At 35.8% G+C, this 61,592-nt stretch overlaps 2 protein-coding genes across 2 annotated transcripts; one reads left to right on the top strand and one right to left on the bottom strand.

Moving 5' to 3' along the window:
* Positions 1-22,538: 22,538 nt before the first annotated feature.
* Positions 22,539-23,391, bottom strand: LOC138909183 (uncharacterized). Its single transcript, XM_070200368.1, has 2 exons — positions 22,758-23,391; positions 22,539-22,609 (listed from the first exon to the last, which is right to left on the bottom strand). Exons 1-2 carry the CDS (start codon positions 23,389-23,391, stop codon positions 22,539-22,541), a joined length of 705 nt encoding a protein of 234 aa, XP_070056469.1.
* A 5,620-nt stretch (positions 23,392-29,011) lies between these two features.
* On the top strand, positions 29,012-30,808 carry LOC104114917 (uncharacterized). The gene has a single exon (XM_009625465.4). It carries the CDS (start codon positions 29,138-29,140, stop codon positions 30,620-30,622), a length of 1,485 nt encoding a protein of 494 aa, XP_009623760.1. The 5' UTR covers positions 29,012-29,137; the 3' UTR covers positions 30,623-30,808.
* Positions 30,809-61,592: the final 30,784 nt, after the last annotated feature.

Raw genomic sequence — 61,592 nt, forward strand, 5'->3', positions numbered from 1 at the left:
AAACCTGAACACGAATCGATAAGGCCATATATAGCACACATTGCCCAAATCCTTTTTTCAAATTACAGCTGATGTTCTCTTCCCTTAGTTATAACGACCCATTTAGTACACTGATAACCAGAAACCACACTAGTTAACAATTACACAATCTAATCATAGACGGTGGGGCTCTCCCATTTAGCCTGAAGATACCATCGCATGACCCTGGAACCCACCTAGGTTCCTTATCTCCTATTGACATGATCTTGCACAATCGACATGCCAAATTCCTCGAAATCCTTCTATTAACCTTTAATGAACACTCCGAACCACTAGCCACAGTTATATATTCAATCTCTTACCAGGTAGCCAGTAGAATTCTTCACAGAAGCTTCGTCAACACCACACGACCGCTGACCTGCTCACAGGAGATAACCCACATGTGGAAATTTCATGCCGACATATTCCAATGTCGTTGCAATAGGTATAATTACTACGAAATTATTAGACTGTCCCGAGTCTGAGCTCATTCACCAGCTGCGCCAGTCCATTCACTCCTCATGGACGTCACTAAAGGTGCGACAATACATTCCAATCTAAAGTCATATTGTATTCTTCTTCATATCAAGCAGCTCCTTTTTGTTGTATCCAATCTCCCACCGTCCACCATAATTCCCAAATCACTCAAAACTTTCCTCAAGGTGTGTAGCTATCCTATCACAGAGCCCACATGCTACTCTGCCACTCTCCCATTTTGGTCAAACCCTCTCTTCTTTAAGCAACTACTCTATTTCTGTTTCTCACATTTAACCTTCTAGAATTTTAACCACTGTAAGACACCTCCCACATGTCCTTCCTCTTCCTTCGCTGCCCAGTTGTTGCCTTAAATCAAAAATCTATCTCTATAGCACTTGAACCAACAGATCGCTACTAACTTTAAACCTCTTAGAAGATCCTCTTTCTCGAGCCATCAATACTAGAAGTACTAATTCGATTCCGAAACCGCTACACTCTGTTATCTCTGACAACCGCATATCAAGCACCATTTCACAGTACCCTGCCCCAAAGGCAAATTGAAAAAAACCATAACACCGACGAACTTAACGTATTCAACCAGGAGAATGACACCACATCACAGATGAAAATTCCACCACGCTCGAAAATACCAAGTCTCGTTATTCCATCAACCCAAACTTGAACATTTATAATCTGATTTCCATTCCTCCGCCCGTCGCTCTTACAAGATTAGAAAGGAGACTTACCTTGCCCGTCGCTCCAAGGCTCCTCCGACAATTCAAACTAATGCCTGTCGCTCCAAAACTAGTCAAATATGACGCAACCGAATCAAAATATACTTAAATACTCATAATTAATCATTTTATAACAATTTCCAACTCCGTTTGAAAAGTCGGTAAAATCACCCTCGGACCCACTTGCCCGGATTCCAAAGATTTTCGAAGATAAACTTTACCCATAACCCCACAAAATCAAATATATAATTTATTCTCCATTTCATGACCAATGCATGATAAAAATCCAAGAATACCAATTTCTAGGTTTCTTACCAAAGCCCCACAGTTTCTACAAATTTTCATGTCTAAATCTATATATAATCCATGTATTTAACTTGCAATAGGTGGGAATCACTTACCTTGACATAGATGATGAAGATGGAGCTCCAAAATCGCCCCAAGACCGGCTCCCATGGAGAAAATGAAGTGAAAATGGCCCAAATTCCCGTTTTAAAACTTCACTACCCAGGTCCGCCCTTCTTCGCGATCGCGAAAAGATCATCACGATCAGGAAGCCCAAAAAAATGCACTGCCTCCAACTTCCTCTTCGCGTTCGCATATTCCTGGCCGCGTTCGTGGTCCATTAGCCGCCCTCGCGAAGGCCTACTACTCCAGGGCCCGTTCTTCACTGTGTCCGCGTCCTCAAGAACGCGTTCGCATAAGGCAAAAATTCATGGTCCATGAGTTCCTTCTTCGCGATCGCGTACATCCACCCGCGATCGCGATGCACAACACCAGACACCCCAAATAACTCTACGCGATTGCAGACTTCCTATCGCGATCGCGTATAAGGAAACCAACAACAGCCATGAAAACAACTTCAATAGATCCCCCGAGTTGAATTTCAATCCGTTAATCATCTGAAATCCACTCGAGGCTCTCGGGACCCCAACCAATCATACCAACCAGTCCCATAACACTATAGGTAGGCATTCGGTATTTCGGTACTGTATTTAATAATTACGGTTCGCTATTTCGGTATTTGGTATATCAATTGTGCATACCAAATACCGTACCAAAGTAGTTAGGTACAGTTCGGTACTTTCTTATTTGGTTCGGTACGGTTTCGGTATTATACCGAAGTCTTTCAAATCCCCCAAGATTATGCTATGCCTAATTGCCTATTGCCTAACGTCTCTTATGACTTCTGCTGAGAATTCAACCACTCAAAGACAAACTCAAAGCCATTTTTTCAAGAATAATTAGTTCGTTGATACTGTTTTGATTGCCAAATCAGAGAAGAGAAATGGAATTAATGGTGTATATTCCCCCAAAACAGTGATTTTTTAAATGCTCAAACTACTGCCCGTAAGTCTCTAAGCCTAAGGAGGCGGCTAGGCCCGCTAAGGGATTAGGAAATTAGGATTTAGGGGGCTTGGGGTGTTGGACTTAGGCTTATTGGGCTGGCAAATAGAAATATAGGTGGGCTTGGACTTAAATATTTCGGTATTTCGATATATCGAAATATCAAAAATTCAATACCGAATACCGTACCGAAACACCAAAATTTATGTACCGAAGTACACCGAAATACTGAAAAAACCGAAACCGAAATACCAAATTAATTCGGTTCGGTTCGGTTCGGAATTTGATTTTTCGGATTTTATGCTCACCCCTACATAACACATTACGATCAGCTTCGGGACCACGTCCAAAGATACCAAAAAGTCCCATAACATAACACGGACCTACTCGAGGGCTCAAAACACACATAACAACATCGAAATGACAAATCACACCTCAATTCGAAATCATTGAACTTTGAAACTTCAATTTCCACAACTGATGCCGAAACCTATCAAATCACGTTTGATTGACCTCAAATTTTGCACACAACTCACATTTGATATTATGGACTTTCTCCAACTTCCGGAATCAGAATCCGACCCCGATATCAAAAAGTCCACTCTCGGTCAAACTTTCCAAAATTCCAACTTTCGCCATTTCAAGTCAGATTCTACTACGAAGCTCCGAATCACAATTTGGACGCGATCCTAAGTCCAAAATCACCCAACGGAGCTAACAAAACCATTAAAATTCAATTCTGAGGTCAAATGCTAAAAATGCAAACTTGATCAACTCTTTCGAATTTAAAGCTTCAACAATAAAATCCATTATTCCAATTTGATTCTGAAAAATCTGAAAATCAAAATCGACGATTCACATAAGTCATAATGCATCATACGAAGCTACTCATACCCGTAAACTACCGAGCGAATTGCAAATGCTCAAAACGACCGGTTGGGTCGTTACATCCTCCCCACTTAAACATGCGTTCGTCCTCGAACGTGCCCAGAGTTGTTCCAAAAGCCATCAAATCGCCGTGTAACCTTACCATGCATATACCCAGGGGTGATCCCAAGTCAACCTATCCTATATAGGTCTGATAACATAACATAACTGAAATTTCATAATTCAACCTAGCCCATAAACCTTAGAACCAAATTTCCACATCCGAAATTTTCGATAAGATCAGAATCTCGCATCTACACACTGTATAAGTCTGAACAAGTTGAATCTAGTCATAGCCATAACTCAAGATGAAATCACATGATATACCACATAACTCAAACACTCATAGCGAAAATTTCTAATCACAGTAGCTGCTCAAAACAACCCGATGCCGGTAATAAACCTCTTATCAAACAAAGCCTCGTTCTAACACCTTCATATACTGCCAACGATGAAAGAAGCACGCAAAAACTCATAACCATTCTCCAGATCAACAAGTTGTGGAACTCCCCCTCCTTCGATAGGAACTATAGCAAATTTCTGAGCCGATCAGCATCAATATCCTTCCAAATATACCGCAATCAGATCCGATAGCACCTATTCTAGTACGATGACCTCATCCCATCTAACATAATCACTCTAGTGACATGACACATCAATACATTCTAAAGTCACAACTTGTGAAATCCGTGCACCAATAAGCAACAATCCAAATATACTCCAATCATGAAAAAATGACTCAAACGAGAGAACTGTCCCGCAAGTTTAACAGGTCCTGCAACAACGAAATACTGAAAATCCATCACACCCGTTAGGACTATCATACGAATCCAACACAAAGGATCATATCTCAACATAACTTCATTGCAATGCCTGACCCTATCCAAACACTGATCCATGACATATACCTCAAGCCACCCTGCTCAAAATTAATAACCACACGCAATTCGACATCAAGTACTCAAAGTGCATTACCATAACCACAGAGAGGCAAATAACACAGTGCCATACAAACCCAGAAAGAACATAACCAATACGCCATCAATCATGCAATACTCAAATACTTATCTCGCCCAAATTCCGTTATAAGGCCCCAATAGAACCGCATCATGTGTGCTTATAACCCAAAATTTACAACTCCTCGTAGCATAAAAGAGTAACTCACGGATCATTTCAGAACACGAATAAGCTCAACAACAACCGAATGGCACATCCCCCAGCAATAACAGTATGAAGCCAACCAATCCGACTTGGTGTAGACTACACATCCTAATTGGGCCTACCAATGGACCCCCAAATCAGCTCTAGTCACCCACAAATAGATAAATACCCCCCTGATATTCCACAATGACTGAATCATAACATATACTATCATCTGGCTAGCTTCGGCCACAACTTCACAATCCACAACCATGATACAATCTGCTTCTGAGAACTCACAGTCTCCAAATCCATAGAACACACGAATCACCGTATCTGATCCCATCTCCACCGCCCGAATATCTAACACTTCTCTAATACACGATCATCCCACGAGAAATACTTTTATAATTCTTTTGTGCCACAAAGAAAAATTTGAACATCAGCAGTCGATCAAACAAGAGAGTGTCGAAATACCAATAAAGTATTAATAAATCAAAACACATTGCCCCTTCTGAAATATATACCCTCATCAAGCCATAGCAGATAGTAATATCATTTACCTAGTCGTCCAAAACTGTCCATGATGCCTAAGGACTCATGATCTTCCCTTCAAAATTGAATCGTGACCTTACACATGCAATTCTCAATCTTACACAACACACCGCACATACCATGCCATTATACAAAAAATACAAGAGCTTCGTAATCCACTCCGAGTCACCAGTAACTTCATACTTAATTAGCCAAGAACTTTCCATTTGATCCCATCTAGGAGAAAATCACTATACATCACATGCTCCTCACGCCAGTAGGAAATATACATCTCTAACCGTGGTAGAAACCATCAAGAACTCTCCGAATCCCATTTGCACAAAACCAAACTGTCAAGACTGAACCCCTCTAACTTAACCAGGCTACGCAGGCCGTCTAAACCCAAGAGTATCACCACAAAATACTTGTAGAAACTCTCTACATCATAAGCACCAAAAGAGCCAAGCATATGTTACCATGCTGATCCAACCCATTACCAAACTGTCCTAATTCTTCGAGTTCCTTCTGAATTACCTTGAAATTGATACTCATCCTTGCCATAATACTTTAATCCTCAACCCAAGACTTACGACACAAGACCCTAGCATAAGACTACACCGCACTAAGGCTCATAAGCCGCTGAATGCTCTGTTAAGCACCACAAAAGTACCACAATCGAGATACCCACTCTAAAGAGACCTTCTGTGAATTTCAAGTTGTTCATCTTACCTTCCTGATACTGAAATGTATAATCCACAATGATGTAGAAATACTGCGAGTTTTGACACCATCCAGTACAACCCTCCGATTTAAGCCATGCACAAATCCACAAAATTCTCAACTGCCACATTTAAACCTTGCATCCATTAGAACCATTCTTGAGAGTCTTCCACTCTACTCAGGTCTCAATTAAATTGATCAAACGAACCAAACGACTTGTGCCCCATTAGCACAATAACACCCAAGGAAGTAATCCACTCTTCTAAGTAACCGAGTGAATCCCTACCCCATGCACGCTACATCATTTACAAATAACAACGCAATCATCCAATGTTTCTCATATACCCATAAAGCATAACACAACCCTTATCCAAAATTTCCTTTACTCGCGTCACCCTCGATCTCAACCTCTATAAGCCATATAACTGATTCACCAGTATACCTCAAACTGAAACCAATACAACACATAACCGCGCAATCAACTCGTCGATAGCAGACTCCCCCACTTGGCTCAAGGCCGAGGAATAAAGCATCTGATAACTTACAATAGCCACCCCCATACTAGCATAACACCGCAATAGGATTCAACTAAATCCTTCTTAAGCTCATGTAACACAAACCACATAATACTTTAAATCATTTGCAAATTTCGCATTCATCCTCGTAACATTCAAGCCAACTTTCACAAGTGATCCAAACTCAAATTGCACTACATATAATTTACTGGTAAAAGAGAACTTTCAACAAAACAACATAGGGATCATACAACCTCAGGACATCCCGCAGGAGATAACCCACCTGCTTAGCCTTAAACTGACATCTTTTTGTACCCTTCCACAGTCATAACTATTACGCAACCACTTAATCTTCCTGAGTCTGAACTCATATCACGGCATGAAAATCTACTCCACTCCTCAACTAAACAACATGAAAAAGATCCTTCAATACACCCATAACTCGAGACTATACGTCAAATCAAGATGGAAATCAACTACCAAATAGTCCTTTCTACACCTCAAGCAAACCTTTCTCGTCACATTCAAATCATATGAACACCTCTCGCAGTCACATCATACTCATCACGTAGCCATCCAACCACAAATTCCACTAATAGGGACACTACTGGACATATAAATCCAAAAGCACGTGCTCACGCAGTCAACACCTCAGTGCTCCAGCTATAGTCAAAACCCAGCCCCAAGTCCCCCAGACTGGTCCATCATCAACACACAGAAATAACATCTCGCCCTCATCCAAGAAATCACCAGCCGTCGATGCATAGCCGATACCGAGCGCTCAATGCCACACGATAATGAAAGAAAGATAAGAAGTATATCCTAAATGTCCTGTAGCCTCTCGAAGATAGGTATGGACGTCATCATACCGATCCGCAAGACTCTACTAGATACTTGCTCATGACTTGTAGAACCTATGAAACTAGAGCTCTGATACCACCTTGTCACGACCCTAAATCCACTAGTCGTGATGACACCCAACCCAACCCGCTAGGTAAGCCAATTAACCACTAACTAATTCCAATAATAATTAATAAAGCAATTAAGTAAAGAAATATCTGAATCTAATACATTCCCCAAGAACTGATAGTACAAATCATGAGCTTCTAAGAATAGAATTTACAAAGCTGATATGAAGTAAAATACAACTTTTGTTTGAAAAGTACATAAATAGAGTTTTTATAAATCTAAGGTTACCATGAACAAGAGGCAGCTACAGTAGGAACACATGTACATCTGCAAATCCGGCAACCATCAAGCACAACAACAACAATAACCAACATCTGCACGCAATATGCAGAAGTGTAGTATTAGTATAACCGACCCCATGTACTGAGTAAGTAACAAACCTAACCTTAGGTTGAAAGCAGTGATGAGCTATCACAAGGTCGGGTCCAATACCGGTATTCTACAACAGTTCATAACAGCATAATGCAAGTAACAAAAGGTATCTCTAAAGTAAGTGTGCTTAGCTCATTTACAGTTCCAGAAAATGGTCATGCTTTCAAGTATCTCAGTGAGAAAATCCAAATCTTTTACCAAAAATGCCAAAAATACGAGCAAGTTTGAAAACTATAATCTTTTTTCAAAATAGCCTTTCCACGATAAATAAAATGTTTCGTTTTCTTTCCAGATAGCAAGTGTGAAAAACCTCTCTATGCCCACATATCAATGTATGTAAAAAATTCATGAATGACGTGAAATTGTACAACATGAGGAAACTATACAACATGAATGATGTGAAACTGTACAACTGCCCACATATCTATGCCTGTATTTCATGTGTGCATGCTAATGCCATGTATATCAGAGATGAATCATATACTCACACTCTCAGAGTACTCAATCTCATTGTCTCACACTTTTCACTCATCACGCTCGACCACTCGGTACTGTATATGGCCCATACGACCGAGGGAAGATCCATCCTGGAATATATACATCGCTGACCATCAGTAGCTCAGTTGCGAGGAAAAGCCAATCTGGCCCCATGGAGAAGATCCATCTTCAGGTATATAAATTCTTCGGAAAAAATCCATGTCTATGGAAGATCCATCCCTCAATATAATCAACCGCGCTCACTAGGGGTGTACAGACTCCGGAGGGGCTCCTACAGCCCAAGCGCTACCATAAGTCAGATCCAGGCATAAATCAATATAACATGTTACGGCGTGCAGCCCGATCCCATAACTGTCACTCATAATCAGGCTCTCAGCCTCACTCAGTCATCAATCTCTCCAGTCTCACACCTGGGCTCGCAATGTCATGAAACTAGACCGACAACAATGATATGATGTATCAATAAACAACAACTACGACTGAGACATGATATTAATGCATGCATATGACTGAGTACAAAATATCAATGAAATCAGTGAGATGACAACAAGAAATGGCCACTATGGGTCCAAACAATATCAGCATAAAACCTAAACATGATATTTAGCATGATTAACAGCTCATTTACTTTATCACATAGTAAAAACACAAATATCAAATAAAATAGGGCCACTATACAGTGACATGGGAACAACAGAGTCCAAATTCATAGGGTGCACGCCCATACGCCCGTGACCTAGAATGTGTGTCACCTCTATACCAATCACATAACACGTATTGCGGGGTTAAATACCCTCAACACTAAGTTCAAAAGAGTTACTTACCTCGAACGAGCCAATGCCAATGTCGAGCAAGCCAAGCGATGCTCCAAAATGCCATCCCGCGCGTTCCGACCTCTGAATGGCTCAAAACTAACAAACAACAATTCAAATACATCAAACAATGCTAAAGGAACCAATCCCGATCGTAAAAGATCAAATCTTGAATCAAAGCCCGAAATCGGCCCAAAAGGCCCAATCTTGGCCTGCGCCTCAGAACCCGACAAAACTTATGAAATCCGACAACCAATTCAATTACGAGTCCAACCATACTAGTTACACTCAAATCCGACTCCAAATCGGTGTTTAGAACTCAAAAATTCATATTATGAAACTTTAGGCCAAAACTCCCAATTACTCTTTAAAATTCATCAACCAATTGCCAAAAATGAAGATAGATTCATGAAATGTAATCAAAACTGAGTAGAGAACACTTACTCCAATCTTTGTGATGAAATTTGCTTCAAAAATCGCCTCAATCCGAATCCCACATCTCAAAATATGAAGAAAGAACCAAAACCTCAATTATTTTTATAACTCTGCCCAGCTATTCCGCATTTGCGGTTAAAATGTCGCATCTGCGACCTCCGCTTCTGCGGATGACTCGCATCTGCGAAGCCCATGGAGACTGGCCCTTCCGCACCTGCGGATAACCCTCGCTTTTGTGCACCCGCAGGTGCGCCAACAACCTTCGCTTCTGCGCCACTCGCCGCTTCTGCGGCCCCACTGTCGCTTCTGTGACCACCGCACCTGCGTAAACCAGCCGCAGGTGCGGTCACACCAGAACCAGCAGTAATGAACCTATGCGAAAATTTCCAAAATGCTCTGAAATCAATCCGAAATACGCCCGAGCCCATCGGGACCACGTCTAAATATACCAACAAGTTCCATAATATAACACGGACCTACTCGAGGCCTCAAAACACACATAACAATATCGAAACGATGAATTACACCTCAATTCGAAATCATTGAACTTTAAAACTTCAACTTCCACAACCGATGCTGAAACCTACCAAATCATGTCCGATTGATCTCAAATTTTGTACACAAGTCACATTTGACATTACGAACCTGTTTCAATTTTTGGAATCGGAATCCGACTCCGATATCAAAAATTTCACTCTCGGTCAAACTTTCCAAAATTCCAACTTTCGCCATTTCAAGCCAAGTTCTAATACGGACCTGCGAATCACAATTCGGATGCGTTCCTAAGTCCAAAATCACCCAACGGAGCTAACAGAACCATCAAAATTCCAATCCGAGGTCAAATTCTAAAAAGTTAAACTTGGTCAATTCTTTCAAATTTAAAACTTCAACAATGAAATCCATTCTTCCAATTTGATTCCGAATAACATGAAAATCAAAACCGACGATTCATATAAGTCTTAATGCATCATACGGAGCTACTCATGCCCGTAAACTATCGAGCGAAGTGCAAATGCTCAAAATGACCGGTTGAGTCGTTATATTAACAACTAATACTTGGGAGGCCATTAATGATATTGTTCAATTTTTATATAAATTTTATACAACTACTGTTGAGTTTTCTGGAGCATATTATCCTATTGTTACTATGGCTTTAGTACATATAGCTGAAATATCTTTTCTACTCTCTGAATTTAAGAAGAAAGAAAAATATAAGGATGTTGTTGAAAAAATGCAAGCCAAATTCAAAAAATATTTCTTTTCAATTCCTCCGATTTATTTAATTGGTGCTGTTTTAAATTCTTCTATAAAGATGTCTAATTGTCACCAATTAATCAACGCTTTATATAGTTATATGGAGATTGGATCAACTGAAACCCCAAATATATATTGTTGTATGAACAAGCTAAATGATTATTACAATAATTATATAATTATTATGCAAATACAATTGATTATGCTGTTATTAATGTAGGCAATGTTAATCTCACTATGCATTGTACTACTTCTACTGCATCTGCTAATATCGATGAAGATGAAGGCCTTGATGGTTATAATATTTGGGCTACATTTCCTTCCACTCAAACCAGTAGCAGGAACATTGATGAATTTCAATTCTACTTGCAAAAGCAATTAGAGCCTCGCACTAAGGAATTTTCATCGTTGGGATGGTGGCATGAGAATGAAAAGTAATTTTCTATTCTTTCCGCTATGGCTCGGGACATGCTGAATGTGCCAATTTCAACTGTTACATCAGAGAGTCATTTAGTCAAGCAAAACAACAACTAGGTGACACCCGTCACTCATTGGGAAGCAATGCTTTGGAAGTTTTAGTATGTTTCAGAGATTGGATTAGATCGAACGAAGAAATCAAGGGCGTGAAGATGTTGATAAACCAGAAGGACGAGGAACTTGGAGATATATTAACACATGGTCAACCCAACTGAATTTAACACTCCAGAAGATGGCCAAGAAGTTTATATTGATTATGAAGAACTTACTAAGACAATGCAAAACCTTTGAAGTTCTAGATTTATATTTAATAATTAAATTTTGAATTTACTCTTTTTTCTTCAATTCAGTTGTTGTTAAATGTAAACTTTAATTTGCAAGTTTGAAATAAGAATTATAAGTGCAATTCTTTTCTATCTTCATTGTATTCTATTATCTTAAATTCTTAATAAAATATTCAAATATTAGAATTTTAAGACCTTTGAATCCTTTATTCAAACACTCTTTTTATCAGATTATTTTTTTATTTTTTATTTTTATTTTTTATTAATATAAATTACGATAGTTATACAAAATACAAAAAAAATATATACAAAACCCCGGCCCGGCCCGGAACCGTTCCAGTTCAATTTTTCACCGGATGGGCCCGGACTCATTAAGCCTGATTTGTAAAATCCGGTAACCGGCCCAAATTGGTGACCGGCCTGTCACTATTTTTCTCAACCCGGCCCGGCCCGGCCCGACCCACCCCTTTGTCACCTTTAGTTGTGTCAATAATATTCTTTATACTATGTTGGTCTTGCATTCGGTGGAGTTAAGCCATTTTTTTGATTTTATCGATTTGCCCTGATTTTATGCTGCTTGATAATACTTTTGATTATAAATAAATTTAATCGAGGTTTAATATTGAGAAAACACTAGGATATCATTTGGCCGGTTATATCTAGATTTAGAATTCAAGAAAAAAATTATATTATATGTATTGATGGTATAAGAATATTTATTCAATCAAATTACTTATTAGATAATTACTGGTAAATATTTTGATAAAATATAATTGGTAATTTAAAATGGTAACATCCTTATTATCACATATTAAAATTATGTGATAAGTGTAAAAAAAAAGAAAATTGCACTTTTAGTGTATATAACTTAAATCCCTCGAAACACAAGCCACCACAAGCCAAATTTGTGAGATGAGGAATTTGTTTTGTTATCATTGAGAATTGTGAATGAATTTGAACAAAAATAGGGTGTAACCATGGATTTAACTTTTTGTTTTTTTAAAAGTGGAGAGAGTAAAACGGAGGGGCTCAAGAGTCTAATGAGTTGGCATGAAGCAATATTTGTGGTTCTATGGTTAAATTATCAAAGTTTAACTCTGATATCATGTTAAAAAATTTAAACATCTGATCCAAAAACTAGAGACCAATGAGTGGTGTAGCCGAAGACTATTTAAATTCCTTTAGAAATAATTGCACCACCAGAGACGAACAATATAACATTCTCAACAAAGTTCATGATTAAATTCTTTTTTAGTTAGTTAGAAATTATATTATTGATTGTAGGCTAGGAACTCATATTTTAGCTATATTTTATATTCTAATTACTACACTTTGATTGTATTCGAGCATAATAATTACTAGTACTTTATACTTATTACGTATGTTATGTTGTGTAGGGTGTGATTTCAAGTGAAGAAGCAAGTTTAAAGCTAAAATGGATGATTTGGAGCTTTAAAATCTGAGTAGAAGCCCAAAGAATAAAGTCGGGATCGTGTTCATGGCACGAGAACCAAGTCTGGATGTTAAAAATTGAGAAAAAAAATTACTCTAGGAAAAATGCACTACCACACTACAGGTCACAAGGTGCTAGCGCAAAATTCCCGCAGAGTGGGAAAAACCTTGCTCTCTGTACTTTCCCACTGGTGCGCCTGTGTAATTTTCTTAGAGTGTTGTCCACTTCGGCTTGGAAAAAATAATTTTGTCCGGGCCCGTTCCTATATGGTATAAAATATAAATACATTAAAAACGCAATTTTTTAGAAAACTTTTGACCTTGGAAACTTTTAGAGAGCATTGGAGGTTACAAGACAGAAGATTTCATCATTTTTCTATCAATTCAATACGGAAGTTTGGATTGTAACGTTAGATTGATATTTTCCTACTCTTTAATTCTATTTGTGATAATTTTCTCCATGATTATGGAGTAATTTATATTAGGGTTTGACATGATTTTGTGACTTGATTTTTATGTATGGATTTGATTATTGTTTGATTGCTTGAATTTATTGGGAGAGCTTTAACTCTAGTTGTGATTATATCCATTATTGTATTTAATCAGAATAGGAGCGTAATACTGAATATTATTACAACGCATGCCTTAAACCATTGTGGTACTTCTTTAAAGTAATCGAAAGAGTTTTGTGATCTACCTTTTGAATAAAGAGTGAGAAATATTCGAGAGAAGTTTCTTTTAGACCATTCTTACCAATAGATTCTTGCAAGTTTTCCCGCACTTCATATTAGCTTATTTGAACTGTTTAGATTTAATCGAGAGAGGAACCTGAATCAGAATAATAATATAATAACTTGTTGATTTCGAGAGAATCAATAGAACATTAAGAGTGCAATTTAACAGTGTCGATTCCAGAATAACAATCTCGCACTTATCATGTTATGACCCTTATTTCTCACGTTGATAATAACCCAATTCTGCTAGTCTCTAGTTCTTAGCGATCAATTGTCATTTGCTTTACTTTTAATAGTTAGTTGTAGTTCATAATCATTCCAATCAAAGTCTTAATTATCCTGAATAGCATTGAAGGCGTAAATTAGTAGAACATTGTTTAAATCCAATCCTTGTGAAGACAATAATTAAAATATACTATCTTTGGCTAGCGAGCATTAATTTCGTGTTGTGTTTTGCGCTCGTCAATTACAAAATATATTATTAAAAAAATGCTAAACAAAGAGATAATAAACAAAAAATAGTCTTTCTAAACTTGTCAGTAATACCGCAAGTACCAAAAGTGCATCTCTGTAGTAGAGAATACACTACTAGAAATCTGGTAAAAACCGACCAACTTTGGTCGGTAATGGCCAATAACCGTCCAAAATACGACCATTTACGTGTGGACAGTATTTTAGAGGTCGACAAAGGCATACCGACCAAAGTTGGTCGGAAATTACAGACCAACTTTGGTCGGTCAATTAAATTAAAAAAAAATTGCAAAAAAAACCCGACCAAAGTTAGTCGATTTTTTTCGACCAAAGTTGGTTAGTATTTTAATTATGTAATCAAAAGATTCACCATCTGGGAATCGAATGGGGGTCTATACTGTGGCAGAAAACTATTTTATCACTAGACCATTGGTGCATTTTATTTTAAGGCTGTCTTTTATTTGATTTATACTCTTTAATTGTATTTTCGCACGAAAATAACCGACGAAAGTTGGTCGGTTTTTTAATATTAATATTTATTTATTTTAATTGAAAAACCGACCAAAGTTGGTCGGTTTCTTGAAAAATAAATTTTGCGGGACTCAAAAATAGTTTTTCGCATTTTTGCGCCAAAGAAAACTGACCAAAGGTGGTCGGTTTCGTAAAAAAAAATTAAAAAATAAAATATTTTGAAAAACCGACCAACTTTAGTCCATTTTTTGGCCTTTTTTTGACCGACCAAAGTTGGTCGGTCGACCTTGATCGGTTTTTGCCGAATTTCTAGTAGTGATACAATGCCAAAGAAAGATACACATAAAAAAGACATAAATATTATTCCATATGAGCTTGCTTCTTTGCTGAAAATCAAAATGTATAAATAAGTATTATTCGGGAGATTTTTTACCTATTAAGACAACAACAAATAGTATCACTTTGACCAAACTTAGGGTTAGGTATACACAACCCCACAAAATAATCCAAACGCTTGCATGGCTTCTTGCAGTCTAGATGACTTGTGCATGGGCCCAAATATACGCCGCATATCTCCTCCGAACCATTCACATGGTTTTCTACATTTAAAGAGAAAAATGAGAGTGAAAAGAAAAATAGATACTTAAACAATAAGTAGAGAAGCTAAAAAGAACAATTCCTTCTCTTAAAAAGAATAAAAGTCAAAGCACTATGATTAAAACCTTTAATTCTTTAATTCAATTCAAATATCAATTTATTAAAATACAATTTATGTAATTAGAAATTAGACAAGAATGCTACTTATAAATAACACTTTTCATAATTAAAAAAACTATTAATATAAAAATAACTTGTGGTCAAAGAAAAACATGTTTGATAACATCATGTAAGGTGCAATGGTATGATTTTAATAATGTTGTATCCTAACCTTTGGCTTGAGAAAGAAGAAGAAAAAGTAAAACAAAAGCAACTTTGTATGAAGCCATTCTCTCTTTGTATGATGCTATTCAATATAGTCTTAGGAGACAAAAAGTTTATAAAAACATGTGTGATTTTATTGATGAAATCATATGGAATTTATAAAGAGTTTAGTATAGAAATTTTAAGGTATAATTAATAACTTACCAATATTGACTCTCTAAAAATGGAAAAAAATATAATGAGTTAAGTCAAAATGTATCAAAGTCAGATTAAGATAATCAGATGGAGCTAGATTGACAAAGTTCGATTCTTATTATCATCAATGTAGTCTTATTGCTATGAACTTCTACACAGACTTTAAATGTTGAACTTACCAATTTAAAATTTAAAATCTGTCTTTAATCATCGTACGTGCTTTATACAATTTTATATATTTTTTCTTTTGGTCACTCCGGCAGTTGTAATTTGTTAGTCGTGATTAGTTGACCTATTAAATTTAAATATCAGAATTGATGTACTCGATTAAAAAGGAATGGAGAAACAGAAATGTTTGTTTGTGATAGATTGACAATTAAACCTATTAGTCATCATAATTTATATTTTCTATTATTAAGCAACGTAATTAAAACTATATGTGTGCTCCTTATGTACCTTAATTTACAAATCTAATACTTTCTAAAATGATTAATCTTTTGTTGCAACAAAAGAATAATATATCCTACTCATATCAGGGGTGGAGCTAGCATATGCCGATTACGGGTTCGGCTGAACCTAGCAACGTTGGTTCAAGCCTATATTTGTCTAAAAAAAAAAATAGAAAATGGGTAACATATTAATTTAGAACCCAATAACTTTAAAAAAAAATTAGAATCTCGAACCTATTAGCTTCATATCCTCGCTTTACCTCTTCTCATAATGACATATTTTCTACGTATAATTAGTATGGTTTCTCGCCCCATAACACCAGCCATATTCAAATTCTATTGCGTTGATCAAATTAAAGTTTAGAAACTTCAATTTCGAAATTTTCAAGCCAGAATTACGTAATAGATAATTTCTTAATTCGACATAGATAAATCAGAGCTTGGGAGATCTAACCATTCAGTATTCGAAGCTCATTGGTTTGGCTAATTCGAATTTGCGTCAAATAGTCACACTAATTAAGAGGGGTAAACATAAAACGTCTTCTACCAATAAGTTATTTATTTCCCGGCATAGGAGGATCTAGTGTACAACTTATGGGTTCGTTAGAATCTAATCGTGTTGACTTAACCCTGTATATGTATTCAAAATTCACTAAATGAGTAAAAATAATATATTTCAAACCCAACAATCAAACGTGATGTGGTAGAATTCCAAACTCGAACCCATATAATTAGTATATAATCTATGTATACCGACTCTAAAGTAAACAATGAATCTGACCGGTTATTTGTGTAACAATCCCATACTTATTTTTGAGATAACCCAAGTTTTGCTATATATTTTTACCATATAGAATGAGGAGCAACTAACCAAAAGCATTATCACCCTTTTACACTATTTTCATACGAAGTTTCTTTCTTTTTTTCTTTTGGTGGAATTGATCTCCCAATTTAATTTAGTATGAAATCAAAATTAAAAGTAAAAATTGTACGGGCGCCTTATTTGGTCGCCCTTTTTAAACTTATACCCGTTTTATTTTTCCGTTTGCATCCTTACCCATTTTTTTGTTAAAAGCATTTTAAAAAGACGATTTCGCCCTTCTTTAATAAAAGACTATTGACAAAACCGTAGATTACATGGCAAAACTTCAGTATGTTTTGGTATGAAAATTTTGCAAATGAACTAAATAACTTCAGCATGCAATAGAAAAAACTAATTAAAAAATTACATACTGCAAGACAAAAAACTTAAGTATGTTTAGTGTGAAGTTTTAGCAAATGAACTAAAAAACTTTAGCTTGTTTAGACTGAAATTTCGGATAAAACTCATGAAAAAATTATAGACTGCATGACAAAACTTCAACATGTTTTGGTATGAAATTTTAGCAAATGAACTAAATAATTTCGGCATGCATTAGCAAAAACTCATTAGAAAATTACATACTGCAAGACAAAAACTTAAGCATGTTTAGTCTGAAATTTTAGCAAATGAACTAAAAAACTTAAGCATGTTTAGTCTGAAGTTTTAGCAAATGAACTAAATAATTTCAGCATGCATTAGCAAAAACTCATTAGAAAATTGCATACTGCAAGACAAAAATGTAAACATGTTTTGTCTGAAGTTTTAGCAAATGAACTAAAAATTTAAGCATGTTTAGTCTGAAATTTTAGCAAATGAACTAAATAACTTAAGCATGTTTAGTATGGAGTTTTAGCAAATGAACTAAAACACTTAAGCATGTTTAGTCTGAAATTTCAGCAAATGAACTAAAAAATTTAAGCATGTTTAGTCTGAAATTTTAGCAAATGAACTAAAAATGTAAGCATGCTTAGTCTGAAGTTTTAGCAAATGAACTAAATAATTTCAGCATGCATTAGCAAAAACTCATTAGAAAATTGCATACTGCAAGACAAAAATGTAAACATGTTTTGTCTGAAGTTTTAGCAAATGAACTAAAAATTTAAGCATGTTTAGTCTGAAATTTTAGCAAATGAACTAAATAACTTAAGCATGTTTAGTATGGAGTTTTAGCAAATGAACTAAAACACTTAAGCATGTTTAGTCTGAAATTTCAGTAAATGAACTAAATAACTTCAACATGTTTAGACTGAAGTTTCGGATAAAACTAATGACAAAACTGTAGACTATAGGATAAATAATTTCAGCATGCATTAGCATGAAGTTTTAGCTTCAATGTGAAACAACTTCATGTTATGTTAGCATGAAATTTTAGTTTCAAGGTGAAACAACTTCATGCAAGTGTAATTCTGAAGATGAATCTTGACAAGTTTATGTTTTTTTGATAAAGCTGTTGAGAGGAGAGGAGGAGATCTTTTTTCACGAATGAGGTTGCAGATCACACGACTAATGCGAGATGCAAGTTGTATATCTTTGTCAGGGATGTAATTGTCATATTATTATGGATTTTTTGTCAGCTGGCTACCAAATAAATAATTTTTAAAAATATGGTACATGTTAAAAGGTGGCACAAATATAGGGTACGGCTCCAAATCCCCAAAATTAAGCTTCTCCCTCAATTATAGATTATAAACATTTTCTCTGTCCTATCTCATTATCGTGCCATTGTTATCATATCCATTCCTACTATATTAAACTCGAAATAATTTAAGAGATATAATTATCCTTAGGCAAATTCTATCCATATAGAATATGAAACTCTATTTATAATGGCTAGTATTAAAAAATAGAGAGCCAAAAAGTGGCCAGTGGACGCAATTTTTGTTTTGGGCCAACCCAACTAATTCAACTGATCCGGTGACAGGCTTTTTGTCCATTCTTATGGACTCTTGGATAGATGGAGCCGTAGAAATGATATCAGGTAGTCACTCTAAATGGATACTATTTAGAAATTAGTAAATGCATCTTGAATTTTAGTTTTTCAATTCAATTTTTAGCGACAAAATATCCCGAATTATTTTGAAATTAAGATTTTTTGTTTAAAATTTTAAGATAAAATGTGTATTGGCTAATCCCTGAATAGCATCCCTAAAAATGGTTTTCGCCCCAACGGGCTCACAAACTTTATTGAATGTCTCTTAATTAAGACAAGAAAATACTAAATGTGAGAATATCAACAAAATGCGTAGGGGGATTATTCTCATTCTGTTCTCACATAGGTTTTATTACATTATGTTAATCTGTTGTTTTCTTCTTCGTGTAGCCATATGATATATGAAGATCACTAGCCTGGCTAATTTAAATTGTCGTCAGGTAAGATTTTTCATTCTCAAGGCACGAATGGCAAGATCTCTAATTATTGACAAATGGATCCGAATCATTGAGTAACACACTCCAAATTTATTGAATGTCTCCTAATTAAGACACAAGAAAATGCAAAATGTGAGTGTCTTGTATCAACAAAACAATTAGGAAATTTATTCTTACACTTTTCTCTCATAAGAGTACTATTTATTTCTTTTTGAGCCCATATTAATCCTTTCGACGTTTTGAGCATCAGATTCTCAATCCAAAATGGATGTCTAGTCGAAACCACTTTAAATCTCATACACTTTATTTATATGCTTTTCTATCTTCAATTTCCCAAGTCTACCCATCCATCCCAATCAAGCACAAAGATTGTTTCACTATGTTTGTGAAAAAAAAGAAAAGAAAAAGAGAACACTCACAAACATGGCATAGGAGAAGAGCACCCGAGGGCGTGACCTAGTAATTAATGAAGTGAGTGAAAATTACGAGACACTAAAATTTAAATCTCAGCGAATAAGAAAAAAACGTTAGGTAATATCTTATGATTTAGCTAACTTTTTGTGAACAAAGTTACTAAATAGTTATACTAAGTAAAATAGTCAAAGTATGTAAAGACTCATTTAAATATTACTATGTAAAAGAAGACGGCATACGAAATACAACGAAAATTATGAGTTCGGTTGAACTTATAGCCTCGCCAACTTGTAAGCTCAATCAAACACTATAGAATAACCTTTTCCAAAGATGGGATCTTTTAAGGTTCAACTTTGAGAGCATTTTGTATTGTTTCATCTTCCATGTGAAAAAAGTCAGAAAATACTGTGTTGGTATTTATTCTCGTGGGGATAGGTAAATGGAAATGGGGTCTACTTGAAAAATCAAGTTTGCACACTTCTCTAGTAATTCTATTTTATATCAAACAGCTTCTAAAGTGTTTGATATCGAATTAATTGATTTTTTGAAAAAGATTACTACTCTCTCCATTCACCATGTATATTAAAAATATAATTTTATTTTTTACTTGTCACTTTACGCATATCAAGAGAAGATATTTTTTTTTTCTTGTTATACTCACAGTATTTATTACTCATTTCAAATCATTTTCTCAAATCCAATAAAATATGCATCAATTAATATATATATTATGGTAAATTATACACTTTATTTATTATTTCTTAATGGACGTGAAAAGTTAAAACCTGACAAGTAGTAGTTATTAACTTTTCAAGGATCTCTTCACAAGTGATTCTGAATGACTAATTTTTTCAATCTTTTCTACTTTCGTTTCATAAGAGCAAGTCAACAAATTAAAGAAATAAAACTATCTGATTTAATTAATTCTCAAATAGGAGTGGCAACGCAGTGGAGCAAGAATCGAGCAAAGCAAAATTACTTTTTATTATTATTATTATTATTATTATTATTATTATTATTATTATTATTATATTTTTTATTTTTGAGAAAAGAAGTTATGTTGGGACGCAGGGAAGAGGATTGTAAACAAGAACATGAAAACTCATCTACTAAGCATAAGCAAATTTAGTAGGTTCAACTGAATTTATTATCTCTCAATTCTTGAACTATGTACTTACCTATATGCCAAAAAAGAGAGTAAAATTCATATAACAATATTATATTCATTCTGAATCCGTTAATTCTAAATTTTTGATTCGACTCGATTATGAGGTCCGGTCGTATAACTGTAAATTCATTGGCTGGCACTTGCAGTACTGACTTGGTGTATCAGTGGAAGGTGTGGCTGCATTTACAAATTGTACATATTTGAGAAAGTTAGAATAATAACATATTTGGCCAAGCTTTATTGAGGCAAAAATAACTTTTTTTTGTCAAAAGTATTTTTTTTCTAAAATTAAGGTGTTTGACCAAGCTTTTGAAAGGAAAAAAAAAATACTTTTGAGGAGAATCAGAAGTAGTTTTGGAGAAGCAAGAAAAAAATAGTTTCTCTTCAAAAATATTTTTTTTAAAAGCACTTTTGAGAAAAATACACTTAGAAACAGTTAATTAAAATTTGGTCAAATACTAATTGTTATTCAGAAGTGTTTTTCATATAAATTAATAAAGCACAAACTGTTTCTCATCAAAAATACTTTTGAAAAAAAAATATTTTTGAACAAAAAATACTTCTCAAAATAAGCAGATTTTTTAAGTGCTTAGACATTGCGGGGTTTACTATGTGAAGTTATAGTTGGTTGTACTATTGGTGGGGTATTTACTATTTAAACTACCTAGTAGCATTAGCCAAATAGTAAACTCAAAGTGAAAAACTATCTCCTTAAACCTTATAAGAAAAGTTATTTTTCTTTCTGAGTATTTGGTGTCGACGGCTCACTAACTCGACTAATTTGTATTTGGGCTATAGAAAGTATATTATTAGAGATTTAGCTTTTCTGGTCAAAGAAAATTTTATTTTTAGGGTTCGAACTCAAGACCTATACAAGATTAAGGAACTCTTCAAATATTTGGTGTTGAGAACTCATTGGCTCGACTAATCCTAGTATTTCTGTATATTGTGGGAATGGAGTTGGCTCTTCCTACCAAAATTAACGGAATCCAATAACCTCTCTTCTCAAAGTATAGGTACGCCCTTGCATAAAGTGGGGCAATATTATACCCCGTCCAACCGGACATTGTCAAAAGTTGAAGCTGACAACGTAGGGTCTTTGCAATATATCACTAAATTTAAGATTCGTGTAGTATTTGTATTTGTAAAATATTGTAATAGGAGTAGCATAAATCCGTAGAAAGTGTGACAAGACAATTGATATACATTCATTTAGCTGTATAATACAGGACTATGGAGTGGCTTACTGCTATTAATTTAGAAATAATATGCGAGCAACAAGAAAGTTGAAAATATGATTGAAAAACTGTCTTTAAAATTTTATTAATCATAGGGCTTTAAATAGCCAAATAAATAAAGTAGTAGACTCCTCCTATAACTAAATTACTTAACTCTTACTATAATTAAAATTCTGAATCTTCTAGCAGACTCCTCCTAAAACTAAACAACTAATTATTCTAGAAAACAGTAGCAGTAACAGATGCAAAATTCAACACTCATCCTTGCTTCTGTTGCTGCAGTCTAAAGAAGGTCATCCTCAATTCCTTCTTCTGCTATTAGTGCTTGTGCATGAGCATCTTTGAACTTGCACACTTTTGTAACATGACGTTTTTGTTTCCAATTTCCACATGATGCATCAAGTCTCCACCAACAAATTTTTTCTAAGTGTGTTTTCTTTTTGCAATATTTGCAACAAGGATAATCGACTTTTTCTTTTTGGTGTTTCGCATAAAAAAATACCCTCAGTAATTTTGTCTTGTCTAAAGGCCCTTCTTTGCTCTTGTGCTTGAAGAGCACTTATTATTTCTGCAACAAAGATGGTAGAGACATCTTTATACTCTTCGAGAGAGAAAATTTTGGATTCAAATCTCTCGGGAACTGTCACAAGAATTTTTTCAACTATCCTGTCATCTTTGAAATCCTCACCAAGTAACCTGATTTTATTGACAATTAAAGAAATTCGGTCAGAATACTTAGCGATGGTCTCATCATCTTGCATTCTAAGAGATTCAAAATCTCTTTTCAAATTTAAAATCTGATTTTGTCTGCCTCGTTCACTTCCTTGATACTCTTGTTTAAGTATTTCCCAAGTTTCTTTTACTGTCTCACATGCAATGATTTTAGAGAAGATTAAATCTGTAATTGAATTTTGAATTATAGTTTTGGCTTTGTATTTTTTGATTTTCTCATCTGAATGAGCTTTGATTTGGGCAAGGGTAGGATTTGCAGGAAGTGGTTGTATATATTTGTCTTCCATTACAACTTCCCATATATCATAAGTTTCAAGATAAGATTTCATCTTCACTGACCAAATCTGATAGTTTTCACCAGTGAAAGTTTGTGGGGTATTCAAAGAGAGACTGATGCTTGCCATTGTTAAAAATTTGGTTAAAAATCGGTATGGGTAAAAATGCGTACGGTTTAAAAGTGGTTGAAATTGGTTGTTTTTCAGCGAATTCAGAGATCCGTCAAGATCAATGGAGGCTCTGATACCTATATTATGTATTTTAGAAAAAAATATGCAAGCAACAAGAAGGTTGAAAATAGGATTGAAAAACTGTTTCTAAAATTTTATTAATCATAGTGCTTTAAATAACCAAATAAATAAAGTAGTAGACTTCTCCTACAACTAAATTACTAAACTCTTACTATAATTAAAATTCTGAATCTTCTAGCAGACTCCTCCTAAAACGAAATAACTAATTATTCTAGAAAATAGTAGCAGTAACAGATGCAAAATCCAACACTTACCTCCATAGAAATCTTCTTAGACCAATAAGTTCTTTTTGTTATTTTTGTTCGGTGTTCAGTATCCCTATTAGAGTCTTGACTAATTCAAATTCGTATTATATAAGACTCAACAATAACAACAATAACATACCCAGTATAGTCCCACAAATGAGATATGAGGAGAGTAATGAGTACGTAGTTTTACCCTTATATTTATGCAAATAGAAAAGCTATTTTTGATAGGCCGTCGGCTCATTAAAAGAAAAAATAATTCTATTAAAAAAAAAATTCCTTTCTTTGTGCTCGAACTCGAAATTTCTTCTATCAATCTCACTACAACCTTGGGATCGACCAACAAATTTCTTATACCAAATACCTAAATCAAGAAAAGAGAAAGATCATATGCATGTGTATTGTGCAGTGCAAACTTACCAAAGCACTGTTGTTTCTTTCTTAGCTGCAGACTGTAGCTGCTAATTTCCTAGTAGTAACTTCTAATAAGTACTAAATTACTTAAGCGGATTCAAAATTTAAAATTTATAAATTTTTATTATAATTTTTTTAATTAATTTATAATAATAATAATAATAATTAAGTTTATAGTAAATTATTTTATAAATTTCTTTATACATATATAAATCTAAATAAAAGTTACTGAATTAACGTGAATTCATATATAATACTAGCATTATAAATCCGCCCCTATTAAACTAGCACATTTTTCATGGAAAGTTCTATGAAATCATCACCGTTCATTAACATTTTTGACATATAATTAAAAAAAAAGAGCTTTATTGGGACAAGATCATAATGGAGGTTCAGTTTGACTCTCACACAAGACTGACAAGATGGATTTCTTAAAAATATTTTTCTCCTTCATTGTCTTTTTATGTTTGGTAGAAAAATACTTTAAGAAAAGAAATACAATTACATGTTGTGATGGGGAGTTTGTTCATACGACGTATAAATCACGGGTTCGAGCTGTCGAAATAGTTATTAATGCTTGCGTTAAAGTACTCTGTTTACATCAATATCTCTTGAAAGATGACCCTTTCCTAGATCCTACGTAAACTGAGAATATTTTGTACATCAAGTTGCCCTTTTTTAATTTGCAATTACATGTTGCCATTCTTGATAGTGATAACTTACAATTGTTTCTTGTGTATTTTATACAGATATTTGACTTGTTTATACAGATATTTTCTTATTACAGCAAGAAAAAAAGCAGCACAAGTTGAAATAGCATAATTTATAGCAATTGAAAACTACAGTCACCGTCCACAGAAACAAAAATACTATATGGGATTGCACTTTCCTTAATCAGAGGTCTCGGGTTCGAGCACTGAGTATGAAAAAACGTTGATATGGAGCGCTTCCAACCGAATGGGGCCTTACGCGGCGCGAATTCGGATATAATCTGGCTCCAATGCGAGTACCGGACTCCGGATGAAAAACCAAAAAAAAAAGGTACTATTTTGAGTTTGTCCGTAAACTGTAGGTTGGCCCCTACATTTTAGGATTCATTTACATTAATACACACATTTTGCTCATTTATTAAAATCTGCCCCTTCTGTCCACCGACGCTTCACAGTAGCCCCACTTTCCTGCCATTCATACCATATTAATACATTGTCCTTTACTAATTCAAACCGAATCAAAATTAAATTTATAAAGTAGAATTTGTAAATGATTTTTCAATGAAATCTTAATGGAAATTGAAATAAGAACATGTTTGTCGTTTAATTGTCAATTCAAAATAAAATTTCCTTAAAAATATATTTAATTTATTGCTAAAAAAGAATTAATTCTTTTAGAAAAATTACTAAAATTAATTACGTTTCTAGAACAAAAAAAAAAACTTATGGTAATTACTAAACTACGTAACCGGATTCAAAATTTAAAATTTATAAATTTATATTATAATTTTTTAATTAATCATTATTAATAATAATAATTAAGTTTATAGTAAATTTTTTTTAAAAATTCTTTATACATATACAAATCTAAATAAAAATTATTGAATTAACGTAAAATCATAAATAATATTATAAATCCGCCTCTATTAAACTAGCACATTTTTCATGGAAAGTTCTATGAAATCATCACCATTCTTTCACATTTTTGATATATAAAAAACAAAGAACTTTATTGGGACAAGAACGTAAAGGAGGTTCAGTTTGACTCTCACACAAGACTGACAAGATGGATTTCTTAAAAATATTTTTCTCCTTCGTTGTCTTTTTATGTTTGGTAGAAAAATACTTTAAGAAAAGAAATATACTCCTCCATCTTCAAAGAAAAAGAAAAATTAAAGAAGTTTAAACTAGCTAATGTTTCTTAAATCAATCAATTTCCTTGGTATATTAAATAACAAATGTATTTGATAGCAGACAATTATAATGTATATATAGATCAAATAAGTATTGTTTTTGTAACCTTAACTTTCGCAATTTTTTTTTGAAATCGTCACGATTATTGATCAATTTTAATTTTATTGTATAAATAAAATTTATACACTATGAATATACTTAAGCTTTATATTTGGCCAAACTTTTAGAAGGAAAAAAAGTGTTTTGAGTAGAAGCAAAAGTAATTTTTGAGAAGTAGAAAAAATTAGTTTCTTGCCAAGTATTTGTTTGAAAAATACTTTTGAGAAAAATAACTTAGAAATACTTTTTAAAAGTTTGGTCAATCACTAATTGTTGCTCAAAAATACCTTTTGAACTAATTTGTTAAACACAAATTATTTCTCACCAAAAGTATTTTTAAAAAAAATCAATTTTCAAAATAAACTAATTTTCGAAACTTTGCCAAACAGGCTATAAATCAGACAGACTTGATTGCAATTACTTGTCCCATTTTCCATACTGCTTTTCAAACGCATTTTAAGTATTTCATTTACAATTACATTGTTGCCTGTCTTGATAGTGATAACTTATTAATTGTTTCTTCTGTAATATTTGACTTGTTTATACAGATATTATAGCAAGAAAAAATTAAAGCAGCAGAAGTAGAAACAACATAATTTATAGCAATTGAAAACTGTAGCCGCCACCAAAGGATGCGGTGAAGCGGATGAAGCAGATGGGGTTGCTCTTCCCTTAACCACAGGTCTCGGGTTCGAGTCCTGAGTATGAAATTTTTTTTGGTAGGGAGTGCTTCTCCCGAATGGAACTCTATGCGACACGAATCCGGATATAATCGGACTCAAATGCGATTACCAGATACTGGGTGGAAAACCGGAAAAAAAAAAAATGTAGCCTCAGTCCACATAAACAAAATACTATTTTGAGTTTGTCCGTAAACTGTAGGATGGCCCCCCCATTTTAGGATTCATTTACATTAATACACACAGTTTTCTCATTTATTAAAATCTGCCCCTTCTGTCCACCGACGCTTCACAGTAGCCCCACTTTCTTGCCATTCATACCACATTAATACATTGTCCTTTACTAATTTAAACCAAAGCATAACTAAATTTAAAAAGTATAATTACTAAATGATTTTTCAATGAAAATTGAAATAAGAACATGTCTAAATATCAATTCAATAGTCAAATATAATTTCTTTAAAAACATATTTAATTTATTGCTATTTTTTTTAACTTGTAAAGTATGTAGAAATAATTTACTAGCAAGACACAAAATATTCTAGCGATTATGAGTAACAAACTACAATATGTTTCCTTTCGTCTTATTTAGATTTATGAATATTTAATCTTTTATAGACTTTATTCTTGAGTCCCAGATTTGTTAATATCTTTCTACTCGTGTGATTTATTATCTTTTCTTTGTCTTTGCTAGTTTCTTTTATTACGCTGCTGTAGAGTAGTTGATGGATCTACATTCTAGCAATCTTCATATTTTTTAATTAATCATCATTTAAACAGTAAAATTGTCTAGAGAGTTTTTCTAAGTCCTATAAAAGTATGTATATTATTGCATTCTACTTTTACTAGTGTCTTTTACATGACACTTTTAAAAAATACCGAAAATTAACCGAACCGTACCGAAGAGAAACCGACATGATTGGGACGGTTTCAAAAAGTTTAATTTTGGTTATACATAATAGAATACCGAAAAATTGGTATGGTATAAATTTAATAAAATAACTGTCCGAACCGAACTATTGACACCCCTAATTCATATCATATTAATACATTATCCTTTACTAATTTAAACCTAAGCATAATTAAATTTAAAAAGTACAATTACTAAATGATTTTTCAATGAAAATTGAAATAAGAACATGTCTAATTATCAATTCAATAGTCAAATATAATTTCTTTAAAAACATACTTAATTTATTGCTATTTTTTTAAACTTGTAAAGTATATAGAAATAATTTGTTGGTGAATGAAACATTTAAATTGCCTCATTTAGAAATTAGAATTCTGTCAAAGTTACTTGCATTTTGGGAAAAAGTATAAATAATTAATCCATTTATCCCAGAATAGTGCATACTATATATTGTTCCATTAAACTTTGGTAAAGTGTGTTCAAATCAGGCACAAAATTGATAAAAATTAACCACCAAACTCAATTATATCTCTCAGATGTTTGTAAAAGTAGCTCTACACAAAGTTCCACCGATTATTTCTTTTTATTTGTCTAAGTTTTTAATGAACAAAGTTACTCGTTATATGTACTAGTCAAAGGTAATAAAATTATCAAAGTGCTTATAAATTTGTTCAAACACCATTATTATTAAAAAGCAGAAAAAGAAAACGTAAAACTACAATAGCTTGATTAAAAAGAAAAGGAAAAACTTGACCAAGTATAGATTATAACAACAACAACAACAACAATATATTCAGTGTAATCTCACAAGAAGGAAATGAGGAGGATAATGTGTCGTTATCTCTAACTTATAAAAGTAGAGAGGTTATTTTCGATAGACGTCCGAAAAACATAATCACAACACTTTTGGAAAAAAAATTTATGATAATGAAGAAGCCATGAGAAATTAAAGAAAAGCAATAATCAAAGCTAGAAAACTAATATAACAACAATAACGATAAATTCAGTGTAATCTCACAAGTAAAGTATATAAAAAATAGTGTGTAAGCAATCTTATTCTTATCTTGTGAAAATAGAAAAATTATTTCCGATATACACTCGGTTTAAATGAATAATACTCACGTCACTTTTTGAAAGCTAGAAAAATAAGATAACGGAGAAAAATATAGTAATATATATCCTTTTCGCCCCTTAATCATTTTAAAATCTCCCTAATCACACCTCCAAAGAAAGAGACAAAGAAAGTTCATAACTTCATATATATGGAGGTGGAAGATTGAAAGCTATTTAGAGAGAGAAACCCAACAACAATCACAAGAATATAGAGCTATCTAGAGAGAGAAACAAAAAGCTTGTGTGTGTGAGAGAGAGATGGGTATGGGATTTAAAGCAAAAACCAAAGAAAACAACAACACCAATACCAACTCCAATAACACTAGCAATAGTAGTGAAAGTTGGGGAATGGGTTTCCTCTTCATTTTCTTCCCAGAAGAAGAAGATAACAACAATAACTCCAATTCCAACAAAATTCTCAACAAAAAGCCCAATAATTTCTCTTTTTCTTCTTCATCTTCTCCTTCTTTCAAAGCTATTAATGCAATTCTCAAACGCTCAAATTCAACTCAACTTCTCTCAAAAGCTCAATCCACCATTTCAATTTGCGCACTTCTCATTTTCATTACTCTTCTCCTCTTTACTCTCTCCACTTTCGAACCCACTTCACCTCATCACTTCACTTCAAGAAAACAATTAAGTTCTTCATATTATAAGAAAAAACCTAGCAAATTATTTTTCCCACATGCATTACAAGGTATGGGTTCTTTATACAGACGAGGAACAAGAGCAATGAACGATCTCATTATTGCTCATGTCGTTGAATCCGTTACGGTTAATGAACTGAAAGCATTTCTCAAGCTTATACACAGATCAAGTGTCACGTCAAAATCAGACATTCTGTTAATATTTCCATTGAAATCGAGTTCGTTTGATAACGCCATTGTTGAAGAGAACACCTCGTTCTTGAAACTCATCCATGGCTACCGTAAGGGAAAAGACATTTATACTTCGACTACTTTCGACCCGACCCATTTCGTGATTTCGAGCAAGAAAGAGAATTCAAGTGGAGAACCCATTTGGGGTCGCAAAATTCGGAGCAGTAATGATGAAAATGGGAATAATGTAACTGGGTCAACTCGGTCAACTCGGTTGAGTTACGGCTCGGTTGTGAGTTTTGATGTGGATGAACTCGACCCTGAGAATTCCCTGAGTGGATTTTTGGACAATGTTTCAATGAATTTAAGAAGGTGGGCTTGTTACCCAATGTTATTAGGAAGAATTCGAAGGAATTACAAGCACGTAATGCTAGTTGATGTAAAGGAATATCTCGTACTCGGTGACCCACTGAGTCAACTCAAGTATCGAAGTCCAGAAACCGTTATGTTACCAACAATCGTGCATAATAAGAAAAAGAACTCGGAGAAAAAACTAGTTGACTCGGGGATTGTATTTGGTGGAGCTAGAGGAATACGAAGATTGGCAAATGCTATGGTAACAGAAATTGTGCGAGTCGCAATACAACACAAGAAGAAGAACTCCATGTCCGAGTCAGGATTATTCAACCAACTCGTTGGGAATGAATTCATGTTAAAGAATGTGAATTTGATCAACTCGGGTGAGTCAATTCATGAACTGAGTTCACTCACTGGGTTGAACTCGAAATCGGGTTTTAATTCCTTGTCTATAGTATCAAAATATCCTATTGTTAGACGTGGGAATAGTAATTTAGAAATTAATTCTATTTTTAAAAAGTATTTGTGTTCATCTCCTTTGGATTCTATAGCTTATAGTGATTGTTAGTAGCCATTAGCCAAGAGAAAAAAAATAAAATCATATGTTTATATATTTTTTGTGCTCTTTTTGTAGTCCTGTTCATAATACAATTTGTTCAATAATATTTTGAGTTTTGGTGTTACTTTTGTAATTTTTTTTCTCTTGTTACTTATTGAGAAAGAAAAGGAGAACAGCTAGTGTTCTTTTGTTTAACTTGGTTTTGAATTTACTATTCTTTTTTGCATTCAAGTTAGTAGTATATAAATTTAGCAGTGTATTTTTTATGCTACAGTATAATTTAGTTGGTTATAACTCAATACTGATAATGTAAAATTTTTTTGCTTCATCACCCTTTTAAAAAAATGAGATTTATTTAAAATAATTGTAGAAAGTATATTGTTTTTCATATAGAAATATATCTTTTCACTCCTAAATTTTCGAATAAATTTTTCTAAATACTCGAATAATTTAGTTTTATTTAATTTCACTTGGCAGTTGATTTAGATAAGAATTAATTACTCCAATAAATACAAAGTAGGAGTAATTACAGAATTTAGTGAAGGAACAGGCATTCATAATTATTTGTAGCAGAAAGCCTGCTGTCATTCTTAATGAGGGACAGTCTAATCAGATCCTTGTGTCTATCTAGCATTAGCAATTCAAACTACAATTTTATTCCTATTTTTCTTTTTCTTTTTTCATTTAAATAATTCAGTATCGAAATTTGAACCGAAGATCTATCAGAAACATCCTCTATAAGGTAAGATTAAAAGGTAGGATTAAGGTGACGTACACAACATACACTATATTTCTCAGATTTCACTTGTGAAATTACACTGAATTTGTTTATTGTTGTTATAGTTGATTCAATATCGAAATTTAATAATTTGATTATTTTAAATTTGTGTTAGTTAAATTCATTGGAATCTTAAATGAAAGAAAACACTTTCATCCTAATCTCATCTACTAAAAAGGGGCCGGGCATAACATGTTCCTTTTTAGGACACATAGGCTATTACATACGTACAACATCTTATTATTTGTCATGTAATATTTGTAATAGACGGTGAGCTTGCATGGAAGTAATTAGTCACCAGAGGATTTACTTTGAACATAATCAGTATATACCCATTACCCACTATAAGTGAACTTGGACGAGGAGGTCAAAAAGCGCTCATAAAATGAAGAAAAAGAGTCATGAAATGGATGTGATGAGGCAGCTAAAGGTTTGGAGATTGGTGAATACATTGATTGAAACCATGTGTTATGTAACACATTTACACCCTATTTTCCCCCCCTTTGTTCCCTTTCCTTCCTTCCTTTTGACTAAATATATTAAAGGAGGAGAGAAAAAAATAGAGGTAATCACAGCGGAGAAAACGTGATTATTTTCATGCTTTTGCTTTTTTTTTTTTTTTTTTTGTTCTTAATTACTCACCTTTCACAGCTTTTTCCAGCTAACCAAACAGTCCTAACATATATATATATATATATATATATATAGGCCTATGGAGAGTAATGTGTACGCATATTTTACCCTTATATTGTAAAAGTAGAGTGGTTGTTTCCGACAGACCCTCGATTCAAGAAAAGCATAATCACAACAATCATGACAAAGAAATAAAGAACGAGAAATAGTAACACATAAGAAAAATAATATAATCGATGTGTGTATACTTGCTAATATACTACATGAAAGTAAACGTTGGCAAGGTATCTATTTTATCTTTACCCAAAGTACCTTAACATCAAATTAAGCAAAATTGAATATATTGCTAATTTTGCCCCTACCAAGGAAAATAAAATAAGACCTTAAAAGGGTCTTGGTATTTAACTTAGTTATGAATAGGTAGAATAAAGAGAATAAGAATTTATCCTAACTTGGCGCTTTATTGCCTTTCCTCGAATCATCATATTGATATGGAAACTATAATTATGGCCAATATTTTAGCTAATTGAGTCAATGTCACGTAAGCATAAGTATCTTTATAAAATATAGACTTTGTTGGTAATATTCTTTGGGACCCAAAAATATTGCATTATGTGGTGGACATCATTTGCACAAGTTGTATCTCTTCTTTTACACCTAAGAAGCCAAGAATTTTTTGCTTATAAAAGGGAATGTCATTAGTTCATTTTATACACACCAACAAGACTTGAGTTTCCATTTCTTATTTCTTCCTTTCCTCCTTTATTAAGAGTATTTTGTATGAGAGCTAGTGTTGGGAAGCATTTGTGTGAACCATTTCTTTGGAGTGATCTTGTGAGATTATTCTCTTAGGGTATTTGGGATTAATTAGAGTATTTACTCTAATTTTATACTCTCTTTTGTACTCTTATTGGTATAGTGAAATTGCTCCTCTCCGCTTGCGGACATAGGTCACTTTGACCGAACCACGTTAAATTTGTGTCTTCTTTATATGCTTTAATTGCCGTTGTTATCGACTTCTATTGTCTTTGTTATTGTCATTATAATATTGTTTGGCTAAATTTTGCACTACCCAATTTACCGATCCTAACAAATTAATATCAGAGCCGGATCTAATCGGGTTTGTTTCAGTAGCCAATATGACTTTAACAAAGACTTATGTTGAGAAATTTGACCGAAGTGCAAACTTTAGAATGTGGTAATTAAAGATGGAAGCTATCTTAATTCAGGATGGCTTAGACTTGGCGTTGTAAGGAAAGGAGAAGAAGCCGGATAAAATGACGGACGAGGAGTTTTCCATCATAGATAAAAAGGCAAAATCAAGTATAATCTTAAATCTCTCAAATGAGGTTTTACGTGAAGTTTTTGTAAAAATCACAGCCAAAGGCATGTGGGAAAAATTAAAAACCTTATATATGAAGAGGACGGTGGAAAATAGACTTTACCTGAAACAGAAACTTTATACAATTCGTATGGGTGAAGGTGTCACGACCCAATTTCACATATAGGTCGTGATGGCGCCCAACACTACAGCTAGGCAAGACAACTAGTAATTTAAACATACATCAATTATTTTCAGAATAATTTTCTAAGTAATTTTTATTATTTTACTAGCAATATTAAAGAAAATATAAAAGATATCGATTAATTTAAATCCAAGATAAATAATCAACTCCCAATTCTATCAATGTGTGTGCCAAGACCTGGTGTCACAAGTGTATGAGCATCTAGTAGATTATACAAACTCCAAATACTGTCTGAAATAAAATAGACAGAATGTAAATACAAGAAGAGACACTGGTAGCTGCAGAACAGCTCAGAAAGACAGCTCACCACTACGCCTCTGGATAACATGAGTGTAAGATGATAGGTACTCCACTAGTACTTGCCTCAGGTCCTGCACAAAAAGTGCAGCAAGTGTAGTATGAGTACGTAAACAACGTGTACCCAGTACGTATCAAGCCTAATCTCGAAGTGGTAGAGACGAGATGGCCGACTTTGATACTCACTATGGGTCAATAATAATAATTGAAATAAAACTAAAATATCTAAATCAACATGATTCACAGAATTAACAATAATTTATTTAACCAACAGAAATAATTAAATTCCTTCAAATGCAACAATTTCCAAACTATTAATTAAATTCACAAACTGCAATTTTTAATGCCAAGGTATCGTATAATTATCATTATTAGGCACGGTTTCTGCCGAGGTCGTACGGCCCGATCTAGAGTGTCGTGTACATTGCCGAGGGACGTGCGACGCGATCCATAGATGCATCTATTCAGTCGAGGCATTCAGCCCGCTCCACAAGAAAGGAGGACATTTTCTTATGTACCTCCAGAAGGAGATTATATTTATTATAAGATAAATTCGGGAGGATGAACAATTTCTTTTAATAATTAATTAATTTAAACAGAAAATTAAGCATATGAGATTTTCATCTTTTAATATTTTTATCTAAGAATTAACAATATATATATATATATCAAATAATTTTAATTAAGTAAAGGATACAATATATATATATATATATTATTTTAATTAAGCAAAGAATACAACTTGCACAAGTAATTCATGTTTTTGAGTCTAAAACTACCCGGGCTTTTACATTAATAGTAGCTACGCACGGACTCTCGTCACCTCGTGCGTACGTAGCCCCCACAATTAGCAACAATTATTAATTTAATTACCTATGGGGTAATTTCCTCCTCACAAGATTAGACGAGAGACATACTTCAATTTGCTCCAATTTAATGCACTAGAAAGCTTTTTCCACGATTATCCAACTCTGTCTCGCTCGAATCTAGCCAAATTAATTCGATACAATCACTAAAATTTATAGGAACCAATTCTACAAGAAAATACTACATTTTTCAATGAAAATCCGAAATAAATTAAAAAGTCGTCCCTGGGGCCCATGTCTCGGAATCTGGCGAAAGTTACGAAATATGAACGCTCACTCAACCACGAGTCTACCCATACCAAAATCACTAAATTCCGATAACAATTCAGCCCTCAAATTCTCAAATCTATCCAAGAGGGCTTTCAAACTTTTCCAACTCAATTCATCAATTAAATGATAAAAACAGTAATGGATTCGGGTAATTTAACCAATATTGAGCTAAGAACACTTACCCCGTTGTTTTCTCTCAAAAACTCCTAAAAATCGTCCAAATCCGAGCTCCAAATCGTTAAAAATGGACCATTTTCAGAACTTAAACTCTCTGCCCAGTGATTTCTTCTACGCGATTGCGAACTTCCTCACGCGATCACGTAGCACAAATTTTACTGCCTAGAAAATAACCCTACGCGATCGCAAACAATGCCACACGACCGTGAAGTTCAAACCTACAGGCCCACGCAATCGCAAACCATTTCACGAGATCACAAAGCACAAACGCGTGGCCTTCCCTGCTGCTCCACTTATTCTACGTGAACGAGACCTCCTCCACGCGGTCGCGAATAGCAAATTCCCATGCCTACGCGATCGCAACCCTATTCACGCGATCGCGAAGAATAAAAACATCACTGCTTCAAACAAGCCTACGCGATCGCAGACTATCTCACACGATCACGTAGAACAAAGTCGCCTCTGCCCAATTTACACTTCGCTATCGCATACCAACTTATGCGGTTGCGTATAAGGAAATCAGAAGAAAAATACCAACAACTATCATCAGTCTCCCAAAAGACGAAAGTGATCCGCTAGCCGTCCGAAACTCATCCGAGCCCCTAGGGATCTCAACCAATTATACCAACAAGTCCCAAAATATCACACGAATTTATCTGAACCCTAAAATCACATCAAACAATGCTAAAACCACGAATCATCCTCCAATTCAAGCTTAATGAAACTTAGGATTTTCAACTTCTACATTCGATACCGAAACCTATCAAATCAAGTCCGATTGACCTCAAATTTTGCACACAAGTCATAGATAATATGCTAGAGCTTTGAAAATTTTCGGAACTGGATTCTGACCCCGATATCAAAAGTCAACTCCCCGGTGAAACTTCCAAACTTAAATTCTTGTTTTAGCCATTTCAAGCCTAATTTAATTACGGACTTCCAAATTAAATTCCGAACACGCTCCTAAGTCCAAAATCACCATACAGAGCTATTGGAACCGTCAAATCCCTATTTCGGGGTCGTGTTTCTTAAAATATTGACCGAAGTCAAACTTGGCCTTTTAAGGCTATCTTAAGGAACCAAGTGTTCCGATTTCAATCCGAACACTTTCAAATCCCGAACCAACCATCCCCGCAAGTCATAAATCATTAAAAATACATACGGGAAGTTTTATTTAAGGGAAACGGGGTTCTATAAGTCAAAATGACCGGTTGGATCATTATATTCTCCACCACTTAAACAAACGTTCGTCCTCGAACGGGTTTAGAATTGTACCTGGAGTGTTGAATAAGTATGGATATCTGCTCCGCATGATTTTCTCGGCCTCCCAAGTCGCTTCCTCGATTGGTTGGCCCCTCCACTGGACTTTTACTGTAGAAATCCTCTTGGACCTCATCTGGCGAACCTGTTTATCGACAATGGCAACTGGTTCTTCTTTATAGCCCAAACTATTATCTAGTTGAACTGTGCTGAAATCTAACACATGTGATAGGTCAACATGATACTTACGGAGCATAGATACATGGAAAATCGGATGAACTCCTGATAGATTGGGAGGCAATACAAACTCATAAGCAACCTCCCCAACTCGTCTCAACACCTCAAATGGGCCATAAACCTTGGGCTCAACTTGCCATTCTTCCCGAATCTCATGATTCCCTTCATCGGCGAAACCTTCAAGAGAACTTTTTCACCCATCATAAATGATAAATCTCGCGCTTTCTGATCTGCGTAACTCTTCTGTCTGGACTGTGCTGTATGAAGTCTCTCTTGAATCAAATTTACCTTTTCCAAGGCATTTTCACCAAATCAGTACCATATAATTTAGCCTCACCGGGCTCAAACCATCCGACGGGCGAACGACATCGCCGACCATATAAAACCTCAAATGGAGCCATCTCGATGCTGGATTGGTAACTGTTATTATAAGCACACTCGACCAAAGGTAAGAAACGATCCCACTGACCTCCAATGTCAATCACACATGCCCTGAGCATATCCTCCAAAATCTAAATTGTCCGCTCTGACTGCCCGTCGGTTTGCGAATGAAAGGTTGTGCTGAGCTCTACACGGGTCCCCAATTTACTATGTACTGCTCTCCAGAAATGTGAAGTAAACTGAGGACCTCTATCTGATATGAAGGAAATTGGCACACCGTGAAACCGAACTATCTCCTGAATATTAATTTGGGCCAACCTCTCTGAAGTATACGTAGTCACAATCAGAATGAAATGTGCCGATTTGGTCAACCTGTCAACAATGACCCAAACTGCATCGAACTTCCGCAAGGTCCGCGGCAACCCAACTACAAAGCCCATAGTGAAGCGTTCCCATTTCCACTCCGGTATAGTCATCTGCTAAAGTATGCCACCTGGCCTCTGGTGCTCATATTTAACTTGCTGACAATTTAGACACCTAGCCACATACTTAACTATGTCCTTTTTCATTCGTCTCCACCAATAATGCTGCCTCAAATCACGATACATCTTCGTAGCACCTGGATGAATAGAATACCAAGAACTGTGTGCTTTCTCTAGGATCTTTTTCCTCAGTCCATCCACATTAGGAACACATAGACGATCCTGGAGTCGTAGAACACCATCTGCTCCAATAGTAACTTCCTTGGCACCACCCCGTAGTACCGTTTCTCGAAGAACCATTAAGTGTGGATCATCATACTGGCGAGCCTTGATCTGTTCAAATAGTGAAGACTGAGCTACAACACATGCAAGAACTCGACTAGGCTCTGAAATATCCAGCCGCACAAGTCTGTTGGTAATGGACTGAATATCTGAAGCCAATGGCCTCTCCTCTGCTGAAATTAAAGCCAAACTACCCATACTCTCCGTCTTTCTACTCAAGGCGTCAGTAACCATATTTGCTTTGCCCGGATGATACATGATAGTAATATCATAATCTTTTAGTAACTCAAGCCATCTGCGTTGTCTTAAATTTAGGTCCCTTTGCTTGAACAAATGCTGCAAACTGTGATGATCAGCGTAAACTTCATAAGGCACCCCATAAAGATAATATCTTCAAATCTTAAGAGCGTGAACAATCGCAGCTAACTACAAATTATGTACTGGATAATTCTTCTCGTGGGGCTTTACCTTAAGTGAAGCATATGCAATAACTCGCCCTTCCTACATCAATACACAACCCAAGCCAACGCGTGAAGCATCACAATACACTGTATACATCCCCGAACCAGAAGGCAACACTAACACTAGCGTTCTAGTCAATATTGTCTTGAGCTTCTGAAAGCTCACCTCACAATCATCGGACCATCGGAACGGAGCACCCTTCAGGGTTAATTTGACCATGGGTGCTGCAATAGATGAAAAATCTTCCACGAACCAACGATAATAACCTCCTAAACCCAGAAAACTCCTGATCTCAGTCACCGAAGTGGGACGATGCCAATTCCTAACTGCCTCAATCTTTTTGGGATCAACTTTAATGCCCTCACCCGATACAATATGCCCCAAAAATGTTACAGACTTAAGCCAGAACTCACATTATAGAACTTAGCATATAGCTTTTGTTCCTGCGGCGTTTGAAGCACCACTCTCACATGCTGCTCGTGCTCCTCCTTACTGTGCGAGTAGATCAAGATGTCATCAATGAAGACAATGACAAACGAATCAATATATGGCATGAATACTATGTTCATCAAATCCATAAACGATGTCGGGGCGTTAGTTAAACCGAAAGACATTACCAGAAACTCATAATGACCATATCTAGTCCGGAAAGCAGTCTTCGAAACATCCGAATCCCGAATCTTCAACTGATGGTACCCCGACCTCAAGTCGATCTTAGAGAACACCCTAGCACCCTGCAACTGATCAAATAGGTCATCAATACGCGACAACGGGTACTTGTTCTTAATAGTGACTTTGTTCAATTGACGATAATCAATACACATACGCATTATTCCATCCTTCTTCTTCCACTCCAGCTTAGAAAATGCTGGAATAGCCAAGGTAACAGTTTTGGCATGACAATCTAGAATAGCATGATATGGAGATAACCAGTCCATGGCCAGAATAATTTCAAAATCGGTCATCTTAAGTAATAGGAGATCTGCTCTAGTTTTATAACCACAAAATATAATAATACAGGACCGGTAGATCCGGTTCACAATAATAGAATCGTCCACAAGAGTGGACACATAAATATGAGCACTCAAGGACTCACGAGAAACAACCAGGAATTGAGCAAATAAAGATGACACATATGAATACGTAGATCATAGATCAAATAATACTGAGGCATCTTTGCCGCAAATAGAAATAATACCTGTAATCACGACATCCGAGGCCTCTGCATCTGGTCTGGCCAAAAAAGCATAGAACCACGCTGAAGCGCCAACTAGATGGCCTCCACTGGCTGGCGTCCACCTCTAGGATGGCCTCTACCCACATGTCCTCCACCTATTGGTGGTCGAAAAACTGGTGAAGCAACTGGTCCAGTAATCATAGGCTGCTGACCCTGTTGCATTAGCTTACCCCGAATCGTGGGGCAGAATCTCTGTAGGTGACTGGGATCCCCGCACTCGTAACAACTCTTCAGTGCGATGGGCTGCTGACTAAGAGTCTGGCCCTGGGGAACTGAATACCCACTGGGAGGACCCTGAATAGCCGGTGGGCGATAAGAACTCTCTAGTATAACACTGAGATAGGGTCGCACTGGAGTACCTTGAGGAGGCGGTGGTGCTGGATATGGGACCCTGCTGGACTGCCCTCTCATGAACTGACCTCATTCCCCAGATGGAGCACCTCTGAACTGTCCAGAATACCTAAACCGTTTATCTCTAGTAACCTGCTCTCGGCTACGCTGACGCACACCCTCAATCCTCCAGGCTATCTCCATGACTAGCTCATAAGAAGTACATATCTCAACATCTCGATCCATAGTGGCCTGAATGCCAGTATGTAAACCCACAACAAACCTCTGCACTCTCTCCGCCTCAGTAGGGAGTATCATAAGTGCATGGCGAGATAACTCAGAAAACCTCGCCTCATAATCGGTCACTGACATCTGACCCTGTTGGAGCTGCTCAAACGGAAACCACAACTCTTCCCTCTGGGAGGGTGAAATATACATGTCCAGAGAGAATTTGCTGGTCTGCCAAGAACATAAGACTGCCACCATCTACGGGCCCTGCCCTCTAGTTGTGGAGTCTGTCCCTGCACCGATCAATGAAGTCCTAGGGATTCTCATGTCGCTCACCCCCAAAGACAAGAGGATGTAGTCTAGTCCATCTGTCCAATAGTTTCTGCAGACCAGCGGCTGCAACTGGCCTGGGCTCAGGGTAGCTACTGCCACCGGCTGGGCACTACCCATGGGTAGTGCACCATGGGTATGATATATAGCAGTTGCCTGCCCATAGTCCTGCGCGGTAGGGGTTTGTGCTCCCTCGCCCGCCTGTGATATGGCTGGGTCTGCCGGAAATAAACCGGTCTGAGTCATATTTTTTATGAACCGCAGCATACGACCCATGGCATCCTGAAATCCCGGTGCAGATGTGAAATCCACCGGAGCTGGCTCTGCCACATGTACCTCACCTTGTTCCTCAATAATGGGATTCTCTGCTGGACCCAGTGGCGGCATAACTGGAACAGTCCTGGGACGTCCTTGCCCCCTTCCACGAGTTGGAGCCCTCCCTCAGCCTCTAGCAACTGGGGGAGTAGCTCTTCCCTGGTCTGGAACCTTATTAGAGCGTGTTCTCACCATCTGTGAGAGAATAAGAGAAAGATATTTAATACTACATCAATTGCACGATGGAATATGAAGAAAGGTAGTTTCCTAACACCCTATAGCCTCTCGAAGATAGGTATAGGCGTCTCTGTATCGATCCGCAAGACTCTATTAGGTCTACTCATAACTCGTGAGAGCTACGTGAACCTAGTGCTCTGATATCATGTTGGCACGATCCAATTTCACCTATAGGTCGTGATGGCGCCCAACGCTACAGCTAGGCAAGCCAACTAGTGTTGGGCTCCATCATGACCTATAGGTAAAATTGGGTTGTAACAACATGGTATCAGAGCACTAGGTTCACGTAGGTCTCACAAGTTATGAGCATACCTAATATAGTCTTGCGGATCGGTACGGAGACGTCTGTACTTATCTTTGAGAGGCTATAGGGTATTAGGAAACTACCTTTCTTCATATTCCATCGTGTTATTGATATAGTACTAAATATCTTTCTCTTATTCTTTCACAGATAGTGAGAATGCGCTCTAACGAGGCTCTATACCAGGGAAGAGATACTCCCCCAGTTATTAGAGGCCGAGGCAGAGGCCGAGGGAGGGCTCCAGCCCGTGGTAGGGGACGAGGACGTCCCAAGACTGTTCTAGTTAGGTCGCCAGTGGGTCCAGCAAAGGATACCATTTTTGAGGAACAGGGCGAGGTGCCTGTGGCAGAGCCAGCTCCGGTAGATTTCACATATGCATCGGGATTGCAGGATGTCATGGGTCGTATGTTGCGGTTCATGGACACTATGACTCATGCCGATTTATTTCCAGCATACCCAGCCACATCTCAGGTGGGCAGGGGTGCACAGACCCCTACCGCACAGGCACATGGGCAGGCAGTTGTTGTATATCATACCCAGGGTGCACTACCCATGGATGGAGCCCAGCCAATGGCAGCAGCTCCACCAGAGCCCAGGCCAGCTGCAGCCGCTGATCAGCAAAATCTATTGGACAAATGGACTATACTACATCCTCCTGCCTTTGGGGGTGAGCGACATGAGGATCCCCAGGACTTCATTGATTGGTGCAGGAACAGACTGGATAATATGAGGATATTGGAGTCTCATGGGGTATACTTTGCTACTTTTCAGCTAGAAGTCAGGGCCCTTAGATGGTGGAAGTCTTATCTTCTTGGCAGACCAGCAAATTCTCTTCCCATGACTTGGGACAGGTTCACCCGTATTTTCTTGGACAGGTATATTCCACCCTCCCAGAGGGAATAGTTGCTGTTTCAGTTTGAGCAGCTCCAGCAGGTTCAAATATCAGTGACCGATTACGAGGCGAGGTTCTCTGAGTTATCTCGCCATGCACTTATGATACTCCCTACTGAGGTGGAGAGAATGTAGAGGTTTGTTGCGGGTTTACATACTGGCATTCAGGCCACTATGGCTCGAGAGGTTGAGGTGGGTACTTCTTATGAGCTAGTCATGGAGATATCTCAGAGGATTGAGGGTGTGCGTCAGCGTAGCCGAGAGTAGGTTATGAGAGATAAGCGGTTTAGATATTTTGGAGAGTTCAGATGTGCTCCGTCTGGGGGCAGAGGTCAGTTTGTGAGAGGGCAGTCCAGTAGACCCCCATATCCAACACCACCGCCTCCTCGGGGTGCTCCAGTGCGACCTTATTTCAGTGCTATACCAGAGAGTTCTTATCGCCCACCAGCTAATCAGGGTTCTTCTAGTGGGTATTCAGGTCACCAGGGCCAGATTCTTAGTCAGCAGCCCATTGCACCGAAGAGTTGTTACGAGTGTGGGGATCCCAGTCACATGCGAAGATTCTGTCCCAGGCTTCGGGGTAGACCAGTGCAGCAAGGTCAACAACCTATGATTACCGTACTAGTTGCTCCAGTCGTCCGACCACCAAGAGGTGGAGGACAGGTGGGTAAGGGCCATCCTAGAGGTGGAGGTCAACCAGGCGGAGGCCAGCTAGTTGGCACTCTAGCTCGGTTCTATGCTTTTCTGGCCAGACCAGATACAAAGGCCTCAGATGTCGTGATTACAGATATTATTTCTGTTTGCGGCAAAGATGCCTTTGTATTATTTGATCCAGGGTCTACATATTCCTATGTGTCGTCTCTATTTGCTCATTTCCTCGGTGTTTCTCGTGAGTCCTTGAGTACTCCTGTTTATGTACCCACTCCTCTAGGTGATTCTGTTGTTGTGAATCAAATCTATTGGTCCTGTATTATTACATTTTGTGGTTATGAAACTAGAGCAAATCTCTTATTGCTTAAGATGACCGACTTTGGGGGCAGAGGTCATTTCGTGAGAGGGTAGTCCAGCAGACCCCCATATCCAGCACCACCGCCTCCTCGGGGTGCTCCAGTGCGACCTTATTTCAGTGCTATACCAGAGAGTTCTTATCGCCCACTAGCTATTCAGGGTTCTTGTAGTGGGTATTCAGGTCACCAGGGCCAGATTCTTAGTCAGCAGCCCATTGCACCGAAAAGTTATTACGAGTGTGGGGATCCCAGTCACATGCGAAGATTCTATCCTAGGCTTCAGGGTAGACCAGTGCAACAGGGTCAACAACCTATGATTATCGCACCAGTTGCTCCATCAGTCGTCCGACCACCAAGAGGTGGAGGACAGGTGGGTAGGGGTCGTCCTAGAGGCGGAGGTCAGCCAGGCGGAGGCCAGCCAGTTGGCGCTCCAGCTCGGTTCTATGCTTTTCCAGCCAGACCAGATACAGAGGTATCAGATGTCGTGATTATAGGTATTATTTCTGTTTGCGGCAAAGATGCCTTCGTATTATTTGATCCAGGGTCTACATATTCCTATGTGTCATCTCTATTTGCTTATTTCCTGGGTGTTTCTTGTGAGTCCTTGAGTACTCCTGTTTATGTGCCCACTCCTCTGGGTGATTCTGTTGTTGTGAATCGGATCTACCGGTCCTGTATTATTACATTTTGTGGTTATGAAACTAGAGCAGATCTCTTATTGCTTAAGATGACCGACTTTGAAATCATCCTGGGCATAGACTGGTTATCTCCATATCATGCCATCCTAGATTGCCATGCCAAGACTGTTACCTTGGCTATTCCAGAATTTCCTAGGTTGAAGTGGAAGGGTTCGTCTGTTAGTGCATCTAATTGGGTTATTTCTTTTATGAAGGCTCAACACATGGTTTATAAGGGTTGTTTAGCTTATCTAGCCTATGTTCGGGATACTACTGCAGAGACTCCGACTATTGATTCAGTGCCTGTAGTTCGGGAGTTCTCCGATGTATTTCCTTCACATCTTCCAGGCATGCCATCAGATCGTGATACTGATTTTTATATTGACTTAGCTCTAGATACCCAGCCTATATCTATCCCACCGTATCGCATGGCTCCGAAAGAATTGAAAGAACAGCTTGAGGAGTTACTAGCCAAAGGGTTTGTCAGACCGAGTGTATTGCCTTGGGGTGCACCAGTTTTATTTTTGAAGAAGAAGGATGAAACTATGCGAATGTGTATTGATTACCGTCAATTGAACAAAATCACTATTAAGAACAAGTACCGGTTGTCGCGTATTGATGATCTTTTTGACCAGTTGCAGGGTGCTAGGGTGTTCTCTAAGATCGACTTGAGGTCGGGGTATCATCAGTTAAAAATTCAGGATTCGGATGTTTCGAAGACTGCTTTCCGGACAAGATATGGTCATTATGAGTTTCTGGTGATGTCCTTCGGTTTAACTAATGCTCAGGCAACATTTATGGATTTGATAAACAGGGTATTCAGACCATATATTGATTCGTTTGTCATTATCTTCATTGATGATATTTTGATTTACTCGCGCAACAAGGAAGAGCACGAGCAACATGTGAGAGTGGTTCTTCAGACGCTGTGGGAACAAAAGTTATATGCTAAGTTCTCTAAATGTGAGTTTTGGCTAGAGTCTGTAGCATTTTGGGGCATATTGTATCGGGCGAGGGCATTAAAGTTGATCCCAAAAAGATTGAGGTAGTTCAGAATTGGCATCGTCCCACTTCAGCGACTGAGATCAGGAGTTTCCTAGGTTTAGCAGGTTATTATCGTCGATTCGTGGAGGCATTTTCATCTATTGCAGCACCTTTGACCAATTTAACCCAGAAGAGTGCTCAGTTTCGATGGTCCGATGATTGTGAAGTGAGCTTTCAGAAGCTCAAGACAGCATTGACTACAACACTAGTGCTATTATTGCCTTCCGGTTCGGGGATGTATACAATTTATTGTGATGCTTCACGTGTTGGCTTGGGTTGTGTATTATTGTAGGAAGGGCGAGTTATTGCATATGCTTCACGTTAGCTAAATCCCCACGAGAAGAATTATCCAGTGCATGATTTGGAGTTAGTTGCGATTGTTCACGCCCTTAAGATTTGGAGGCATTATCTTTATGGGGTGTCTTGTGAGGTTTACACTGATCATCGCAGTTTGCAGTATTTGTTCAAGCAAATGCATCTAAATTTGAGGCAGCGCATATGGCTTGAGTTACTAAAATATTATGATATTACTATCCTGTATCATCCGGGCAAAGCAAATGTAGTTGCAGATGCCTTGAGTAGAAAGGCGGAGAGTATGGGTAGTTTGGCTTTCATTTCAGCAGAGGAGAGACCATTAGCTTTGGATATTCAGTCCTTGGCTAACAGACTTGTGAGGTTGGATATTTCAGAGCCCAGCCGAGTTCTTGCATGTGTTGTGGCCCAGTCCTCACTATTTGAGCAGGCTCGCCAGTATGATGATCCACACTTAATGGTTCTTCGAGAAACGGTACTACGGGGTGGTGCCAAGAATGTTGTTATTGGCGCGGATGGTGTTCTGCGACTCCAAGATCGTCTATATGTTCCTAATGTGGATGGACTGAAGAAAAAGATCCTAGAGGAGGCACACAGTTCTCGGTATTCTATTCATCCAGGTGCTACGAAAATGTATCGTGACCTGAGGCAGCATTAGTAGTGGCGACGAATGAAAAAGGACATAGTTAAGTATGTAGCTAGGTGTCTAAATTGCTGGCAAGTTAAATATGAGCACTAGTGGCCAGGTGGCCTGCTTCAGCAGATGACTATACCGGAGTGGACATGGGAATGCATTACTATGGACTTTGTAGTTGGATTTCCGCGGACCTTCCGGAAGTTTGATGCAGTTTGGGTGATTGTTGACAGGTTGACCAAGTCAGCACACTTTATTCCGGTTATGACTACGTATACTTCAGAGAGGTTGGCCCAGATTTATATTCAAGAGATAGTTCGGTTGCACGGTGTGCCAATTTCCATCATATCAGATAGAGGCCATCAGTTTACTTCACAGTTTTGGAGAGCAGTACAGAGTGAATTGGGGACCCGTGCAGAGCTCAGCACAACCTTTCATCCACAGACCGACGGGCAGACAGAGCGGACAATTCAATTTTTGGAGGATATGCTCAGGGCATGTGTGATTGACTTTGGAGGCTAGTGGGTTTGTTTCTTGCCTTTGGCCAAGTTTGCTTATAATAACAGTTACCAATCCAGCATCGAGATGGCTCCATTTGAGGCTTTATATAGTCGGCGTTGTCGTTCGCCTATCGGATGGTTTGAGCCCGGTGAGGCTAAGATATATGGTACTGATTTGGTGAAAGATGTCTTGGAAAAGGTAAAGTTGATTCAGGAGCAACTTCGTACAGCACAATCCAGACATAAGAGTTAAGCAGATCAGAAAGCGCGTGATTTATCATTTATGGTGGGAGAAAAAGTTCTCTTGAAAGTTTCGCCGATGAAGGGAATCATGAGATTTGGGGAAAAGGGGAAATTAAGCCCAAGGTTTATAGGCCCATTTGAGGTGTTGAGACGAGTTGGTGAGGTTGCTTATAAGCTTGCCTTGCCTCCCAGTCTATCAGGAGTTAATCCGGATTTCCATGTATCTATGCTCTGGGAGTATCATGCCGACCTATCACATGTGTTAGACTTCATAACAGTTCAACTAGATAAAAGTTTGGGCTATGAAGAAGAATCAGTTGCCATTGTTGATAAACAGGTTCGCTAGTTGAAGTCCAAGAGGATTTCTACAGTAAAAGTCCAGTGGAAGGGCCAACCAGTCGAGGAAGCAACTTGGGAGGCCGAGGAAAACATGCGGAGCAGATATCCATACTTATTCAACACTCCATGTACAATTTTAAACCTGTTCGAGGACGAACGTATGTTTAAGAGGTGGAGAATGTAATGACCTAACCGGTCATTTTGACTTTTAGAACCCCGTTCCCCTAAAATAAAACTTCTCGTATGTTCTTTTATTAATTTATGACTTGCGGGGATGGTTGGTTAAGAATTTGGAAGTGATCAGGTTGAAATCGGAACAATTGGTTCCTTAGTTTGGCTTTAAAAGGTCAAGTTTGACTTTGATCAAAATTTTGAGAAAACGATCCCGGAATCGGGATTTGACGGTTCCAATAGCTCCGTATGGTAACTTTAGACTTAGGAGCGTGTTCGAAATTTTATTTGGAAAATCGTAGTTAAATTAGGCTTGAAATGGCTAAAACGAGAATTTAAGTTTGAAAGTTTGATCGAGGAGTTGACTTTTTGATATCGGGGTCGGAATCCAGTTCCGAAATTTTTTATAGTTCCGTTATGTCATTTATGACTTGTGTGCAAACTTTGAGGTCAATCGGACTTGATTTGATAGGTTTCGACACCGAATGTAGAAGTTAGAAATTTTAAATTTTATTAAACTTGAATTGGAGTATGATTCGTGATTTTAGCGTTGTTTGATGTGATTTAAGGTTTTGACTAAGTTTGTATGATGTTTTAAGACTTATTGGTATATTTCGTTGAGATCCCGAGGGGCTCGGGTAAGTTTCGGACGGCTAACGAATCATTTTTGGCCTTTAGGAGATTCCTGGTAGTTGCTGGTATTTTTCTTCTAATTTTCTTATACGCGATCGCATGAATAAGGCCGCGGTCGCGGAGGTGTGGGAGTTTGGTATTCGCGAACGCGTGAAGAAAGTCGTGTTCTCACAAAGTAAGTGGAGCAGAAGGGGAGGCCACGCGTTTGTGCTTCGCGATCGCGTGAATTGGTTTGCGATCGAATAGGCCTGTAAGTTTGAACTTCCCGATCGCGTGGACAAATCCGCAATCACATAGAGTTATTTTTGGCCAGTAAAAATTTGTGCTACGCGATTGCGTAGAAGAAATCACTGGGCAGAGAGTTTATGTTTTGAAAATGGGACTTCGTTCCATTTTCCATTTTTACCGATTTGGAGCTTGGATTGAGGCGAGTTTTGAGAGATTTTCAGAGAAAATAACGGGGTAAATATTCTTAACTCAACATTGGTTAAATTACCCGAATCTATTACTATTTTTATCATTTAATTAGTGAATTAAATTGAAAAAGTTTGAAAAACCCTCTTGGATAGATTTGAGGATTTAAGGGCCGAATTGTTTTCGAAATTTAGTAATTTTGGTATGGGTAGACTCGTGGTTGAGTGGGCGTTCATATTTCGTAACTTTTGCCGGATTCCGAGACGTGGGCGCCACAGACGATGTTTGAGTTAATTTTAAATTTTTATTGAAAAATATAGTATTTTCTTATGAAATTGATTCCTATATTGTTTAGTGATTGTATCGAATTATTTTGGCTAGATTCGAGCCATACGGAGTTGGATAATCGAGGAAAGGCCTACTAGTGGATTAAACTGGAGCAAGTTAAGGTAAGTCTCTTGTCTAATCTTGTGAGGGGAAAATTACCCCATAGGTGATTAAATTAATAATTATTTCTAATTGTGGAGACTACGTACGCACGAGGTGAGAGTCCGTACGTAACTACTATCTATGCTAAAGTCCGGGTAGTTAGGACTCAAAGCATGAATTATGTGCGTAAACTGTATCCTTTATTTAATTAAAATTATTTGAACTATATTGTAAAATTTTAGGGAAAGTTAGTAAAAGATGGAAATATCATATATATATATATATACTTCATCTTCTGTTTGAATTAATTAATTGTTAAAAGAAATTGCTCATCCTCTCGAATTAATCTTATAATAAATATACTTTCATTTTAGAGATACATAAGAAAATGTCCTTCTTTCTTGTGGAGCGAGCCGAATGCCTCAGCAGTATAGATGCATCTATGGATCGCGTCACACGTCCCTCGACAGTGTACACGACACTCTGGATCGGGTGGTACGGCCTCAGCAGAAATCGTGCCTAATAATAATAATAATTACATGATACCTTGATATTTTAATTGCAGCTTGTAAATTTAATTAATAGATTGAAAATTATTGCATTTGAAGGAATGTAATTATTTCTGTTGGTTAAATAAAATTATTATTAACTCTGTGAATCATGTTGATTTAAATATTTTTATTTTTATTTTATTTATTATTATTGACCCTTAGTGAGTATCAAAGTCAACCATCTGGTCTCTACCTTTCGAGATTAGGCTTGATACTTATTGGGTATACGTTGTTTACATGCTACACTTGCTGCACTTTTTGTGCAGGACCTGATACAAGTGCTATAGTTGGACCTATCGGCGCGCACCCACGATATCCAGAGGCTTAGTGGTGAGTTGCCCTTCCGAGCCATTCTGTATCAATCAGTGTCTCTTCCTGAATTTTTATTCTGCCTATTTTATTTTAGACAATATTTGAATTTTTGTATAATCTACTAGATGCTCATACATTTGTGACACCAGGTCTTGGCACACACACTAGTAGAATTTTTGGATTTAATTATTTTCTTGGTTATTTTAATTTACCATATCTTTTCACATTGTCTTGATTATTACAAGTAAGAAGAGTTTAATTATTCGGTTAATTTTAAAAAGGATTGAATATGTGTTTAAATTACTAGTTGGCTTGTCTAGCTGTAGTGTTGGGCGTCATCACGACCTATAGGTGAAATCGGGTCGTGACAATAAGTATCTTTGCAAAGTGTAGACTTTGTTGGCAATATTCTTTGGGATCCAAAAATATTGCATTATGTGGTGGACATCATTTGCACAAGTTGTATCTCTTCTTTTACACCTAAGAGACCAAGACTTTTTTGCCTATAAAAGGGAGGGCTATTAGTTCATTTTATATACACCAAGAAGACTTGAGTCTTCATTTCTTGTTTCTTCCTTTCCTCCTTTATTAAAAGTGTTTTGTATGAGAGTTAGTATTGGGAAGCACTTGTGTGAACCCTTTCTTTGGAGTGATCTTGCGAGGTTATTCTCTTAGGGTATTTGGGATTAATTAGAGCATTTACTCTAATTTTATACTCTCTTTTGTACTCTTATTGGTATAGTAAAATTGCTCCTCTCCGCTTGTGGACGTAGGTCACTTTGACCGAACCACGCTAAATTTGTGTCTTCTTTATATGCTTTAATTGCCATTGTTATCAACTTCTACTGTCTTTGCTATTGTCATTATAACATTGTTTGGCTAAATTCCGCACCACCCGGTTTACCGATCCTAACCCAAACTTTAATTAAATGTATATTAAATCATTCACACAACAATTTATGTTCCTCCACCCCCCCCCCCCCAAACCCCCACCCCAATTAATTACGCTTTAAGAAATTAAAATACCACTTAATTGTTGTTAAAATCTAAGTCTCACCTAAGTCATCCGTCGAATTACTTAAATCACAGTTATTTAATTAATCACCAAGATTAATGGCAGGGTAAACTCAAAAAGTTAAAGAGACATTGAAGGAATATGAGGTACTTAAGCTTTTTGGGAGTGGAGAGAGCATTGATTGAAACCATGTGATGAATCTTTTAACACATTTCCACCCCAATTTTCCCTTTGTTTCCTCCCCTTTTTTCAAACTTTAGTAACACTATAAAAAGAAGAAACACAACACAGGAAATCTTAGCCAAGAAGATATGATTATTTCAAGTCTTTGCACTTCTTTTTTGTTCTTAAGACTAATTTTTTGCAAGTTTTTCCAGCTAACCAAAAAGTCCAAGCGTTGACATATGAGAGTGAACAACCCAGTGCACAAAATATTATGCATTCACGTTAGAGGCGGACCTATACTATATCGACAGGTGTCACTCACACTCATAAAGTTCGGCAAAAACTTCATATATACATGTATATGTTTTTAGAAAATTGTGATATATTAGTAATGAACACCCTATATACAAAGCAGATTTTGGTTGAATCTAAAAGTGCACCCCTCGACCTTCAAATCCTGGGTCCGCTTCTAGTTCACACAGGGTCCCAAGAAGAGCCACATTCTAAGACGATGTGATGTAGATAACCTACCCTGATACAAGCATCTTCTAAAGCTCGAACTCGTGACCTATATGCCACGAGAATACAACTTAACCGTTGCTACAAGACTCCTTCGCGAGAGTAAAACATGAAAAAGAGCGGTAGCAGAAAATCTCGTTTTTGACCTTAATTCCTAACTGAGCTCCAACATGATAGTAATTTTAAACTATAGGTTAATTAAAAACCTATTGAGCAAGTTATTTATTTAAGAAAATAAGGGAAAACAAAGAAAGAATAAATTTATTTTTGACTTCACTGCTCTCTATACTGATCTCTTAATTAGTAGAAGCTACATTGACGTTTCCTTGAATGATCTAATTATTGTTATTTTAAGTCATTGAGATGAGCAAAAGAATTATCCTTTAATTACGCAAACTCTCTTTAATTGCATCTTAAATAGAGTAGACTATTTTTGTCTCCACAATTATTTAAATTCTAAAATATTAAAATATTATAATGGGTACTAAAATCTTTGTACAACCCAAGTCAACTTTCAATTATTTAACTTCGTTAAATCTTCACTTTGCAGATTCTTTTACAATATAATGTTTTTTTTATGTCTTGGCGGGGAATTGACTCCAGTCTTTATAGTTCAAATTTGCCCTTAAAAAACTAAGGAAAATAGGGGATTTAAGCATTCAACACAAAGTCCAACTAATTAATAAAGTGTGGAATATATCAAAAGTTCTTTCAAAATAAATTAATTCGAGTCACGAAGTAGAAATCTATAACTACAATAGTTTCAAATCCAAATTACTTACAAGTCAAATTGATAACTTATACTCCCTCTGTCCAAGTTTACTTGTTCACCGTATTAAAAATAAATGTTCACTTTTACTTGTTCAATTTAAAAAATAAATAAATAATTTATCATTTTATTTTTATTTTACCCTTCTCATTAAGTACTCCCTTAGGTCCACTTTAATTAATTTTTTGGCGCTTTTCACATATATTAAGGAATTCACATTTTAACATTAATTAATAATGAGATTTACTATATTAACCTTAACTTAATCATTGAAAATATAACAAATACTCCTAGGCTCTTTACTCCAAGGGCAACTTTGAAAAATTGAAGTTAATTCCTTCTTGATATCTAAAAAATTAAATATTTTGGACCACGAAAAAAGGTGAAAAAATCAATTAAAGTGGACCGAAAGGAGTACTACTTATTTCCAGTTTATTTTCCAACATATAATAAATAGTAGTGATAGAGTAAAATTATTATTTTATTTATTATTTCTTATGGAGTATGCCAAATCAATAGTGGATAAGTAAACTTTGACGGAGGGAATAAAATACTTTGCGGAATAAAGAATTTCAAGAACCGGATTATTTTAATAAATGAATCTTGAGAATTAATTAAGAGTACCTTTTAACACTCTCAAGTGATGTAGTTATCTTGGAACACCATAAATTGAGAGAATTCCAATTAATTTCACTTTAAAACAAGTTTAATGATGACTTATAATGCAATTGGTTCTTAACTATTTTCCTACCCCAAAAGTTTGATGGTGATTATCATACTGTTGCTTAAGTCAAATTATAATGATTAATTAACAAACACCTTTTTTTTGCTAATCACCACTAGTTAAGCACTAGCCATTAACCTTGCAAAACGTTACACCTCTGATCATTTTTACCTCTCACTTTAGTTAAAAGAAACAATACGAGATTGACATAATATGTTTAAAACTACAGGACTCAAAGAGTTCTTTTGGTAATATTATAAACAAGTTTAATTTAAAATCATAAGATTCAAAAATTTTCTTAATAGTTTTAAATTTTATAAGAATTAAACTAAGATACATAAAATTAAATCTGCTTCAACTTAGTCGATCAGAGAAAGATTCACATAGAGACTATTACTATCCGAAGATCTTTCTATGTTAGCAAGCGGGGAGGGAGTATAAGCTTTTGCCGGGAGAAGTGCACAAATAAGCATTTTTAGGGACGCTATTTAGGGATTAGTCAAAATTTATTTTGTCCTAAAATTTTGAACTAAAAATCTTATAGCCTGTTTGGCCAAGCTTCTCCAAGTTCAAAAGCACTTTTTTTTTCTTCTAAATTTGAAGTGTTTGGCCAAGTTTTTAGGAGAAAAAAAAAGTGTTTTGAAGAGAAGTAGAAACAGTTTTGGAGAAACAGAAAAAAATAGTTTCTTCCCATAAATATTTTTTTGAGAAGCACTTTTGGGAAAAATACACTTGAAAATATTTTTTAAAAGTTTGGTCAAACACTAATTGTTGCTTAGAAGTACTTTTTAAATTAATTAGCCAAACATAAATTATTTCTCACCAAAAGTACTTTTGAAAAAAAATACTTTAAAAAAAATATTTATCAAAATAAGCTGATTTTTCCAGCTTGGCCAAACGTGCTATTAATTTCAAGACAATTCAGGACATTTATGTCCCGAAAAACTAAACTAAAAAATTACGATGCAGAACACATCCATTAATTCCTAAATAACAAATCCTTCGTAGTGGCTACCTTATGTTATTTCTACGGTTTTGCAAACTACTTGCCTAGGATACCCAACCTAATGAGTAATTCATCATATATATTGATATCCAAAATTGGCCAAATAGCCAATAGCCACCGACAGTCATAATTGTTCCACGTTTCAAACACTCAATTGATAAGAGACAATACTCTAAAAAATAAAAAACTTTACTTTTTGACCTTTTGGAATGTTCATTTAAATAGTGGTCCAAGCAAAATATTTTTTGGCACTTTGGGTTCAAGTGGGAAGAGTTGAAGAAGAAAGATATGTAGGTTGGGGGAGAATCATCCATAGAAATTGGGATAAAAAAAACTTTGAAGTTTTGAGTGGACTAAATAGAAACTTGGCATTGTCCTAGAAGAGAACAAATTGAGGTCCCTAACCTATCTTGTGTTATCAAATAACTCTTTTATATTTTCTATTATAATCACAAATATTGTCAAATCTTTTCTAAAATAGTATTGTTTGTTCCGATATTTTATTAGTCGTTACAACGAAATACTGTTATAAAAAATATATAATATAAAATAACATAAAAATTATTTTCAGAATAAACTTGGCCATTGTAGGAAAATAATGTTATAAAGAAAAATATTGTGATATATCTAACTCTTTTATATTTCTCATCGTAATCGCAAATACAGCCACATCTCTCTATAATAATATCATTTATTTCAATATTTTTTTGCTGCTATAACGAAATGATGATGTTATAGAGAATATATAATATAAGATAACATGAAAATCGGTCCAAAATAAACTTGACCATTATAGTAAAATGTTGTTATAAAGGATGATTGTTATAAAAAAGTTTGACTGTACTCTTTTGATCTGAAAAATTGATATAATAAGATTTTAGAGTGTGTTTGATACGAGTTATGACGTAAGTCATTTTTCATGAAAATATTTGCTAACCAAAATATTGAGATTATGTAAAAGTAGTATTTGTTCCCTATTGCATGTCTAAAATAAGGAAATTAAGCTTTTTGTAATTTTGAAAACTCGAGGAGGCACTCTAACAATTACTGAAACTTCATGAACCTAAGATTAATTCCAGTAGTCTTGCTACAGTGTGGACCAAAGGTGTCATTTAAATATTATCTTATGGGTCAAATAAATCTAACTAAAAAGCAAAATATTAAAAAAAATATGGGTATTGTTTTATCTATTACGTGGATGTTGTATTTCGTGAAGTGTTTCTAAACTACTTGGACTGAACTGCAATTGCATTATTTTTGGATGTATGGAATTTCTTCTTCTAAATTATTATAGTTGAAGTCATCAATCATACAAAGCTACAAAATTTAATTTCTGTCCCACTTTGGTTCAAATAATTGAGAATCTTGGAGATTTTATATGGCTTTCCCCACATGACAAAATTCAAAGAAATAAAAAAGAAAAAAGAAAATCCTAAAGTAGCCGTCCCATTTTATTTTTGGTTAGATTTTCGGTGTCTCGTGTCCGTTAACCTCATTAGAATCCAATTATATCCTAATTCGCGCTGTGTAAGGTCCATTTAAGAGAGAAACACTCCCTAACATGATTTTTCCATATCCACTAGCCGTCCCATTTGAACTATTTATTGTCTCTAATGATGGACAAGTAATAAACTATACATTTTCAATTTACATTTAATATTTTTGATGAAGATTTCATCTGACAAAACGAACAATATTTTGCCATGTTAGTATTGGTATTAATTTTTTTTAAAGCCTATGATTTATGTTTCAAATCAAAAGCCGTACTTATCAAACTTTTAAACAATGATTTTGAGATATGACCATGACAGAACATATAAGTAAATACAAGAATTTTGTTACGTTATTCTAAAATGTTCAATATATTTGATTAATTTTATGATCGTAAAAATAGACTTTCCAACATATTGCCCTTCTCCCAAACGAATGGTAATTTATAGAAGTGTTTATTTTCCGAAGCGAAACCAGGATTTGAAGCTTATATGTTTGGTATTGTTGTCCGTTTAAGTTACTGAATTCTAAACTAATAATTTATACATATTTAATAAATTTTTAAGACAAATATATAGTTTGAAGCAAAGTTAATAAGTTCGGTCAAAATTTCTCTAGATCGAAAATGGGGAGTCCATTTTCTATTGTTCCAATATTTATTCGAGCAGTTCTTGAATGAATATATCGACTCCTAAATTAATTAATATATTTTTCACGTAAGTTTAAAAAAAAAGGTAGTTTGATGCATGAAGTATTCATATTCACGCAGGGTCCAGAAAAGTCGCACCTCAAGTATAACATAAGCAGTTTATTATATACCTAATACAAGTATTAATGACCGATATCTTTTTAATTGTTTTTTCTTCACCTATACTACTACAAGAAGGTTCTTAATGAGAAGACTTGATATAAATATTAATTTAATTTAAACTTACTCTTAAGTTCACAAGCATTTGGAGTCTTTTTGTAGAAACTTTAATATAATATATATCATAATATCCTCACGGGTAGCATATATTATATGAGTTAGGTAGGGCTTGTATTGCTTTTTCTTGTTGTGTATGCCATGCACAACAAATAAATTCTCATTTTTATTCTCACATACCTTTCTTTTTGTCGAAGCCGGAAGTAGCTTTTTGGCTACGAGTTTATACGAAATCAATATTTTAAAATTATAAATACGAAAATCAACTACAATTTAACAAATATTATATCTGAATTCATAATTTTAAAAATATAATAAATTTCGTATTAAAAAAACTTAAAAATCAAATTCATTAAGTTTAAATCTTGGACTTGTCTCTGCTATTACGTGTATGTTTGCGAACGTCTTGTGAAGCTTATAGGCCATGTCTTTTTCTCGGTTTCCTATCCTTTATCTAATACTCGTATTGGAGCCTCGATTAATTCAAATTCGCACCACGTAAGACCCATTAGAGGGAAAAGTGCTCTCTATAATTAAGCTACTATGATTTTTTTTATATTTAAATTCGAACTCGAGACATCTAATAAAGAGTAAAGAGATCATATCTATCTCACATCAACCGTCAATCATATGTTATTATTCTGTATTGCTGTAATAAACAATTAAACTTTCTGAAAAAATAAAAAAATAGTATAGGAATAAATCGAGCCCACTGAATACACAGTGTGTCCTTAAGAAAATTATTCTCCTCAAGTACCCGAGGTGCTGGAATATATCCTCCCAGGATAGAACGATTTAACTCACCAGTGTATTGGTACCAAAACTCTGATGAACTGCGAACCACTCAATGGTCGTAAAACACACTGGAAAATATTGTGCAGAAGAAGAAGAAGAAGCTCAAAAAATTTCGTAAGGAAAAATTCTGGGATTCAAACTCTATTTATAGAGTCGGAAAAGAAAACGGGCCTGACCGAACCGGGTCGCGGGTCATGGATTATTCTAAATCTAAATCTAAATCTGAATCCGAAGCCGAAGCCGAAGCCGAGCCGAGCGAGCGACGACGACGGCGCGAGGCTTGCCTTTTTCTTAACTCTTTAAGAGTTAGAAGAAGAGCAATTATATATATACCCATCAAAAGCCTTTTCTTCCTCCGATATGGGACAATGTCCCTTTTCCAAGGAAAACTCAAATATTTCATTTTCCCTCCATTTCTCATTCACCTTCTTTAAGTTACACAAACTTAAAATTCCAACAATCCCTCACATGAATGGGGAATGGCTATAAAATAAAGGAATACACGGATGCATGTGTGTGTTTACATGCAAGAATTAATTATATCTGGATAAGTAGGTTTTCCTTTGAACTTTCCGTAGTGAACTTATATCGGATATACTCGGTCAATCGGTAGATTTGATATCTTTGAACCGTCGAGCTTTGTTGTATACCTAGACAACATAAGTCACACAATCAATCCTTAACCATCTATGGTTCTCACGGTTGTGTTCATTTCAGCCATAAACACCGCCTGGTTTCATGAGTGCTTAGAGAATGAGCCTTTACTTTCATTCTCCTTGAAGCGGCTTACACTTCACACTCACATAGGTGATTTCTAAACGTGTAATCCTATAGACACACTATCTGGTCATATCCTGCCAGACTTAGCAAATCATTAAAAAATCTTTAAGCTTTGTTGACTCATCAAAATGCCTTAATGCTTTACCTCGATTTCTGAGCATTATCTTCATCACGAAAATGGGTTGAGTTATTTGACAATGTTGAACCGTCATTCATAACTTTGTTTGATCTCTTTGAACCTAGCTCGTGGGATCTCCAGTCTGCTAGGTAGAGTTACCGTTATGATGACTTGTCCTAGACCTTAACCACATTCTCTTTGATGATCTTTCAACTGCCTCTCTAGATAGGCCTTTTGTAAGTGGATCCGACACGTTATCTCTTGACTTTATGTAGTCAATTATGATAATACCACTAGAGAGTAGTTGTCTAACGGTATTGTGTCTTCGTCGTATATGACGAGATTTTCCGTTATACATAACACTCCCTGCCCTACCTATTGCCGCTTGACTATCACAATGTATACAAATAGGTGCCAAAGGTTTGGGCCAAAATGGAATATCTTCCAAGAAATTCCGGAGCCATTCAGCTTCTTCACCGACCTTATCTAAAGCTATGAATTCAGATTCCATTGTAGAACGGGCGATGCACGTTTGTTTGGATGATTTCCAAGACAATGCTCCACCCCCAATTGTGAAAACATATCCACTCGTGAATTTAACTTCAGATGATCCAGTGATCCAATTTGCATCACTATATCCCTCGATCACGGAGGGATATTTGTTATAATGCAAAGCGTAATTTTGGGTATGTTTGAGATACCCCAAAACTCGTTTCATTGCCATCCAATGTATGTGATTGGGATTACTTGTAAACCGACTCAGTTTACTAATAGCACATGCTATATCTGGTCGTGTACAATTCATGATATACATCAAACTTCCCAATACTCTTGCATAATCCAATTGTGAGTCACTTTCACCTTCATTCTTTTGAAGTGCATAACTCACGTCAATTGGAGTCTTGGCAATTTTGAAATCCAAATACTTGAACTTGTCAAGTACCTTTTCAATGTAGTGAGACTGTGATAATGCTAGACCTTGTGGAGTCTTGTGAAACATGATTCCTAAGATCACATCAGCAACTCCTAAGTCTTTCATATCGAATTTGCTAGCCAACATGCGCTTAGTAGCATTTATATCTGCCATGTTTTTGCTCATTATCAACATATCATCAACATATAAACAAACAATGACTTCATGACCTGGAGTGTTTTTAATGTAAACACATTTATCGCACTCGTTGATTTTAAACCCACTTGCCAACATTGTTTGGTCAAATTTGGCATGCCATTGTTTGGGTGCTTGTTTAAGTCCATAAAGTGACTTAACAAGTTTGCACACTTTCTTTTCTTTACCAATTACCACAAAACTCTCAAGTTATTTCATGTAAATCTCTTCCTCTAATTCTCCATTTAAGAAAGCTGTTTTAATATCCATTTGATGGATTTCAAGACCATACACGGCCGATATTGCCACTAACACCCTAATAGATGTTATCCTCGTTACTGGTGAGTAAGTGTAAAAGTAATCAAGGCCTTCCTTTTGTCTATAACCTTTGACAACAAGTCTTGCATTATATTTGTCAATAGTGCCATCAGCTTTCACTTTACGTTTAAAGATCCATTTCGAACCTAAAGGCTTATTTCCTGGAGGAAGATCTACCAATTCCCATGTATGGTTATCCAAAATTGATTGAATTTCACTATTGACTGCCTCTTTCCAAAACGCTGAATCAGAAGATGACATAGCTGCTTTAAAACTTTGAGGCTCATTTTCAAGCAAGAATGTCACAAAATCTGGTCCAAAGGAAGTAGATGTTCTTTGACGTTTGCTATGCCTTGGATCTTCTATACTTGGAGTATTTTCTTTTGGTTCTTCCCGAGGTCGTTTAGGTCTTTCGCTTAACGACTCACATTCAGTTTTATACGGATAGATGCTTTCAAAGAATTCAGCATTATCTGATTTCATTACCGTATTAATGTGAATTTCGGGTATTAATTAATTAAATAATTGAAAGAAATTTTGTCCAAAAAGATTAATCAATCAATCTTTGACCGAAGCCGAGCGAGCGACGACGACGACGGCGACGACGGCGCGAGGCTTGCCTTTTTCTTAACTCTTTAAGAGTTAGAAGAAGAGCAATTATATATATACCCATCAAAAGCCTTTTCTTCCTCCGATATGGGGACAATGTCCCTTTCCCAAGAAAAACTCAAATATTTCATTTTCCCTCCATTTCTCACTCACCTTCTTTAAGCTACACAAGCTTAAAATTCCAACATCATAAACATGTCACTAAACCTACCTACCACTAGTTCCTTCAGGGTTCTTTTTTTTGCTATAAATAGTACTCCATTTGTTTTCCTTTTTGTTTACGATTTAGGATCTAGAGTTTTCTACTTATCTCCTCTTTTAGAGTATTGTCAATAATTGTATAAATTATTTGAATATCAATCATACAAAAGCTATAAAATTTAATATCTGGCCCACCTTGATTCAAATAATTGAAGAATTTCTGAATTTTGATATTGAAATTAGCCAAGGTGGACACACGAGATTGCAATCACAAATATAAATAAGAAAAATCCTAATTTTGCCGTCCCATATGAAACCATATTTGGCCCTAAAGATGGACAAGTCATGGACAAATTAGAGGAGATGACGTGCCCAATTTTTTAATTTTAATAAATCTTTTTGAATAGAAAAGTAGTGTACTATATAATATAATGATTAATGAGAAAGCACAAACTGTGTCATTCTTTCTTTTCTTACAGAGTATACGCTATTAAAAACATAATATCATATAAAGTGAAAGAAAGAATTTATACAATAGGAGAGATTGCATACGAATAATCCAAAAATAGTACTCCCTCCGTTTCAGTTTAGATGAGTTAGTTTAACTCGACACGGAGTTTAAAACTGAATTATTTCTAATTATAAAAATGTGTTATTCTTTTGGAACGGACTAATAAAAAAAGCATGTCGTATAAATTGAAACGGATGGAGTAATCCCTATGTTTTAATTTAGATGATACATTTAATTTAATCCCTATGTTTCTAATTATTTTAATATAGTTGTCAAAATTCATACTGTTTAATTCTCGAGAATAATTGTTAGGTAAGGAGTTCTTTTCTATTACTAACACGTACTATTATTTCCATTCTGATCTTTCTGTGGAGATCCTTGTTCCTCTTTTAGTCTCATTTTTCTTCTTTTTTTCATTTGAATTTTGTCCATATTCTAACATGGGCATCCATTCATTGTCTTTAAGATTTTGGGTGAAATTAAAAAATAGTCAGATTTACAAGTGATAATTGAAAAATAATCACAGTTTTAAAAGTAATCGAAATTTAGTCACTTTTCATGTAAAGATAAATCTGAACGAAAACACTGTTCAAAATTCGAAAAAAATTCCACCATAATATATTGGAGTTCGAATTTTTTACATGTGAACTTCCAGCACAATATACTGAAATTTCAGCATAATATACTGGTCCAGTATAATATGCTGAAAGTTCATACACAGGTGCTCCAATCTCCAGTATATTATGCTGGAACTTTCCGTGTGTTGGAGTTCAAGCATAATATGGTGGAAGTTCATACACATGTGCATCAATCTCCAATATATTATGCTGGAATTTTCCGTATTGCAGCAAAATAGTAGCTATTTTTCAATGACTTTACAAACGTTTAACTATTTTTTAATTACCGGTCCCGTGCTATTTTCACAAAATAAATGATGGTTTATACAAAACTGTTTTATAAAGATTGATTGAAATCGAAAAAAAAACAGAAAATAATACTAATCAATATCTCAATTAACTATAAAGCTAAGCTTAGATCAAAATACAATCAATACCATTATCATCATTATTATATAAATGTAAATGTATAAATTTTCATTTTAAATCTTTCTAAGCTAATTTAACATGAAAAAAGTTGCT

Source organism: Nicotiana tomentosiformis, chromosome 4 (genome assembly GCF_000390325.3).
Source record: "Nicotiana tomentosiformis chromosome 4, ASM39032v3, whole genome shotgun sequence".
Taxonomy (NCBI): Eukaryota; Viridiplantae; Streptophyta; class Magnoliopsida; order Solanales; family Solanaceae; genus Nicotiana; species Nicotiana tomentosiformis.

Coding starts and splice junctions, on each gene's coding strand:
- LOC138909183 (XM_070200368.1), bottom strand. CDS start 23,391: ATGGCAAGCATCAGTCTCTCTTTGAATACCCCACAAACTTTCACTGGT. Junction 22,610..22,757: donor ACAAGACAAAATTACTGAGG/GTATTTTTTTAT, acceptor ATGTTACAAAAG/TGTGCAAGTTCAAAGATGCT.
- LOC104114917 (XM_009625465.4), top strand. CDS start 29,138: ATGGGTATGGGATTTAAAGCAAAAACCAAAGAAAACAACAACACCAAT.